Source organism: Chiloscyllium plagiosum, chromosome 12, assembly GCF_004010195.1.
Source record: "Chiloscyllium plagiosum isolate BGI_BamShark_2017 chromosome 12, ASM401019v2, whole genome shotgun sequence".
Lineage (NCBI taxonomy): Eukaryota > Metazoa > Chordata > Chondrichthyes > Orectolobiformes > Hemiscylliidae > Chiloscyllium > Chiloscyllium plagiosum.
Window position 1 is genome coordinate 19368914 of NC_057721.1, and position 72089 is coordinate 19441002.

Sequence of the window (72089 nt, forward strand, 5' to 3'; positions counted from 1 at the left end):
AGTGTGTTGTTTTTGCAGATATAGAAAAGCAAGAGTGTGTATGTGCAGAAAAGGGGTACAGGGAAAAATATCAGCTAGGCAAGCATTAAAGATAAAGATACATTTCCCTAATGAATAATTGTGGATAATTAAATACTAACTTTAGTGCAGAATTATTAAAGCAAATAATTCTTTTAAATAATAGTCTCAGCAAAATAGCTGAGACAGCTGAAACGCATAAACCAAGCATGAAAAGATACATTGTTAAAACGTATGTTCAAGAATGGAATGTACCTATGAACAATGGAAGATGTTACAAGCAAAGTAAAAGAACATCAAGATACAAGTTTAGCCTTATGTCAGCACTTACAGAGGGAAAGGTTGCCAACTTGGAGAAAAGGGGGCAATAAGGGCGGAGCGCAGCTGGGTAGTGATAGAATACAATAAGAAAGATTGGGTAATGTAAGAGTCGGGAGAGGTGACCTCACGCAGCTCAAAAGTCTAACTGTGTACTAGTTTGAATGTTCATTGCTCAATTGCTTGATGCCCTTTCTTGCAAGATTGTAGAATAAATTGTCTTGTTTCCAGTTTTGGTGGTCTTGTCTAATTTTATTAAACTTGTTTCTAACACCAAATATAGCATCTGACCAAGTATAGCATCAAGGAAACCTAGCAAAATTGAAGTCAATAGGAATTACTGGGGAACTTTTCCACTAGTTGGAGATTCTAAGCTCAAAAGGAGTATGTTTGTAGTTAGTGGAGGCCATTCCTCTCAGTACCACTACAATGCAACAGGAGTTTCTCATTGTATTGCCCTAGGCTCAACTATCTTCAGCTGTTTCATCACTTATGATTTGGAGATGCTGGTGTTGGACTGGAGTTTACAAAGTTAAAAATCCCACAACACCAGGTTATAGTCCAACAGGTTTAATTGGAAGCACTGACTTTCAGAGCACTGCACATTCCTCCACCTGATGAAGGAGCAGCACTCCAGAAGCTAGTGCTTCCAATTAAACCTGTTGGACTATAACCTGGTGTTGTGATTTTTAACTTCATCAATTATGACATCCGGTCATTAGGTCAAAAGTGTGGATGTTTGCTGATTCATAATTTTCAAATCTATTTTTCTTTTTAACTGAAGATACTGTGTCCATGTGCAGCAAGACCCGATTCATACTAAGGCACAGATAGATAAATGGCAAGTAACATTCATGTCACACAACTACCAAGTAACAAAATTTCTAATGAGAGAATCTAACCATCTACCTTGACATTCAATGGCATTCCTGAAACTTCTGGGCATTAGTATTGACCAGAAACTGAACTGAAAACACCATATAAAAATACTGTGCCTTCAAGAGCAGGTCCAGAGCACTCCCAAAAGGCTGGGAATGATGTGGCATGTGAACTCACCTCCTCTTTCTGTAAAGCTGTCCACCATCTACAAGTCAGAAGTGTGATGAATATTATCTACTTACCCAAGAAAAATGCAACTTCAACAACAGACAAGAAACTTGATATAAACAAGGATAAAACATCCAGCAAGACTCGTGACCATCCATCACCTTTAACTTTCATTCCTTCCATCGGTAATACACTGTGGCTATATAGTGTGTAGCATTTTCAAGATGTATTCCAACATCTCAACAACGCTTTTTCAAAAGCATCTTTCAAACACTGACCTCTACCACTTCAAAGGACAAGGGCAGCAGATGCAGTCCATTACCACCTCCAAGCTACACAGAATCCTGACTTGTAAGTAAGTTTTTCACAGTATCTTTCACTGTTACTGGGCCAAAATCCTGGTTCTCGTTTCCTTCTCAGAAGCAATTAGATACAGGAAATAAATAGCAATGCACGCAACTGTGATTTTTTTTAAACTTGCATGATAATTACAATAATCAATACATAAGAAACAAACGAGAGGCAAGAGTAGACATTGGGCCACTTCAAACTGATGCTGGAAGGCTAGTGATGGGAAAGAAGGAAATGGCTGGAGAACTTAATAAGTACTTTGTGTCAGTCTTCACAGTGGAAGACATGTTTAATATCCCAACAATTAAAGGGAGTCAGGGGGCTGAGTTGAGTATGGTTGCCATTACAAATGAGATAGTGAAATGAAATGAAGAAGGGCTAATGCCCGAAACGTCGATTCTCCTGTTCCCTAGATGCTGCCTGACCTGCTGCGCTTTTCCAGCAACACATTTCCATCTCATTCAGTCTCTCCAGCCTGCTCCTCCATCCATGGTTCAACTGTGGCCTAATTCCATCCACCTGCCTTTGGCCTACATCCTTGAATACCTTTGCGTGACAAACAATTTTTATCTCAGATTTAAAATTAATAAGTGATCCTGCATTCCCACACCTCAGGAAGGATATACTGGCGTGTCCAGCGGAGATTCACACGGATGGTCCCTGGAATGGTAGGTCTAACATATGAGGAACGGCTGAGGATCCTGGGATTGTATTCATTGGAGTTTAGAAGATTAAGGGGAGATCTAATAGAAACTTACAAGATAATACATGGCTTGGAAAGGGTGGACGCTAGGAAATTGTTTCCGTTAGGCGAGGAGACTAGGACCCGTGGGCACAGCCTTAGAATTAGAGGGGGTAAATTCAGGACAGAAATGCGGAGACATTTCTTCAGCCAGAGAGTGGTGGGCCTGTGGAATTCATTGCCGCGGAGTGCAGTGGCGGCCGGGACGCTAAATGTCTTCAAGGCCGAGATTGATAAATTCTTGATGTCAGAAGAAATTAAGGGCTACGGGGAGAATGCTGGTAAGTGGATTAAATGGCGGAGTGGACTCGATGGGTCGAATCTCCTTACTTCCACTCCTATGTCTTATGGTCTTATAATTGACATGAAGAAATTAAGGGCTACGGGGAGAATGCTGGTAAGTGGAGTTGAAATGCCCATCAGCCATGATTAAATGGCAGAGTGGACTCGATGGGTCGAATCGCCTTACTTCCACTCCTATGTCTTATGGTCTTATAATTGACATGTTTTACTTCCCCACTTCAAAGTCCACAAACTGAAGGGTTAACTTTAACTACAAGTATTTAAATTAAAATTATTAATCAAAGAAATTAGGATTTACTGTCAATATCCAATCTATCGACCAGTAGTAAATCTTTCTAGAAGTGGATAGGTTCAACTTTTCACTCGTCAACCTTAAAATGCAAGCATTATTCCGTGGAGGCTGGAAATAAGAAACAAAACCAGAAAGCTTTGGAAACATTCAGCAGGTATGCTGCAGCCAGGTCAGGCAACTAAATTGTTCTTCAGTCTGAAGACATCATAGTTGATTAATATTGTTAATTTTGTTCTCTCTCCTCAGCTGCCCCGAGACTCGCTGAGTCCTTCCAGCATTTTCTCTTTCACACTTGATACGTACTATTACACATACTTATAAAGGCACAAACACACCCCATTTCTAGTGAAATGGTCCACCCACGATAACATACTGGTACAGCATGTAGGTCTGCAAGTGAGCTATGATTTGCAATTTTACAGGTTAAATAAGAATCCAAAAATGTGATGCTAGAAAAGCACAGCAGGTCAGGCAGCATCCGTGGAGCAGAAGAGTCAATGTTTTGGGCATAAGCCCTTCAAGTAGATGAAGGTGGGGGGTGATAGTGATAGGTCGGAGCGGAGGGTGGAGCAGATAGGTGGGAAGGAAGATGGACAGGTGGGATAGTTCAAGAGGGCGGTGCCAAGTTGGAGGGTTGAATGTGGGATAAGGTGGTGGAAGGGGAGATGAGGAATCTGGTGATATTGACTTTGATGCAGTATGGTTGGAGGGAACCTTACTATGAAGCCTCTTCCAAGGTTAAATAACTTATCACTGATGGTACTATTTGTATCTTAATAAAAAGAAAAAAATTTCTTCTAGACACCACAACTATTGTTTTGTAATACAATCTGAAACACAAAAGCACTTGGGAGTCCTAGTTCACGATTCTCTTGAGGTTAACATGCATTTTCATTTGGCTATACTGCTGAGGCTATATAACACTCTAGGTTAGACTGCATTTGGAATATTGTGAGCAGTTTTGGGCCCTATATCTAAGGAAGGATGTATTGGCATCATGGGAGATCCTGATGAGGTTTTCAAGAATGATCTCGGGGGGTGAAGGGCTTGTCATATGAGGAGTGATTGAGGAATTTGAGTACTGATAGGCCTGGAAAGAGAGACTAGGACCCAAGTGAATAGTCTCAGAGTGAAGGAACAACCCTTTAAAACTGAGATGAGGAGGAATTTCTTCAGCAAGAGGGTGGTTAATCTGTGGAACTTGTGGCTGCAGAATTTAAGACAGAGGTAGATAGGTTTTTGATTAGTAAGGGGATCAAGCGTTGTGGGGAGAAGGCAGGAGATTGGGTTTCAAGAAACCTAACAGCCATGATCAAATGCAGAAGCAGACTCGAAGGGCTGAACTGCTCATTTCTGCTCCTATATCTTATGGTGTTCTCAGATGGTGCAATTACTTTACTATGAGCTAATTAAAATACACACATTTATCAGAATACAACAGAATTCAGCCGAGTTAGATTTAGTAGCTAACTTTGTTATTGGACTAAGATTCAATTAAGTATTCACTGCAAGTTAGCTATCACATTGTCCTTTAAAAGAGCTAATACTGTGTTTACATACTGCATCTTAATCCACTAAAAATAAACTAATTTAAGGAACCAGGAACACATTGTATTAATATATACTTGACTGGTCTGAAAATCACGATAAATAAACAACTTATTATTAAATGTAGAGAAATGCCTCACAACAATTCACAAGGATTGGAAAATGTGTACTGCTTTCTCTAGTAAACATTTACAGACCTGGATATTCTGCACTAAGAAGTAAAGCAGATAATTAAACATTATTTGTGAAAACATCCTAGATCACAGGTGGCCATGCAATCTGACTTGTAAATGCCAGCTTTCCAAAAAAGCAAACCATTTCATTTCCTCATCATTACACTGTAGCCCAGCAAAACTATCCTCTACAAGTGCTACCCAATTCCCTTTCGAGCTTCAAGATTTTTTATTCTAATCTTTTAAAATTATTACAGAACATCAGCACTGCTGGCTTGTCCAGCATTTATTGCCCTTCCAGTTGGTCAAGATCATGCATCTGGAAAGTAGAGGTAGTTTTGTGGTGAGATGCTTGTAAAGATGGTAAACAACCTTGAAGGGAGAGAATATTTAAGATGATAGGTAAACATATTGATCGAGCAGGCTACTTTGTCTTGGAAGATGATAAGGCTTATTGGAACTGCAACTATCGAAACAAATGGAGAATATTGTGCAGTATAACTTGTGAGTGGAGTAAATAGTGCTAATCTTCAAAAACTTAGAGGTTGATGGAATGGACAGACAAGTGACAATAGAATGGAATGCAATCTAGTGTGATTCAACTTGGTAAAAAGAGCATGGAGAAACAATAGAAGATAAAGGATACAATTCAGGACAGGTTGAACATAGTTAAATAACCAAATGGCCAAACCCCTGAAATTGGTGTCCCTCTCGCCCTCCGACCAAGGGAAATTGAGTCTCCCTATCCTCATCCTTATTATTCTGTTAAAAATCACAACACCAGGTTACAGTCCAACAGGTTTATTTGGAAGCAATAGCTTTCCGAGCACTGCTCCTTCATCAGGTGGTTGTGGATACACAATTGTAAGATACAGAATTTATAGCAAAAGTTTACAGTATATATTGAAAAAAAACCTGAAAAAGACCTATTTTTCTCATCTTTTAGAATGAACATGTTGGTTTCAATTCTTTCATATGTAAATCGCAGAACTTTTTAAAAGTTACATTCTCAAGTGAACTTTAACAATTGGTGTCATGTCAGCCTGGATAATGCATTGAAGGTGTGAGACGCCTTGTGCGAGACTGTCTGTGCCACAATGTTCAGACTGATTTCTAATCTAAAAACGGATTTACACAATCTTACATGGATTTTGAGCAAAATAAAATGTAATTCTGCAAGTACAAATTCACCCCACAAACTAATGTGTGTGCATTTGGGTGTGTGTGTGTGTGTGTGTGTGTGTTGGGGTGTGGGGTTGAGTGACTGTGAGAGACTGTATGTGTGTGAGTGTGAGAGTAAAGGGGTATAAGTCTGTGAGAGGGTGCACCTGAGTATGGGAATGTATGTGTGAGCATATGAAAGAGAGCTCATGTATGAGAGAGGGTCTACGTGAGTGTATGGGTCGACAGGAGTATGTGTGTGTGGGGTGCAGTGTGGGCTGAAGTGTGACATGAACCCAAGGTCCCAGTTGAGACCATCCTCATGGGTACTAAACTTGGCTATCAGCCTCTGCTCGGCCACTTTGCATTGTTGCCTGTCCAGAACTCTGCCTTGGAGGATGATCACGCAAAGTTCTGAGGTTGAATGCCCCGGATCACTGAATTGTTCTCCGACTGAGAGGGAACATTCCTGTCTGTTGATTGTTGTGCAGTGTCCATTCATCCATTGCCATAGTCTCTGCTTGGTCTCGCCAATGTACCATCCCTCAGGATATCCTTGCCTGTAGCGTATAAGATAGACAACATTGGCTGAGTCGCATGAGTACCTGCCATGTACTCGGTGGGAGGTATCCCCACGTGTAATAGTGGTATCCATGTCCACGCTCTGCCATGTCTTGCAGCGTCTGCCATGACAAGGTTGTATGGTGTTGTCCTGAAAGCTGGGCAGTTTGCTATGAACAATGATCTGTTTGAGGTTTGGTGGCTGTTTAAAGGCGAGATGTGGAGGCGTGGGGAAAGTTTTGGCGAGGTGTTCATCCTCATTGATAATGTGTTGCAGGCTGTGAAGAACATGGCATAGTTTTTCGGCTCCTGGGGAGGACTGGACAACGATGGGTACCCTGTCGGTTGCAGCTTGTGTCTGTCTCGGATGAATTGTAGGGAAGTCCTCGGAGATTGGCAGTTGTTGGTGTTGAATACTGAGGCTGTTGTCACAATGCAGCCATTGTGGCGGATGCTGGTATAGAGTGCCTACAACTCATCCAATTTATCTGTGACCACATCATTTTCATGTTTGACAACCAGTTCTTCATCCAGATACATGCAACAGCCATGGGGACCAAATTTGCACCCCAATATGCCAACATTTTCATGCTCAGGTTCAAACAAGATTTCTTCTCTATGCAAGACATCCAACCAACACTATATGCCTGGTACACTGACGACATATTTTTCCTCTGGACTCATGGTGAGGAGTCACTGAAAAAACTACACAGTGATATCAATGAGTATCATCCCGCCACCAAACTCACAATGGACTACTCTCTACTATCTTTCTCATTCTAGGACACATACATCACCATCAAGGATGGCAACCTGAGCACCTCACTCTACCGCAAACTCACAGATAACCTTACAATGCTACATTTCTCCAGCTTCCACCCGAAACATATTAAAACAGCCATCCCCTATGGACAGGCCCTACACATGTCACAGGAGGAACGTGACAGGTACCTGGAAGTACTCAAGGGTGCCCTCATAAGAACGGGGATACAATGGACAGCTCATCGACCGCCAGTTCCGACGTGCCACAGCGAGAAACCGTAATGGCCTCCTAAGGAGACAGACATGAGCTGCAACCAACAGCGGACCCTTCGTTGGCCAGTATGCCCCAGGAACAGAAAAACTATGCTATGTTCTTTGCAGCCTACAACACATTATTAATGAGGATGAGCACCCCACCAAGACCTTTCCCACACCTCCACGTCCCACCTGAAAACAAACACCAAATCTCAAACAGTTCATTGTTCGTAGCAAACTGCCTGGCTTTCAGGACACCACCATACAACCTTTCACGGGAGACGCTGCAAGACGTGTCAGAATGTTGGCATGGATAACACCATTACAGATGGGGACATCACCCACCGTGTACATGGCAGGTACTCATGTGACTCAATCAACATTGTCTCTCTCATACGCTGCAGGCAAGGATGCCCTGAGGGACGGTACATTGGCGAGACCGAGCAGAAGCTATGGCAACGGATGAACAGACACCGCACAACAATCAATAGACATAAGTGTTTCCTCCCAGCAGGAGAATACTTCAGCGGTCCAGGATATTCAACCTCAGACCTTTGGGTGACCATCCTCCAAGGCAGACTTCAGGACAGGCAACAGCGCGAAGTGGCCGAGCAGAGGTTGATAGCCAAATTTGGTACCCATAAGGATGGCCTCAACCAGGACTTTGGATTCATGTCACTGCACTATACACAGACCCTTCTACACACACATTCCTACAGATCCTCTCTCATACACTCCCACACTCACATGCACCTTCTCACAGATTTATGCCCCTTTTCACTCTCACTCACACCCGTACGCACACACTCATAAACCCCTCCCTACCACCACACACATACAAACACACGCATAGGTTTGTGGGGTGAATTTGTACTTGCAGAGCTACATTTGATTTCGCTCAAAAACCGCATGAATCCATCTAAGATTCTGTAAATCCCTTTCTTAGATTAGAATCAGTCTGAACATTATGGCACAGACAGCCTCACACAGGGCAGCTTACACCTTCAATGCGTTATCTGCACTGACATGACACCAACTGTTAAAGTTCACTTGAGAATGTAACTTTTAAATGTTCTGCAATTTACATATGAAAGAACGGAAACCAACATGTTCATTTAAAAGATTAGATACTAACAACCAATCCAGGTCTTTTTCAATATATAATTTCATTTACGTTACACGCTGAACTTTTGTTATAAATTCTCCGTCTTACGATCTTATTCCCCACAATCACCTGATTAAGGAGCGACGCTTCGAAAGCTAGTGCTTCCAAATAAACCTGTTGGACTATAACCTGGTGTTGTGATTTTTAACTTTGTACACCCCAGTGCAACACAGCATCTCCAAATCATTTATTATTCTGCAAAGACAACCCTCTCCGCGCAAACGTCCAGAATAAGCTGCTGCTTGGGAGGCTGCACGATCCCTCAAGACTTTCACTGGTCCCCTCTCTACCATGCAGAATCCTTGGGCCCATTCGCAAGCCTCAACAGCGCATGCTCCTCCAACACAACGACACAGCGACGGCCGCAACCGCTCCTCCATCCTATTCGTCACGCGACGTTACGGCGCCTAATGCGCATGCTTGAGTTGTGGAAGAGAGCCCCGATCACATGGTCACACGTGGCTCCTCCCCTTGAGGCCGGGTCATTTGGATGTTCAGAGTGGCGCCATGTGGAGGTAAGGGAGGGGATTTGTTTGTCTGGCCTGTCGGTTGGTCGCTGTTCTCATTTGGCAATACATCTCTTGAGATTGGTTCGGCTTCTCAAGTCGGTAACCCGGTTAAAATGGTCTCCTGCTCTGAACGATTCTGTGATTTACTTTCAAGTTCATCTATCCAGTTTCATACCAGGCCAGAGCCTGTTACTGGGTGCTCAGATGGGAACCTGGCTGTTCAGCAGTGCCAGTACATAATACAAATAATCAACTTGAAATCTGTTTATTTCCTAAACTTTAGTTATTGCTATAAAACATCGATTCGTTGTCAACTAGGTAGATTAGTGTCTAATTAATTAAATAATTGATCTGGAGAATATGAATTGAAATTCCACCACTACAAATTGAGAATTTGAACAGCTGAAAGAATCTGGAAATAGAAAGGTATTACCAGCTTTGCGAAGATAGAAGCATGCCAGACTTGAACTAACTTAGAATAGGAAGGATGGTGTACAATTTGGAGCTTTCAGCTGTTGTTCATATGTATCTGCTTTGCCTGTCCTTCTTGGTGGTAGTAGTTATCGGTTCAGAAGGTACTATCGAAGGATCAGTGGTGAGTGCCATTGGAGCCAAATGGAATGTAATGCCAATCAAATGAGCTGCTTTGTCTTTTGCTTTTGCAGTATTTTGCTTTTAGTTGTATGGCTAGTCACGTTCAGCTTTTGGTTAATGGTAGCCCCCAGGATTTTGAAAGTGAGTGAAATGCCAGTGAATGTTGAGGATGATGGTTCGATTTGCTCTTGTTGAAGATGGTCATTGCTGGTTACTTGCCATGTGTCAACCCAAACTTGGATTTTGTCCAGGTGCATCAGTATGGACTGCATCAGTAATCTGAGGAATCATGAATGGTGCTGAATGTTTTGTAGTCATCAGTGAACATCCCCACTTCTGACCTATGGTGGAGGAGAAGGACAGTGATGAAATGGCTGAAAATTATTGGACCAAAGACTCTACCCTGAGGAACTCTTTCAGAGACATCATGGAGCTGAGATAACTCACACAACCATAATTATCTTCATTTGTGCCAGGTATGATTCTGATCCACCTTAACCCCAGTTTTGCTGTGGCTTCTTGGTCCAATGTACTCTTGATATCAAGGACGCCTCGCCTCTGGAATTCAATTTATTCATCTATAATTGGACTAAGGTTGTATTGAAGTCAGGAGCTGAATGCGACTGGCAGAAGTCAAGTTGAGTATCAGTGAGCAGGTTATTGCTAACCGATAGCTGCTTAACCCTTTCCTTCATTTTACTGAAAATTGAGAGTAGGCCCTTGGGGCGGTAATTGGCTTGGTTGGATTTGTCCTGCTTTTCACGTACAGGAGTTAACAAGGCAGTTTCCCACATCGTTAGAAAAGTGCAGTGGCATAGTTGAATCAGAAGAGCTTGGAGTTCTGGAGCACAGGTTTTCAGTACTGTTGCCTGAATGTTGTTAGGTTCCCTTTAATTTTCTTACTGGCTGCACAGGCCTCTGAGGAACCAGAAGTCAATACCACGATCGACGTACATAGAACAACAGCTCTGCATTGGTCAGGGTCATCGCTTTTGCAGTATCCAGTGCTGCTGAACATTCCTTGATTGAATCAAGTTAATCAAGGCCATGTTTGACCAAGGAGCCCAAGCAAAACTGGTGTTAATGGGAATCAGAGGAGAAGCTCTCCAATGATTGAACTGAAGACTGGCATCTGTGATGCTAGGGACTCTGAAGGACATTGAGATAGATCATTCACTTGCAGAGGACTGTTAACAGTTAACTATGTTGCTGTAGGTCTGGAGTCACATGAAGGCCAGACCTGTAAGGATTGTAGTCCAAAAAAAAACTACAGATGCTGGAATCCAAAATAGACAGACAGGAGGCTGGAAGAGCATAGCAAGACAGGCAGCATCAGGAGGTGGAGAATTTTACATTTTGGGTATAACCCTCCTTCAGGACTGAAGAAAGGTTGCACCTGAAACGATGACTTCTCCACCTCTTGGTGCTGCCTCTCTAGCTATGTTCTTCCAGCCTCTGCCTTGACCAGTAAGGATGGCTGTTTCCTTTGCTAAGGGATGTTGGTGGATCAGAGAGCCACAAAACCTATCAGACTTTTATTGAATTCCACCATCTGCTGTGTTGGAATTTGAACCTAGGGGCACAGAATATTATCTGGGTCTTTGGATTACCACTCCAGTGACCTACCGACAAGGACATTGCCTTCCTTTGGATCAAAGGTTCTGTTTCTGTGCTATGCAACTCTGATTCTATAGTCACTTCTATTGAGGAAAATGTAGTAGACACACATAACATAATTCACAAGTTTCTGTCAAGCATTACTTCAGTCTATGTACTTTTGGTGGTGCTGATTGAGGCATGACTGTAGATGTGGGAATTCAAAGAATATTTTAAAAATTCAGTAAGAAGGAATTTTTCATCTCCATCTTTGCAGTTTTTCTGATTTGAGAAACTTTGGCACTGCTGCAGCTGCCCACTTGAACCCCACTTAATAATAATCCCATTTCTGCTCTGCTTGAAGCAGTCCAAATGGAGCTTTATAAAACTGTAATTTTTCTAATGTACAAGTACTTGCATTGACTTTATTGTTGAACTATTAAAAGCAAGCAATCTTATCCATATATTTAGGCTAACTGCATAAATATCTTTGTAGAATTAATCATGTTGTTTATAGTTGTTAACCAGAACTCCTCTTACATATCAGCTGTTTTCTCTGTTCTCAAGCAAAGGGTAGACTAGTCAAATTCCATAAATGGCCAAACTGCATTATTTTAGTCTGGATAGCAGATGTGCAATGAATGCTGAAACCTCAAGTAAAAACCAAGTGCTGGAAAAATTCAGTGGGTCTGATAACATCAGTGAAGAGGCAAAGTGTAATTGTTTTGAGTCATTCCTGACTCTTCATGGCTCAGTCCCATTTAAATATGTTATCCTAATAGTACGTTGAGTTTGCTTACAAGAGCATTGAACACTTTGCTGTTGGGGGACACAGATGATTTGGATCATTACATCTTTTAAGGGATAAATCAACAAATATTTCAAGTAGAGCAAGGTATAGGTCAATCAGATGAGAGTGTTACTGTAGCAAAGTACTATGGAAATAGTAAAATGCAGACAAGTATTTGCAATGGAAAACGTTTGCAAGATCCAAAGGAAAGGAAAGTGCTGACTGTGACAGTCTAAAGAAGGATACAGGTTGAGCGAATGGACAAAAACTTAGCACGTAGAATATCATATGGGAAAACGTAACATTATGCACTTTGGAGAAAGCCTACAGAAAGCTACAGGACTGAGGTATTTGGGAGTCCTGGTGCATAAATCCCACAATTAGATTAGATTAGATTAGATTAGATTAGATTAGATTACAGAGGGCAAATAGAAGATTGGCCTTTATTTCAAAGGGAATTGAGTCTAAAGATGGTGAAGTCTTGCTTAAACTATGCAAAGCTTTCGTTAGTCCACACATGGAGTACTGTATACAATTTTGGTCCTCTTATCTGAGAAAACATACTAACATTAGGGGCAGCTCACAGAAAGTTCACTGGGTTGATTCTGGGTATGAATGGAGTTTTTTTATGAGCAACGGTTGGGTCCATACTCATTGGGGTTTAGAAGAATGAGGGATGACACTATTGAAACATACAAGATTCTTAGAGGACTTGACAGGGTAGATGTGGAAAAGTTGTTTCCCTTGTGGAAGAGTCTCAGTCCAGGGGGCACTAACTCAGAGTAAAGGATTTAAGTCAGAGATGAGGACTTTCTTCTCTCAAAGGGTAGTGAATCTGTGGAATTCTTTACTGCAGAGAGCTGTAAAGACTGCGCCATTAAATATATTAAGGCTGAGATAGACCAATTTTTTCGTCAGTGACGGAATCAAAGATTAGATAAAAGCAGGAAAGTAGAGCAGAGGATTATCAGACCAGCCATGATCTCATTGAATGGTTGGGTGGTTACCATGGGCTGCATGACCTACTCTGCTCCTACGTCCTCTGGTATAATAAATCAAGATACAGGTTCGTGGCTGGAAGTGCTAGATATTGGCAAGTGTACAAGAATAAAGGGAACTAGAAAGGAGATTGTGAAGTAGTGATTAGGTAACGTCATATCATTTTTTACCAACCTGAAAAAATCTGGAGGAAGGTATTTGTATGAGATGATCCCTCATTCTTTCCTAGGCCCTTGGTGTGCTATACCTCCCCTGCGTGTGCTGTGAATGGTGGCAAGGTTACCTTGAAACTAGCAATGAGCACTGAGATTGTACGTCAAAATCAGAATGACTGATAAATGTAGATGCAGTTGTGACATAAATAAAGTAGAATGGGAAATAAACGAAACAGTTGAACACATTTGAGTCCAACAAATTTGGAAAAAAGTGAAGTGAACTCAAATATTGATAAAGCATGAATGGATGGTATAAATAAACATGAAGGAAAGGAATTGATAATTAATAGTGAAAAATTATTCTGTTTTGACGGCACGGCAGCAGAGCTCAATGAACTTGTCAAATTGTAGGATAAGCTTTGGCTGAATGGAATTGAAATAGTTTCAAATTAAATTTTGGTTTTTGGTCAATTGGTAAACGAAGTGTTTATAAATTCAATGAGAAACATAAAGATGACAGTAGGGTAAGGTGCAATTTGGAACTTCCACGGAGTGTTGTGCTGGCTTGGATGGGACATAAGACCATAAGACATAGGAGTGGAAGTAAGACCAGTTTATAAATTCAATGAGAAACATAAAGATGACAGTAGGGTAAGGTGCAATTTGGAACTTCCACGGAGTGTTGTGCTGGCTTGGATGGGACATGCAAATCTCCCTGCTGTTACAGTAGCCTTGCTCTGCTGTAGTGGGTGTAAGGCTTTGTTGGGACAAAGCGGACAGCACAAAAAATATTCCTCTTTCCTGATATCCTTTGCACATTCGGTATGAAAATCGCTCATCGCTCTGTAAGTTAAAAATAGTGCAATAATTTTCATTTGAAATCGGATCATTCAAATTTACTCTGGATAATAGAATGAATAGATATTTTACTAAATATCATTTGATTTTTTTTCTTTTCACAGAAACCTCAATGCTATTGTGTACTTTTCGTGGGCTATACAAATATCTGGTTGTCGTCATATTTAGCAGACTGTCTGTATTCAGTAAAAGATCTCCCGATCAGACCTTCATATGTACTACTTGCTTCAATCACAAAGATGAAGTTAATCCTTTCCAGCATTGTGAATGGTTGTCGCTATGGTAAATTGATTGAAGTAGGACGAAATGGCAGTAAAAGTGTAGACATTCCTGGCTGCCTGCTTTATACCCGGACAGGCAGTGTTCCACATCTTACCCATGATACACTCAGCCTTATAGAAGGAGTTCCTGAACCTGTGCACCTGACATTATCAACAGTGTATGTGCAAGTATAAAACATTTTCTTTTCTTCTGTCCTTGAGTTGTAATGTAAATACAAGAAGTGCCTGTCAAATGCCGAATAGGAACACCAACTTTCAAATATCATTGTTGACTTGGATTGGTTTAATTCGAGAATGTCTGTCAAAATATGTTTCTTTGCCTTCAGGTCAAGTGACCCCCAGAGATCTATATATGTAATATTTTGTGTGATGTCATTTGTCTGTTGTTTGCCATCCTGGTGGCAGTGAAGAAGTCCCAGGGCCCAATGCTTTGCTTGCTAGCTTCAATATAATGTTGGGTGCAAATACCTGTGTTCTCTAACTTGAAAAGTAAGGTACCAGGTCCTGTCCTATTTTTTGTACTATTTTGCATTGTTCTTTATCAAAACCTTAATCAATTCATCTTAAAAGGTACACATTAGAACATAGAAAAATACAGCGCAGTACAGGCCCTTTGGCCCTCGATGTTGCGCCGATCCAAACCCACCTAACCTACACTAGCCCACTATCCTCCATATGCCTATCCAATGCCCGTTTAAATGCCCATAAAGAGGGAGAGTCCACCACTGCTACTGGCAGGGCATTCCATGAACTCACAACTCACTGAGTAAAGAATCTACCCCTAACATCTGTCCTATACCAACTCCCCCTTAATTTAAAGCTATGCCCCCTCATAATAGCTGACTCCATACGTGGAAAAAGATCATCTGAAGCTTCCCTCACACCCACCTCAGTCCTGAACATTATACCCAAAAAGTTGACTTCTCCATCTCCTGATGCTGCCTGACATGCTGTGGTCTTGCAGCCTCCTGCTTGTCTACCTTGGATTCCAGCATCAGCAGTTTTTTGACTTTAATTCTTTAGATGGCAAGACTGTTCTATGAAGTGAGATTGGGCAAACTGGACCGTATTCTCTATTGTTTCAAAGAATGAAATATGATCTCAGAAACTTACAAAATATTTCAAGGGGTAAATATCACAGATACAGGCTCCTGATTGGGAAGTCTAGAACTGGGGTACACAATTTAAAAATAATGTAATGGCTACTTTAGTTCTAAGTGCAATATTCCAAAACCAAAAAGAATTCCCTTCTCTATTCCACATCGGTTTTGACTTAGCTGCGGCTTCAATTTCCAGTTTTAAGACTTTGATAGCCTCATCTTCATTTGTCATATAACTGAGCTTTCAGCTTCATACAAACCTTTCCCAAGTTATGGGTGTTACTCCACGCTCCCACAAGAAATTTTAGAAGCTTCTATCTGAAAGCCTAAAGCATTATGCAGAAGGGATGCCCCAATGGTATTATTACTAGACTATTGATCCAGAGACCCATGTATTGCTCTGGGGAGCCACATTTGAATCCTGCCTGAGCAGATGGTGGAATCTGAATTCAAAAATCTTGAATCAATAGCATAATGTTTGCCCACAACAGAAGTGAGGCTCACCGGCCTATAGTTACTAGGGTTATCCCTACTCCCCTTCTTGAACAAGGGAGCCACATTTGCTATTCTCCAGTCTTCTGGCACTATTCCTGTAGACAACGAGGACATAAAAATCAAGGTCAATGGCTCTGCAATCTCCTCCCTTGCTTCCCAGAGAATCCTAGGATAAATGCTATCAGGCCCAGGGGACTTATCTATTTTCACCCTTTCCAGAATTTCCAACACCTCTTCCCTACATACCTCAATGCCGTCCATTTTAATTAATTGTGACTCAATATTCACATTGGCAACAATGTGCTGTTCCTGAGTGAATACTGACGAAAAGTATTCATTCAGTGTCTCCCCAATCTCTTCAGCCTCCGCAACTTCCCACTACTATCCTTGACTGGACCTATTCCTACCCTGGTCATTCTCTTATTCCTGACATACCTATAGAAAGCCTTAGGGTTTTCCCTAATCCTACCAACTAAGGACTTTTCATGTCCCCTCCTTGCTGCTCTTAGTTCTCTCTTCAGATCATTCCTGGCTACCTTATAACTCTCAATCGCCCCAATTGAACCTTCATGCCTCATCTTTGCATTCTACATCTATAGAACCTAAATGAGTCATTATGTAGTCTAATATCTCTGTGTGGAAACAGTTCATCAAATCTAATGGTAAGTCTGAATAAAGGCTGCTTGGTGATCTGTTACACTGATCCTGATGTAAAACTGAGTGGACATGAAGCTTTCTTTTGAATGGGGATATCATTCACTTTTGCTTAGGCTTGGGGCCTGAGCTAAGCTGCCAATCCTTCTTTGAGCACATCCAACTAGCTTTATTGATACAAATGCAGCATTGAAACTGCACGTATCAATGTCCATTCCAGACTGTGTAGATCAATTAATGTTAATGACATGATTAGAATAGAATAAATTTTTTTATTCAACTTCACAGTTGCTGTAATCTAATAATATCAACATACATGAGTTTGGAATGATCATTGGGTTATTTGTAAATTTATATATATTTATGGTGAATCCTATTTACTGTCGTGCGCTCTGATTTAGTGAGTTAGTCTCTCATGCACTGTCATTGAAACAGTACTGAGAGTCTTTGTCTAATTTGCAAATATGACTTTGAAACCAATAAACGAAGGAGGTCTGCAACTGCTTTGGGTTCATTTCCAGGTCTCACAGCCACGAAGCCTGCGATCAGTCACAGGCCATACATATTCAGTGCTTACACCCAAACCTTGAAAGTTTTATTTTCCAGAATACATCCTGAACTTTATGAAGCTTGCGTAAACAAGCTTGTGATTCTACCAGTGAAAATAACAAAGGGTTTGCTTAGTAAATGTCTTAACTTTTTTTAATCTGTAGTATTATTCTGTTCATGAATGCTTATTTGTTTATTTTGCTCCTCAGTGCTGAGCACCATGAAGTTCTGGAGGAGTACAAAGAAGGAATTGGAAAATTCATAGGTATTCATTATAACCAGTGCCAAATGTGCTCTTACTTCAAATCAAGTATTAATTATTTTAAATTTGCATAAACATGCATGCTTCATATCAGTTGTACTGGTTTTACATTCATTCATGGGAAGTGGGTGCCTGTCACTAATTGCTCCTAAAAAGGTGGTGGTGAGCTGCTGTCTTAAGCTGCTAAAATCCATCTGGTGCATGTACAATCACAGGGAGGCCATTCCAGGATTTTGAATCATTGACAATGAAGGAATAACGATACAGTTCCCAATCAAATGGTGTGTGACTTTGAGGGGCATTACAGGTCTTGGTGCTCCCATGTATCTGCTGCCTTTGTCCTTCTCGACAGTGAGGATCTTGGGTTTGAAGGGTGCTGTTCAAGGAGATTTAGTGAGTTGATGCAATGCATCTTGTAGATGATGTACACTGCTGGCATGCGACATTGGTGGTGGAGCAAGTGAAATATTGAAGGTGTTAGTAGCATGCCAATTAGGTTTCTTTGCCCTAGATAGTGGCAAGGCTTTTAATTGTTGTTGGTGCTGCACCCATCCAAGCAAGCAGAGAGCATTTCCTCAAATTCTTGACTTGTAATTTGTAGCTGGGGAGTGAGGAGCTGAGTTATTTATTGCAAATTTCCTAGCCACAGAATGTCAAGGGATGATGGTTGAATTTTCATCTTTGGAGATGATCATTGCCTGATTCTTATGTTACTTGCCACTTATCAGCTGTGCTGTGTTTGCATATAGACTGCTTCCATATCTGAGCAGTCACAATTGGTGCTAAATGTTCTGCCATCATCAGTGAGCATCCCTAATTTGGACCTTATGATGGAAGGATGGCCATAATGCAGCTACAATGGTTGGGCCTAGAACATCAGCTTTAGGAACTCATGCAACAAAATCCTGGGGCTGAGATGATTGACCTCTACCAACCACTGCCATCTTCCTTTGTGCCAGGTGTGACTTCAGCCAATGGCAAGTTTTACCCCAATTTCCATCGACTCCAGTTTTCTCTTTGATGCCATCTTGATCAAATGCTTCCTTGATGAAATGTGTAGTCACTCTCCCTTCTCCTCTTCAGTGTTTTGTCCATGTTTATCCTCTTTATCCCTCTAGGTTTTACCCCTTTTCAAATTATAATTCAAACTTATACTAGCATGAAGTAAAACTTTGTGCTTTAAGTCAATTTTGGGCATCACTCATGCCACACTACCATTTCCAACATCCATGATATTTCTATTTGGCTTCAGGTTTTTTGGATTTCATTTGTTTGATCAATTTTTAGGAGATTGTGTATTTTATTTTATTCTATTTTATGACAGGTATGCCAGAGTCAATTCTGTACTGTTCTTTGCATGACCCAGCTAGTCCATGCCCATCAGGATACAACACAAACAAAGTAAGTTGTTACAAATGTGTTACAGAATTTAGAAGCTAATTTGGATAATCATTTAGCCTTGCTTTTATTTAATTTATTCTCTTGGCTGTCAGCAGAGCTGCTCATTTTTGCTATAGGTAGATATGATTTGAGAACGAAGTGATGTTGCCAACATTATAGAATTTAGTTCTGATTCTCTTTGCCCATGTTCAAAATCTGTACTTTTCTTTCATTTATTGAAGAATCAGAACAATTGAATTTCTAGGCTCATAGGCTGGTTCTGCACTTGATGTTTACTTCAATGCTCAGTGGCTGTGAGAACACTGTTGGTTATAAGATTAATATCAACATTTCTGTTGAAATATTCTCATTCCTAAGGAACAGTACCTAAGCATTGATCATTGCATCAAGAAGAAAGTAGAACTTTGAGGCAAGGTGGGGTGGGCCACTATAGGAAGCGAGTGGGCACCATTTAGTTTCAAGTAAGACATGATCAAAATGAGACATTTAAAAAGTTGAGGTTTGCAATTGTAACTGAAAAGTAACTAATTTATGTGAAAACACTTACTAGTGCAATAACATCTGTATGAGTAGAAATTCATTTATTTTTGTTTTTTGGGTCCATTGTGAGCTAATGCCTGTTTTGTTTCTTTTGTTCAAACTGAAAAGACTGTATCGGTTTGGGGTGGAGGTGGACGAATTGAAATAACTTTGTCAAAGTTTATGGCAATGCAACAAGCCTTCAAACCTGACTGGTACCAAAGTATGGCAGATGGAGAGCCTCTTCCTCCAGGAGCATCAAGGAAAAGGGTAAAAAAATCAGTGGATCGTACTCTTGGCTTCTTGGATTGTTGCCTCAAAGAGCATCAGAATTCAGAGGTAAAGAGATGTTACAGCTGGAAGATTCATAATGCTTCTCATCTCTGAGAGAGGTCTCCTCTCTGCTTTACATGTCACAAAATCATAAATGATTTCCTAAGTCTTGCAAATAATGAACTAGAAATTCTCTTCTCATTGTAGAATTGAGAGTGTAGTTGTGACAATATTGTAATAATTTCTGATTCATCTTTTCAAGAAAGACAGTTTTTAAATGGAGAAATCTTGTATAACGTGTTCTTGCCAGTCACTTGCATTCCATGAGGAAAGGCACTGTGCATACTCAGAATTTCTGAGTACTTCGGACCTCATTAAAAGTAGCTTGAGCATTGCATTCAGTGTTATTTGATATCCCAATAGAAGGATTTGGAGAATCATCTCTCTAAAACCCACAAACCCACTTTTCAGATCTGGGTGGCCTGATTATATTAGCACCAGGCTTCTTTAATATTTTCCCACCTTGGCAAGCAGGAAATCTAGCATCAAGCAAGAAAACAGCCATCTCTTTTGCGAGTTGACCTTGGAAAATAGTGGAGATCGGGCTTCATTGCAGGGTTCAGGTAATTTTCTGCAAGATGCTTGAGGTCAGGACATCTTGTTGTGGTTGGTGACTAGGTTGGGCTGTCACTAATCCCTGGAGTCAGGAGAGACCAGTCAATAGAAGGGATTTCAGTTGCTTCCTTACAGGGCCAGAGGAAACATTCCTGCACCAGAGTCCTTGGAATCTTCGTCAGTAACTGATGAATATAAATTATACTCCCAGTTTAATCAAGACTGCGTGGTTTAGCATGTCATTGGACTGTTCTGTGTCTTCCCAACTAGGACAAGGAAGCCTCACAACCCAGCACTGTTAGACTAATGACAGGTCCGTACACATTGAGTAGTTTTTCATTTTTTAGACCAATACATCTGTCTGGTTAAAGTAATTTTCTTGAGACTGTTTGCTGCTGCTTCTAGTTTGTGGGAGAATCAATTCTGAAGTGTGTGAGATGTGAACAAATACCACGTGGTGTTGCTATCTGTATAATGTTATAAAAGCAACTTCACTAATATATTTATTAAGCTGTTCTGTGTGTATGAAAAAAATATATACCCATTGAGAAGAACATAATTTATTGAAAATTGAACTCAGGATAACCTTTTTTTCTAAGCATGAGGTAAATTAATGTAGGAACCACGTTTTGACATTTGGATAGGAGTTATACAACTGGCAATGCAAATTTGTTATAACTAGATAATTAGCTTTCTTTTAAATTTCCAATTTTTGGCATAAAACCAATCAAATACAGGATATTGATTCTGGGCCTCCTTACATTTGGCATCCTTTATCAGTAGCAAGCTAGGCAATAAATGGTGACTTAGCCAGCAAAGCCCTCATCACATAAATTAATAAATGTTTTAAAAAACAAACACTTTTGGCCAGGTGTTTTACCTGCAAGTTACCTTCTTTTTGCCCAAAAAATCAGCTTTCCTAGCCTAGTTTGGAAGAACATTTCCAAACCTAACCATGCCATTTTCCTATTTCCCCATGTCACGTTGAAGATGTTTATGTGACACAAAAGGTAAATTTGAAAGGGATTAATATTTGAAAAAACTGAGATTTTTTTGAGGTTGCTCCTGCTGTGTTAGACCAGACTTTTGAAGCTGGTCACACCAATACAGTACACAATATGAGTGATGGCATTGTGGTAATTTTGTTGGACTGGTAATTCTGTTTTGGGAGCATGAGTTCAAATCCCACAGTGGCAGGTGGCGACATTTGAATACAATAAAAATAAAATCTAGGATAAAAAGCTAACATAATGGAAACCATGTGACAACTGTTTACTGTTACGAAAGCTCATCTGGTTCATTGATGCCCAGTCTGGCCTAAAAGTGAATCTGAATCCACAGCAATGTGGTTGACTCTTAACTACCCTCTGGGCAAGTAGGTTGGGCATTAAATGCTGACTGAGGCAATGATGCCCATATCCCATGAATGAATTTAAGAGAAAAACAATTATAATTGTTTTCTAAACCAGATGGATTTAGAATATATCATATTACTCAAGACAGTACAACCCTATACCATATACAAAACCAGACTGAGTACTTAATTGAGATTGCTATCAGCATACTTTTAAATTTTAAAAATAGACTTGCAGGGCTACATGTTAGAGCAAAAGAATGAGTGTGATTTGATTGCCTGACCAGGTGTCCCTATAAACTCCACGAGCCAAGTGGCAACTTATTGCGAAAACATTGTTGTTATAAACTATTACTGAGCAAAACTATTATGTCTTAAACCATCAATGGGCACTTCTTAAGTAGAAATACAACAAAATACCAAAAGCTTAATTCTGACAGATTTGGCATTAAGTTTGTCTTCACTGGACCCAAAATAGATTCGAGGATGGAAGATCAAGAAATATTGAAAATGATTAGGAAAGAAAAAATGTAATATTTCAGACATTTGGATCCTTTTATGAGAATGTAAATATCCATTAAAACTATTGGCAGCAAAACAGGTCAGTTCTAGAGGAACTGGAAATGTATTTATGCAGCATTATTGAAGTTAGAAACCAGACAGGAACAAATTAACCTTCAGACTTTGAGCTTCTCACAGCACACCAAGAAATTTTCTATCAGTGAACAGAATTTAGCAAAGGTGTGTTATCTTGGTGCTTTCACTAAAATGTTTGGTGGCAAAGGCAGGAGGACAAAAAGTGATTTTCTCCAAAAATGATAATTTGGATGTAGAGTGCCAGTGTTTTAGCTCAAGTCAGATTTGAAAGTTCAATATGACAGTTGCAGTCCAAATGCAGCTAGGAAGCAACTGGAATTTTTTGGTGTCACTTCGAGAATAAAGAGGGCAATGTCAAACACACAAGATGTTTACCCCTGACTGATTTATGTTGGCAGTGAAAAAAATTGTACCATCCCAATAATAATTATCATTGGAATTCTTGGTATAGAAGCGGCATTATGTTTCATTCTAAAAAGAACAAGCAGGTAAAATTTGTCTTCCCTGAATTGTGATGCAATTCCTAGACCATCAACTTATGTGGTTGTGAAGATTTCCCAGTAATAAAAATCTTTTTTGCTGAGGCAAACAAGGAAAGAACTAAAAATATTGATTTTTTTTTAATGACTTGATTGGCAAAGCGCCTTAAACATTTGGCAAAGGAAAAGGGCTGCAAATTAACAAGAACCGTGACTGAAAATTTGGGTTTAGATGTAAATTTTTGGGAAGTTAATTTAATGTGGAGAGAAATGTGAAGAAATATATCAAAAAGATTTCCAGACAGTTAATAATGGGTTAACTGAAGACTGTGCTGGCTCTGAGGAATGAAAGGAAGACATGATGCACAGAAGATGGAGTTTAAAAAAAATTGCAGGAATTGCATCACAATTCAGGGAAGACAAATTTTACCTGCTTGTTCTTTTTAGGATGAAATATTTTGAGAAAAGATAATAGGGCTAGACAAAGTATGGATGTATGGTGCTGCACAGCTATCGAGGGATTTATTATACTACAGGAGACAGATCAACCAAACTGACAGTACATTCATGAACATCCACTCGCTCCACCACCTATGCTCCATCACATCAGTGTATACCATCAAGATGCACTGCAGAAATTCACCAAAGCTCCTCAGACAGCACCTTCCAAACACGATCACTTCCTTCTCGAAGAACAATGGCATCTGATGCATGGGAACACTACATGCTGCAAGTTCCTCTCTAAGCTGTTCATCATTCTGACTTGGGAATACATTGCTTCATTGTCACTGGGTCAAAATCCTGCAATTCCCTCCCCAATGACATTGTAGGTCAACCCACAGCACATGGACTGCTGGGGTTCAAGAGGCAGCTCACCATCACCTTTTCAAGGGCAACTAGGGACAGGCAAACATATAACAAACCTTTTATTAGCCAGCACCTATGGGACCAGGAGTGTGCCGATTAATCAAATGTAATTTGTGTAAAAATATACTTAATACGGAAATATAATGCAGGAGCTATACTCTTTCAACATTACTGTTATACTCTACAGCATAAATCACTGAAATAGTTATGCAAATTTGCCTAAAGTAAAACTTACCAGCAAAGAACCTTCTCACTTGCACCCTCAACTGACTACTCTGATGTTGTGGAGATTGCAATAATACAGTAAATTTCTGGTATTTCAAGTACGTAACTTTTGACGGTTTATTGAGAGTGCTGGTTCATAAGGTGCCAGGTAGAACAAACTATACAGGTTTCCTGTAGTTCTTAACGGCTAAGGGGATCAAAGGGTATGGGGTGAAAGTAAGAACAGAGTATTGAGTTGGATGATCTGCCATCATATTGAAAGGCGCAGCAGCTTGAAGGGCTGAATGACCAACTCCTCCTATTTAATATATTTCTATCCTCCTGAATTCTGTTGCTATCTTGCCATCTTTCTTTACAGCATTTGAGTGTTATAGTAACTATAAACCAGAGCATTGGGAAAAGTTGATGAGCAGAGACATCTGGGAGTTCAGGCCCATTGTATCCTGAAGATGGCTGCACAGGTGGATAGAGTGATCAAGAAGGCATATGGTATGCTTGCCTTCATCGGACAGGGTATTGAGTATAAGAGCCGGCAGGTCATGTTAAAATTGTACAAGACTTTGGTTCGGCTGCATTTAGAATACTGTGTATGATTCTGGTCGCCGCATTACCAAAAGGATGTGGACGCTTTGGAGTGGGTGCAGGGGAGGTTTGCGAGGATGTTGTCTGGTATGGAAGGTGCTTACTATGAAGAGACGTTGAGTAGGCTAGGATTATTTTCATTAGAAAAAAGCAGATTGAGGAGGGACCTGATTGAGGCCTACAAAATCATAAGGGTATAGACAGGGTGGATAGAGATAAGCCTTTTCCGAGGGTGAGGGATTTAATAACAAGGGGCATGCATTCAAGGTGAGAGAAGAAAAGTTTAAGGAAGATACATGCGGAAAGTACTTTACACCGAGGTTGGTGGGTGCCTGGAACTCGTTGCCAGTCGAGATAGTAGAGACAGACATGGTACATTCATTTAAGATGCATCTAGACAGATGCATGAGTAAATGGGGAGCAGAGGGATACAGATCCTTAGGAATTGAGCGATAGGTTTAGACAGTGGATTTGGATCAGCACAGACTTGGAAGGCCAAAGGGCTTGTTCCTGGGCTGTAAATTTTCTTTGTTCTTTGTTCAATTCAAGCAATTAGGGTACAACGAAAAGGAGCAGTGGTCCGAACTCTGACCCATTGGAAACACCACACTACTTCCCTCTAGCAAATGTTCAGCAGTAAACTCTCTGCTTTCTGTCATTTAATTGCTTTTTCCATCCCTATCACTATAATCATATTGACTTCAATTTTACTAGTCCATTATGTAGTACTTAGCCGAATGCCCATATACACAACAGTTGCACTTCCCTCATCGGCCCTCTAAATTACCTCATTAAAGAATTCAAATCAAGTTAGTTGAACAATACACAACTTTCACAAATTTGTTCGAACTTTACTTGCTCATTCCTTTTCAAATGGGCAATTAATTTTATCTTGGATTTATGTCTCAACATTTTTTCAGTATGGACATTAGGCTCACTTTATCAGTTTGAAATATTAAATTACAGTTGTAATCACAAATTTAACTTGTAATATTTCATAGATGAGCAACATTTTGTAAAAGTTACATTGCAATAAATTAAAACAAAGTTAATACGTTTGGTGAGTGTTGGAGTTGAGTGTTTATAATTTTCTCCCAGGTGCTGAAGAACAGTGAGATTCTGGGTGTAATAGAAGGAGGAGATATTCTTGAAGAACGACTGAGGTCCGTTAGAGAAACTATAAAGAGGCCAGTTGGAGGTTTCCTTTTAGATGGTTTTCAGGCAGAGGATATGCCTGATGACCCAAAATTGAACTTAATTGCTTCAGTCACAGGAGAACTGCCTGAAGACAAACCCAGGTAAAGAAAAATGTGTAATATGCAATTATTCTGCTTTATTTGAACAGATTCCAATAAGTGCAAGTCACCAATCCTTTTATTTTAAAGCAGCTTAGGAATTTATGGCAGCAGCAAGCAGATACTGGCATCTCTGTTTTTTCTGATAACTGGAATATAGTACATCTCATTTTGTTGTCCTGAGTTGTGTTAAAGTGAAATAACATTGGTCATTTAATGGGGCCTTTTTCCTTGTTTAACTTAAGAATTTCATTTTGAAGTTGTTTGCAAAGTTGGGCTGATGTAGGATCACATGACCTGATTTGGCCTATTCCACTCCCTTCCCCACTTCTTCACTGCTGAGCCTCGCTGAGCCTTGTTCTGCTTCCCAAGTCATCCTCTTGCCGGTAACCTGGCTGTTGCTGCTCAATATCCTATTCTTTCACCAAAGTTCCCATTCCTGACACACTCATTTACTGTTTCTCTCTCCTGAGCCCTTGTTGTGAGCCACAGCTCAAATTGTGAGACAGAAGGAACAGCTTCACCTTCCAAAGGCAAATACACTGTATTATGTAATCCCATCTGATCTGAGTGTTCCTAACATTTTCTATTAGCCTTTTAGTTAGCTTTCTTGAAGGGCTATGGTTAATTCCAGAATGTGAGTATTTTGTTGCACATCTCCTGTTTAATCTAGTGATATTTATTCACATTTCTCTCTCTTGTCCTTCCCTCCCACTATATTAGGTTGATCCATGGAATTGGAAAGCCAGATGAAGTGCTGGAGTGTGTATCAAGAGGAGTGGATTTATTTGAAGGTTTCTTTCCCTATGTAATGACTGAGCAAGGAAGAGCTCTGACATTCAAATTTAAATACAAGGTGGACCCAGAAGCAGAAGGTAGAGTCTTAGAAAGTCAGTGTATTGTGTTATTATTCAGTAAATAAACAAAGGTTGGCAGGCTGTGCATAGTAATACATTCAATTTATTATTCATGGCTTGGTGTTAATGCCTACCTAAACATAGGTCAAAGTTAGGAGCAGCAAGTCTATCTGAACAATTTGCACTATGAGCAGACTTTATTTCCTCACCACCTCCACGTCAGTGGCCCAATATGTATCCGCCATCTCTCTTTCACCACCTTGTGTGATGTTGTCTAATCAGTAACAAGAGTCTGAAAGAGGACTGAGCTGAAAATGTGATGCTGGAAAAGCGCAGCAGGTCAGGCAGCATCCAGGGAACAGGACAATCGACGTTTCGGGCATAAGCCCTTCTTCCTGAAGAAGGGCTTATGCCCGAAACGTCGATTCTCCTGTTCCCTGGATGCTGCCTGACCTGCTGCGCTTTTCCAGCAACACATTTTCAGCTCTGATCTCCAGCATCTGCATACCTCACTTTCTCCTGAAAGAGGACTGAGCCATATACATTGTGCAAAAGGTAAGCAGACTATTAAGTAAAGGTTTGCAAACACAACAGGGCTAATTATTCAGATCATGTTGGATGTTAAAATTAAAATGTTGATTTTAAAGCGAGACAACTAATTTTTCTACATTGTAACGTTTTGATGTTTGTCAAAATGAGAGGTGTTGATGATATAATTGTCAGACACATACAGACCTCTGGTATCTTTACCTTTAATCTTGAGATTGTGGGTCATCTTGTCTGTTCTCTGATCCCGTTATTTCATTGCTCTATGTAGCAATAAATAAATACGCTTCCGCAGGTTGTTACTGGTACAACATGAAAAAATCAAGCATAACTGCTCTTATTTAACGACTATCAAATACTTTGGTTTCAACCATTCATATGAAGAGTTACATTGAATGGACATTGACATTTCTCATTCAGGTACACGTCATAGCTTTTCACTACCCGATCCTGAAATAGCACCTTCCAAACCCATGAGCATTTCAATTTAAAAAGATACCTAAAGCGCATATATATGGGAACACCACCATCTGCGAATTCCCCTCCAATCTACTCTCCATCATGTGGAATAATTCCACAGACAGCAGCATCCCATAAGCAAGTCACCCTTTATATACATGAGGAAAATCCATGACATTGATCCAGCTCCCTCAGAGCCAGCTGTCATAGAGTGAAAGAACATCTGTCAGCCAGAACTCCCTGATTGTGATTGGTAATCTGATCCAATCAAGGAACTCATATATTCTGAGGTCCATCTGGCTGACTTTGTTACAATCTCTATACTGGTTTGGAAATGTATTGCTGTTGCTGCAGTGTCACTGTGTCAAAATCCTCCCTAATGGCAGTCGATAGCACATGGACAGCAGTGCTTCAAGAAGGCAGCTAACCGCCAGTTTCTCAAACGCAGCTAGGAATGAGCAATAAGTGCTGGCCAGCCAGCAACACTTAATGTCTCGAGAATAAATAATTTTTAAAAAACTGAGTGTTGCTGGTAATAGAATTGGATGCTTCGAAATGTTGCAGTTCAGAAATCTGTTCTTTTTTTAAAATCACAAAACTTGTATATTCTAGATATTTAATTTTGAAAATTCAGAATTTAGAAATATTAAAGACAAGTTAACTTACAAAGAGTTTTGTCTTGATGGAAATCTGCATTTCCAAGTTTGTGTGCAGATGCAACATCAAAGAGATGTGAGTTAGAGCTGATGAAATAGTTCGCAATAACTAAATTATGTCCAAGAGAGCTGGTCAGCCCACACTAGTACTGCATAGAAGAAGCAATTACTAGCTATGAAAAGAGGTTGAGTAGGTTAGGATTGTTTTCATTAGAAAAAAGGAGATTGAGGGGGGACCTGATTTGAGGTCTACAAAATCATGAAGGGTATAGACAGGGTGGATGGAGATGAGCTTTTTCCCAGGGTGAGGGATTCAATAACGAGAGTCACGCGTTCAAGGTGAGAAATGAAAAGTTTAAGGGGGATACACGCGGAAAGTACTTTTCACAAAGGTGCCTGGAATGCGTTACCAGCAGAGGTAGTGAAGGCAGGCACAGTAGATTCTTTTAAGGTGCGTCTGGACAGATGCATGAGTAGGTGGGGAGCAGAGGGATGCAGTTGCTTAGGAACTGGGCGATAGGTTTAGACAGTGGATCTGGATTGGGTCAGGCTTGGAGGGCCGAAGGACCTGTTCCTGGGCAGCAAATTTTCTTTGTTTTTTTTGTTCTTGGTATCAGTTTTTCTTGTGACCTGGTATTGAATCAAAGCTTGGTTTTGATTAGCATCTTAGTTCAGTAGTGAAAGTTGCATATTAACATTTGTTCTGGTTTGGATTTCAATGAAAAATATGGGGGTATATTCAGGTGTTTTAATCCATTTTGCTTCGAGGCCATTGGATCTGCTGCAAGATATTTGCTTTAGTTCAGAGGTGTCAGCCACTCCTTTACGTTATCATGTTGACTGCCTTTGTACAAAACATAACTTCAGTGTCCAATATCTCCTAGGTGGTAACCAGACCCACCCAATGTCTAATGGTATGATCTGAACCGGATCTTTGTGTTCGAAGTGCATTTGATCCTTTAATCTTTCCAAAGATGGAACTCTGGGGTGAGACATGGCTTGGTTTTTAAACTAGTTACCCTATGATAGCTAAAACATACAAAAGCATACCATATATAACAAATTTTATCTCAAACATTTTTATTTCAACAATTCCATTGGAATCTTCATAATGCAGAAAGAGAGCATTCAATCTTTCACATTCCTTCTGGTTGTGAATCAGTTAATAACTAGTCCCACTTCCCTGCTGTTTTCAAAAGACATATGCAGTGTTGGCAGATGCTTAGCTCCAGCTAACAACCTTGCATAACTGTATGTGTCAGCAATAGAAAGGACCTAATGACCTGACCTGCGTTGTTAAACAAAATTATCAACCACTTTCCGACTCACTGCTGATTTACTTCTGATTGGCACTTGTAGAGATGCTCAGTGGTTTCCAAAGTTGTTTTGCTTTAAGAAATAAAATATATATGTGGAAAATATTTGAGGTCACTAAAAAGTAATTGTAATCTGATCCTTTAAAATGAAGATCAAGAATCTCAGCATTGAATTCAGAATAAGGTATGTACTGGCTGAGAATCAGGAAACCAAGGAACTTAATATACACACCACAATGAATTCCTTTGTATCTCAGCAGAACAAAAGAATCTTGTTGGTCCCCTACATCAGGTACAAGACCAACAACTTATATCTGCTTACAACACAATGACCATTGAACAATGTGAAGGGAATCACATCTATTCAAGTAAGTTAGCAGTAGCTCAAAACTTTGAACAAATTATCACCGTTTCGTGTATGCAACTATTTCTATTTTCTTCGTATTAAAAAATGCATGAACGTATTTTCCTTTTATTAACCAGCAGACAAACATTTTTAAAGAAAAACCATTTGTAATATTGTGAAATGTAATGCTGCATTTAAAGCCTGTCTAATTTATACATTCACCGGCAATGTTTTAATATATAATTTAATAATAGTCACATGTTACAACTGTAAAAAGGCCAACTAAAACTTAGATGAATAAAGCATTTTTTATTACATTCTGAAGTACTGATAAATTCATCAATCTGTGAAATAATTGCTTTGAAATATGCCATGATATCTACAATCTATTATGCAAGAAAACTATCTTGATTTAAACATTTTGCGCTCTGAGTTTTAATTTGTGTTAAAAGATATCAACTTGATTCATTTTAATGATGATCTGCTATCTGAAATTAAATCAGAATGAGGATATGCTCTGAGATTGATGGCTCGTAGGAAAATTAGGGCTACACCTATTAAGATCATAATAAATACAAAGAAACATTATGCTGCAGCAATATTTATAAACATACTGTATTTTTAAATTTGGCAACAGCACCGAATGTTTTTCCTTTTTCTGCCATCTTGTAAAATGACAAAATAGTCAATTGTTTGTTACAGCCTATTTGTTACAGCTGGTGTTTCAGTGTTGTTTATATCTTTATGTTCAGATCTCCTTCCTTCACCACCTTTTGTAATACCTTTTTCCCTCAAAGGATGGATACTTATTAAATATTAGCCCTTCCCATAATACTGTATTTATTCTAATTAACCATCATGAGCTCAATCTCTCAATATGTCAAGATACACCTAAAGCTGTCAAAGATTGTCCTACAGTCCTAATATTTGCACAAGTCTTGCTATCGTCTGCAAATTTGTACAATGTGTTGCCAAAACCTTCATTCAAATCATTAATAAGTTTGCCTTCCTACCACATCCTACCTTCACAGTCAGACTCTGTCTTCATCAAATTTGGCATGGTGGTTCAGTTGTTAGCATTGCTGCCTCTCAGCACCATGGAAGCGAGTTTGATTCTACTCTTGGGTGACTATCTGTCACTATTTGCCTATTTTCCCCGTTTTTGCGTGAGTTTCCTTTTCGTGCTCTGGTTTCCTTCCACAGTCTAAGGATGTACAAGTTGGGTGGATTAGCCATGGACACTTTGTGGGAAATTTACCAGGGATATGCAGGCTAAGTGGATTAGCCATGAGAAATGCAGGATTACAGGGATAGGGTATGGGGGTGTGGTTATGGGTGGGATGCTCTTCGGAGGCATGGTATGGACTCGATGGGCCAAGTAGTCTGCTTCCACATTGTAGAGATTCTATGATTCACCTGTCAACCATGCATACCCACCTTCCAAAGTAGGTTAGTACTTTGCCAGTAGTAATGGAAACCCTAGTTTTCTGGCTGCAACTAAATCAAGGACTGTGATCTGGAGCAGCACCTAATTTAATGTCCTGATTGAGAGAAGCTACCTTAGCAAAAACCAGAGCTAGCCCTTCAAACTCCTTATCCTGAGTGGTGAATTGAAGCAGTTTGACTGAGTCAGTGAGGAAAACCTGATTTTCAATTTGCATAGAACTAAGTTAAGTGCAAAGTTAATACTAAAATATGATATTCAGAAAGGAGCAGAACCATCTCTCTACAAAAAGTTGGCAGTAATGAATATTTTTGTACCTTTTATGTTATCAGTTAACCACTTTAGGTATTCAAGTTGTGTGATCTGCATTTGTAATATTCTTTGTAGTATGCTATTTTGTTATAATGCTATTTTGTGCTCTTTGCATCATGAGAATTCTATTTTTGGTAATCTGTGACAAAGCATATAGTAGAATATGCATTTTGGGAATATATGGTTTTTATATTATTTTTGTGAATGGTGCAATTTATTCACGTGATTGTGTGGATATATTTTGACATGCTCAGTCTGTTCATTTAACATGATTGGTTAGTGAGCTGAACAATGGAAAAAAATGAAGTGTGATTTCCGGGGAATAAAAGTAGCTAATTATAAAAATGGTGTTTACACGCTGCTCAAAATATAAAACCTCCTTTGAGGCTGTGGGTTAAGGCTTGGGTCAGAGTATATCCAATCTCTCTGCTTCATTTTTTTGTTTGTACTTTTTTGCTGGAGTCTAGCCCTTCCCGTATTCGCACAAGATGCCATACAATCATAATACCATGAATTTGGTTTGTAGAGTGCAGCACCATCTCATAAACTACAGACTATTTTCACTTCATCTTTGTTGGTGGGTGAAAAGAGCTAGTCAGGAAAAAGTCCTATTTAAAAAAAATCATCTGAATCTGAAATATGAAGATTATTTGCAAATCATCACAACTAAATTAACTAACTGCTTACCGAAAGGCTCTGCTCTCGTTTTAACATTGAGGAAACTGACCTTCTCATTGTTCTGTTTGCTTTCTTGGACATCTCTAAAGTACAGCCACAATGTTTAATTTAACTCTTCAGTTATGTTGTCTATGTTCAGCTTGTACACTGTTGAATTTTGTTGTGCATTGCTAATTGCCCCAGAGAATGGTGGTGAGCTGCTGCCTTGACCTGGTGTAGCCTACCTACAGTAGATGCACTGACATTACTGAGGGGAAGGGAGTTCCAAAGTTTTGACACTGCAGCAGTAAAGGATCAGTGTGTAGCTCCAAGTCAGGATAGTGAAGACTTGGAGAGGTTTTTGCAAGTGGTGGTGTTCCTATCTGTCTGCTGTTATTATCCTTTTCAGGTGATAGAGGTCATCAATTTGGGCACTGTTGTCAAAGGAACATTGTTCCGTTGCCTACAATACATCTTACAGATGGTACCTACAACTTCCACACTGCTTTGTTGGTGGTGGGTGTGAAATACCAATTTAACTGGCTGCACTTCCTGGATGATGTCAAGCTTTCTGAGTATTATTGGAGCCACACTCATCCAAGCAAGTGGAGCAAATGTCTTCACACTGCTGTGATGTATATTGGAGTTGGTGGACAGACTTAAGGAAGTCACATGAATTACTTCTTCTCAAAAACACTGTGTGAAGATTCATTTTTAATAACTTATCAAAGATTTGTACCTAAGATGGCGACATTATAAAACTTTTCACTCTACTCCTGTATTTCTGTACTTGAGTACACGTGACAATAAAGGAGACTCTATTTTATTCTAGAATCTGAAATATTCTATTCTACGTCGTTCTTGCAAATGCTGCAATGATTGCTAAACTGAAATTTACAGTTTACAGATACACCAACACAACAGAATCAAATGTCTTGGAATGATGCAATAACTAGGGAAGGCTTTCTTTTAATGTGAAATTTCACCACTGGTCATCTTGTTTACAAGAGCTGAGAACAATCAGGGCACATTGTACAACATAAGATAAAGCTAAAGTTCTAACAAGTGCTTTCAATTATATTTCAGTGCTGGACCGAAGTGGCTGTGGGGACAACGAGATAAGTAATAAGGCTTCAGACAAAGGGGGCAAGACAGTTCCTTTTACGATCAATTTGAAAAGTGAACAGTAAGTGTTCTTCAATTTTTAATGAACTATTTATTGTATTTAATATGTGCAGAGTGTTCAGTAAAGTCTATCTTAAAAGTATTGTTTTTCTATATGGTTTAGACCCTTCAGTCCAACTCGTCAATGCCGACCAGAACCCTAACTTTTTCCCAGCATTAGGCCTGTATCCCACTAAACCCTTCTTATTCGTATACCCATCCAGATGCCTTTTAAATGTCTTAGTTGTACCAGCCCCTACAAGTTCCTCTTGCCGCACATTCTATACGTGCATCACCCACTGTGTAAAAAAGTTTTCCCAAGTCCCTTTTTAAATTTTTCTCCTCTCACCTTAAACCTATGCCCTCTAGTTCTGGACTCATCCACCCCAGGGAAAAGACCTTGTCTATTTACCCAATCCATGACCCTCATGATTTTATAAACCTCTACAAAGTCACCCCTCAGTCAGATTAGATTAGATTAGATTACATTACAATGTGGAAACAGGCCCTTCGGCCCAACGAATCCACACCGACCCGCCGAAGAGCAACCAACCCATACCCATACATTTACCCCTTACCTAACACTATGGGCAGTTTAGCATGGCCAATTCACCTTACCTGCACATCTTTGGACTGTGGGAGGAAACCGGAGCACCCGGAGGAAACCCACGCAGACACGGGGAGAACGTGCAAACTCCACACAGTCAGTCGCCTGAGGCGGGAATTGAACCCGTGTCTCTGGCGCTGAGAGGCAGCAGTGCTAACCACTATGCCACCGTGCCGCCCAGTCCCTGATGCTCCAAGGAAAACAGCCCCAGAATATTCAGCTTCTCCCTGTAGCTCAAACCCTCCAACCTTGGCAACATTGACTAAATGGAAATGCATTGCAGAAAATACTGATGTAATTCCCCTTCTGAGGGCTCCTCTAGTCCAGTATCCAATCAGTGTCAGCTCTGTGCAGTAACCAAATATCTTGACACACCTTTTTGGCACTGGAGGTTTACTTTCACAGTGCATTACAATTTTTTTTTCTGGTTTCCCAATGAGTACTTTGCTTATGTTTGTAAAATGAAAAATGTTCCATTCTCGTGATTGAAACAGATATATTGCAGGTGCATCCCTCTGCCTTATGTTGCCAGCATTGTTATTCCAGTACTTATTTCTCCTGTATTGCATACCTCCATTCACTTCTGTTTAGAATTTATTTGGGGTTTTGTCCCAAGTGCTCATTCTTCATGTGGATCCTTAGCAGCAAGCCTGTACAATCTGCCCTGCATCAAGTCTGATTGGAATGTATGGATGGAAGTAGATCATTTGGTCCTTTGAAGCTGTTCTGTCATTCACTTGATTTTAGTGTGATTGTTGCCTTGACTGAAACAGCTTGGTTTTGTAACCTGTAGTGCCTTTGCTTGACAAACAAAAGAAAATTTAGTTTTGAAATTTTCAAATGACCAAGCCTCTAGGAGGAGTGTTCCAGTTTGTCATTTGTGAGGAACCACTTCCTAACATTGCCTGTGAATGAATTGGCCCTGATTATAAGGACATGTCTCCCCAGCTCCAGCTGGAGAAAATAGATTCTCTCATTATACTATTTAATCATCTAAAAAACTTCAGTTATGTCACCCCTTAATGTTCTTAAGTCAGTGTGAGTTTATGCCCGTCATTTTGCCTTTGTAGTCTCTGAAGTGACAGGCACAGAATTTTCAGTGTACATGGTGGCACATTTATCAGAAATGAAAGCTCTACCCTCATTGTTTCTCTTCACAGCCCTCCCTATGTAATTCTCTTGTCATGCTGCTGACTGCTCAGATAGGCCAAATTAGTAATTAAACTTGGAAGCTTTATGTAATTCTCTCTCAACAGTTGCTTGCACCAACTGAACCATCTGTCCATTTTATGAGATGGGTGCCTAATAGAACTCTTAACCTGTGGAAGACAAAAATGAATCTTGAGGTCAATTACAGTAGATTATTGTTTACCAGTAGTTATGCACAGATAGAAGCCTTTTGAATTACTTAGTTTGCAAGGATATATAAATCACAAAGTGGCATTATTGGATAATAACTGACATTTTCTGCCTCTGTGAATTATTGATGGAATAGATGCTGTAAACAAGAATACAGTCAATAGAGTATAGTGCAATTCTCACAATTTTGCATTCCCTGGCTACTGTCACTCATTTTTAGTGTTTTTACTAGTACTAAAGTTTGTGGCTTATTGTGTATTATTTAAGAGAGCTAATGATTCTATGGTTGGTTTAAAGGTGTCTATTTTCCATGTGTTTCAGGTACCGTGCAGATTTCAGGCCTTTGTTAGAAGACTGTTCCTGCTACTGCTGTAAGAACCATACGCGTGCCTACCTCTATCATCTTCTCACAACAAATGAGCTACTGGCTGGAGTTCTTCTCATGATTCATAACCAGCATCACTACTTTGGTTTCTTCCAGTCCATTCGTGATGCTGTGAGAGATGACAAGATGCATCAACTTAAGGAACTCATTATAAAACAGAAGTTACAACAGTGACATATTTAATATATGATTAACAAGGGAGGAAATGGGTGTCCAATGTATAAGGATTTCAAAGCAGACAGACATTACAATGAGTTATTTGGATTTAGTGTCAGTCGGTTATTTTGACATTTGATGATACTAATTGTAAACTGAATACTCAGCCTCCCCATCTCCTCCATGTTATGTATCTTTCACATTACATTAATGTATAACAGTTAAAATTGCGCACACCATTTGAAAGCCATGCTTTGACTCATTAATTCTTTGACTGATGTGTGCAGATTATTTTTAAGCAAATGTTTTACATTAAATGTATTTGAGTACAAAAAGGCTAGTAACATGTTTGACTTGGCAGAAAACCTGTCTGATGTGATTGTCTGTAATTAAATGATTACTCCAACAAATTTGTTGAAATGGCATATTTGCCTTTTTTTCACCTTTTTAGGTTTGAGCATTTGTCTAATTGTGATAAAATATGGTCAAGATGTCTTGAAATTATTTGACAAAACTTCATTCTTTCAATGAATTCCTACACACACTGTTTTAGAGTTTACATTTTGTTGGTTGAATATACAATGTATGCACCAACAAGCATTTTTTAATTCTTTATAGACACTGATGTATAATTCTTGGGGCAGGAAGCATTGTTGGAGGTTGGAATAATTAAATTTGCAGCCATTGGTTCTGAGAAATTAAGGGCAGGGTCTGCCCATGTGTCATCAAGTGAGCTGTGAGGATCAAGTCATTCTGTCCTAAACAGGCAAACATTGCTTTTATGAAGCAAACCAGAATTCAATGCCAGTTAGAGGCTCCCCATTATTAATTCCACTAGCTTTACACATATTGAATCAGGACATGAACAATCTAACCAGTGATTTTTTAAAGTGGTTGCTGAAGGTTACTCAAAAAAAAAAGTTGCCACTTTTTTTTCCCAATTACAATTTCATAAAACTGAAAGGAATCCGTGCCCTCTGCCTGGTTCACACAACTATTGTGACTCTGCTGGTCAGAATACCTGCCACTGTTTCCCCTTTTGGTAAGAAATTAGGTAGGAGTTCTGTGTGAATGTATCAAGTCTTTCTTTTAGTGTCTTGGTTTAGTAAATTTTGTATAAATAATATTCCACAGAACTTAGTAAAGTGTGTTATTTCTGCAAACTATCAATGTACCAGTTTAAATCAATTACATTTCAATCTTCGATAATTATTTTAAAAATTAAGTTTGTATGAAGCAAAAGGAACCCATTTTATTTATGAGACAAAATTGTTTGCTAGTATGTTAGACTGTATTTGTGTAAATTTCTTTGCAATTTAAAAGCATTTCTCAATTTGAAAGCTGTAGCGCTGCATTTTTATTAAAGCAAATGTTTTGTCTATTCTGAAGTTCTTCACTATTATAAACTTGTGTTATTTCTAATAAAAAATGACTGAACTATGATATTGCTTACAGAGTGAGTCTGTAATGTTTATTGTGGAGCTATGTTTCACCAAGTCTGTCCATTTGAGATTGCAACTTTGATATTGCCAATGGAATAATAGCTTACAAAGGTGTATTTTTGATATTGTCAGTTGAAGTTTCTGTAAGTTGGCATCTGCTTCTGAACTACTGTCTCCCATCTCCAGGAAGAGATCTGGCTACCAAGTCTAGGCCTTTTAGAAAAAATATCAACACATTAATTGTGATGTGCACGTCTTAAGACTTATCATTTAATTTTCCAATTGAATACTTTTGCTATCAATTTTTGTGATATTGACCATCTACTGTCTAGCCCAAAGGATCTTTCCTAATACTGATCCTGGCCAGTTGTAATTTCTCAAAGAAACCGTCACTGAAATACAATTGATTTACGATTACGTTGTTGGTCTTTGAGCTTGCAAACAATTGGCTGTCATGTTCCCTACAATACAACAGTAACCACACTTCCAAAGTACTTCATTAACTGCAAAATGCTTTAAGATGTCTTGAAAGGTGTCATATCTTTTTTACTTATGGAGAAAACTATAAAGCATTGGAATAAAACCATTTCCAATAATAACTATATTGACAGAGAAATTACATTCAACTGAAGGAGAGCTAGATGGCAGTGTTATACAACATAGAATTCTCTTTTGAGTTTAATAGCATCATGATGCAGTATTTTATGTCATGAGTAGAAATACATTGGATAATGTTTTTATAATTTGATATCTGTCGAGATATATAAAAGACTTTAGAAAGTTTTTGTAAACAAAATATATTGATTAATGTTAATCAAATTAATGCTAAAACTGGCTATGAAAATAAAATGTAATATTAAATGGTTTTCATTGCTTGAAAAAATAGGACTACTGTCATCCACTACACTTTTTTTGGCTTTTTAATAACAGCCAGAGGCCCTCCTACCATTTAAATTCTAGGAGTGAACACTGGCAAATTTAAGTTTTATCAAGATTTGTAAACCTTAATCCTGCATTGATGTGCTGTGATGTCAGTCCTGATGAAGGATCTTTCCTGAAACGTCAACTTTTCTGATGCAGCTTGACCTGCTGTCCTTTTTCCAGCTCCACATTTGATCAACGCTAACTTCCCAGCATCTGCAGTCCTCACTATAATGTCAAGTTAGACAGTCTGTGATGTGATTCTTCAGATGTAGCAGCTACTATTCTCTATGTCTTTTTCCATGCATTTCCTCTTCTATTCGTTGCGGGGTTAGCATGAGATGTCCAATTAACTTGGTAAGAACCCTGAAAAAGCTGAGGACTTATTGGGCTACATTCTTGTAGTTGTGGCATTGGCTGAATGTACACAGTAATGTAACTGTTATAACTTATTCATTGTTCTTTCTCAATAGAGAACAATTGACCTGTGTGCATATCACAGTTATTAAAAACAATTATCAGAAATGCCACAATGAAAAAATTGCAAAGACTATCTCATATAAAAGCAAAATTATTGTTAGAACTAGCTCATGAGAAATTGATAAAACAAGTGCTGGGAGAACAATTGACCTGTGTGCATATCACAGTTATTAAAAACAATTATCAGAAATGCCACAATGAAAAAATTGCAAAGACTATCTCATATAAATGCAAAATTATTGTTAGTTTTACATTATCGTTAACCATGTTCTCCTTCTAGAAATGAGCCAGTGTCACTGATTAACAAAATAAAATGTCTATATTCCAGCAATTATTACAATAGTGATTTTCTGTATTAATACAATGATTGTGCTTCAACTGTATCTATAGATGGTATAAAGTTGTGAAGGACTGCAACCTTTTTTCCACGCAGTTTTTTCCATGCTTACTTAATACTTCTGTTTTATCGTTATAACGTTTCTGGATGATTTGTGCCATTTCACCATTAGTTTCATAATGATTGACCATCAAATTCATGATCATTCTATGTTGTGACCACTAGTATGGTTGAGTGGGAGCTGCATGAACTTAATGAAATGAGAGGAAGACACCAAATCGGTGAAGAAATATGAAACAAATTGGGTCAGAGGTTACAATCTAAAATTGTTAAACTCAAGTTGAGTCCGAATGCCACACAGTGTCCAGTCAACATGGTTTCTGTGCATCATTGGAATAGTAAAACAGCATATTTAACTGCATTCTATTTTAGATTTAATAAAATATTAATCTGATAAAATATGTATTACATTGGAATTTGAATTCACTGGCTTTGCATTCTCTATGAAATAATTTTGAATTGCTTTAAATGTTTTATTCATAGTAAGCAGGTCCCTGCTAATATCATTCATAGCAAGTGAAATGTCGCTGTATAAATTAAAACATGTAACTGAATATTGCATAAAGGAGTAAATCGTATATTAGTAGGAAGCTTCCCTGGGGAACTTGATGAATCACTGTGCATCACAAGTGGCAAACTGGCCAATGGAAATTTTTGAATGGCATATTGGCACCATTCCAATAGTTTATTCAGTGAGACCACGGTGGGTGAGGTAGCTTGAATTTGACCAGGCCTGTGACCTGTGTTGATCAAAGTCAGAAACCAATAGGGCTGAGTTGCTCCTGAGCTCTTGTGGCACAGCAGTAGTGGTCTTATCTTTGACCAGAAGGCTTAGGTTCAAACATATCTGCTATTCATGTTTTTTTTTAATTTGTTGGTTTGGTTTCTCTCATTTTACCAAGTTTGTGCAGCTCCCATTCAACCAAACTTCTTCAGGAAGGGCTTATGTTCAAAATGTCAATTCTCCTGCTCCTCGGATACTGCCTGGCCTGCTGCGCTTTTCCAGCACCACACTTTTCAACTCTGGTCTCCAGCATCTGCAGTCCTCACTTTCTCCTAGAGAGTATCTAGAGTTGAGTTGCTGCATTCACACATGCCTACCTACTGATATGACACTTTTTTTTCGCCATTGGTTTAATCAGAATCACTGGTTCAGGCACATGGTGACAATTTTGGCATTGGTGGGACTTTAACCCTCCCTTATGCATTTCACACCTTGCAGTGCTCGGCCCTTTTGCGCATAAAAGCAAACTGTTCAGGCATATTATGAACCCCACCTTAGGGCAGGAGGGACTTGAATCCAGACCATCCAACCCAGAGGTGGGGAGACCACAAATTGTTGGAATTACAACCAACATAACATGGTTACACTGAATGGGGTATAAACCTGGATTGGGAGTCCCCAAAAAGTTTCAAATTCGATGTCATAACCATTTGTTATCACAGCTACATATCGATTTTTATGCTCAATTCCTGGTGGGATTTGAACTTTGAACCTAGAGATTCCAAGGCAAGAATTTTACCACTAAATCCCAGCCGACTAATATCCACTCTTTCTATACTACTTATAAATAGATCTCTGAATTAGATTGTTTGGAACTATTAAGCCGGAAATACTATTAAGTACTATTAAGGAGGGTACTTCTGTAAATAAAAGCAGCATGGTGAAATAGTTGTAAGAGTGAGCAAATCTGCATTGGTGGAGTCCAATTCCCATGCGTAGCTGGCTCAAACCATTTCAGAGGGAGCATTGGTGTAGTGAGCTGGAACAGGTTGACCCATGAGAGTAAAGAATTAGGGATTACAATTGCAGCTTGCCACAGTCAGGACTGATTTCCCAAGAAACTGAATTGAGATTTAATGGAAATCAAGAAAGTATGAACAAAGGTCGATAAAAGTAGCAAGAAGGGTGAGAAACTCTGCAAAGTTGCTATGGAAACAGCAAAACAAAAGTTGTTATATTGGTGCGAAGCATGGTTAGAGAAGACCTTTGTCAATGGGAATGATTTTGCTTTCACATTTCCACCTATATTAGACACGCTCTTTACATTCATTCCTACTTTCTTTTGCCTTGCATTGTCATCGTCACCTTTCAATTAATTTTCAATTACTCTCTCCACATGATCACAGACCCCTTTTGTTCTTTCCTTTTCCTATGCTTTTTTATGTTTCAGTTCTTGATTAAAACCAGTTGCATCGCTGTCTCTTTCCAGCTCCGATGAAAGGTCTTTAACCTAAAACAGTAAGAATAATTATCTTTCAATTATACCTTTTAAAGAAACCACTCTAGGTTCTCCACAAAACATGAAATGAATCCATTTTGACAGTCATAGAGTCATAGAGATGCACAGCATGGAAACAGACCTTTTGGTTTAACCCGTCCATGCCGACCAAATAACATTGAATATAAAGTATCTTAATATCAATACTGAATAAAAAAAATAGATATTGAAGGTGATAGGAAAGGTCCAGGAATGGGAATGTGAGCAATTTGAGATTCTAATTTTGTCTGTAATCATTCAAGAAAAACAAAAATCACAAAATACAAAATTGTCCCAGAAAACTTCCATTAGAGAAAGTTTCTAAAAGAGCTGAACAAATATTAAAAATGGTAACATTTTAATAAATGTTTTCAACAAATTCTTTATGACTTGTTTATTACATAATGTATATTGCAGTTATCTCAAGGAGGGCTGTTAAGAATATTGTACAGGAGATGTATTGCAAAATTAATGGAAAGCGATTGAAAGACACTTTTCTGTAAAAGAAAGATGTTTGTATACCAGTAACGCAGTGTACAATGTCGATTTTATAGATAGCTGAGAAATGATCTCTCTGTGTTTGATAAGCCACCACAGCAGTGTTCATGATGACTGGGTCATTAATGAGCGACACATTGCCAAAATGACTGTTTTGGTGGCCTCCAAAGGCAAGGATGAAGAATGAATAATCTCAATGGTTTATGTACAACAATCTAATTGTCTGGAGCGACTGCAAATGTCATCTCTTTGTCAGAGCATGTAAATGGAGTTCCCACAGAACATTTTTGCAAATTTATACGTGGTGCAGGAACAGCACTGAAAAAGTCCCCATTCTTTGTATTTCGAACAGTTCAGCCTTATATTCTTCAGATATTCCAGAAGTTTACCCTCAAGAGCACTCCCATAAATGAATTAAATGTATCATACCTACAACACATTTTTCAGACCAAACTATAAGAAATATGTGAAGGGAAAAAACAATATATACATATACATGCTGTAAAAAGTTTATCAGCAGAAAAAAATCATTATACTTTATTAAATAGTTTCCTGAATCCAAAGTACAAATTTTGAGGTGTTTTGGAGGAAACTTTAGATAAATCAGATCATAGCTGGAGTGATTGGAATTGGTCATTCTCAATGTATTTAGGTTTGCTATTCCCAAATACCTGATTCAGGGAGCATCCTGCAACTCAGGGGAAAAAAAATCTTCCCACTTAGGAGAATTTGTTATGAAGTGAATGTTGAATTCTTTCTTATTAAAAAAAAAACAACTTGCTCTTAAACTGTGCCCCAATTGTGGCAAAATGCCTCACGGCACTTCATATGCACAATGTCAAACAAAATCTGACACCAATGCTCTTTTAGGAGACATTAACATGAATGGCCAGAGGTGGGTTTGTGGCGCATATTAAAGGAGGAATGTAGGAGAGAGACTTAGAGAGGGAATTCTAAAGCAGCAAACACATTTTTAATCATTTCCTTCTTCCAGACAGCAAGATTGCAAACAGCTGCCTACCACTCATTTTTGATTAGCAGATCAATCATACTGGGTTGTTTTCTCCTGGGCAATATGTCTGGTATATCAGACAGCCTGATTATTTGCAAACTGATTAATCAGCATGTCTGTACTTATCATATCAGGCACCTCGATTAATTGCAGTTTCACTTGAGTGTAAATGTTGGGAATTGATATTTGATGGAAATGGTTACTATCCTGTTAGTCCAAAACCCTTCATAAGAAATAACTTGAGACAGAATTGATGAATTGCTTTAACTTCTTTTCAGGGGTAACTACTCGAGTCAAGATTAAACTGTGATGTTTCAAAGCCAAGCTACAAATTTGAGTTACTTTACAATTTTTTTAATATTCTAAAGTGGTACTGCTCTCAAGCAAAAACAGGAACTGCTGGAGAAACTCAGCAGGTCTGGCAGCATCTGTGAAGAAAGAAACAGAATTAACATCCAAGTCCAGTATGACATCTTCAGAACTTACAATCTAAGTTTCCTTCACATACTTGCCTTTCTGGAATGTGTGACGTTTTTGGCATTGATGAAATGTATTTTCCAGGAATCTTGCTAAGGTCAAGTTCCCAGGACAATCCTGGCAGGGTTTCCTTGCAAATGTCAGGCTAATATGGAATTGGCATCAGATTGTAAGGTACATTCCATATGCACCTAACATCTCCTATGCAATGTATATATGTTATGTAGTGAGGGCAATGATTGTTGTCTTAATTTGTTGTTTGGCTACGTAGATTTGTTGTTCAAGCCCAGTCTGGTGATATCACTATGAAAGGTGCTTGGCAGATAGTTCTCCCTGACTGTGTGACATTTGATCAGTAGCAATTTAAGCTTGTTTAATGCCTTAAGGTGCTTCAAAGGAGTATTACCAGACAAAATTCACCAGTGAATTTCAAAAGAAGATATTAGAAGAGCGAAATACTGTATATGCTGGAAATGTGAAATGGAAACAGAGAACACTGGAATCCCGGCTGGGCAGCATTTGTGGAGAGAGAAACAGAAGTTATTGCTCCAAGTGGAAATATTGGGAGACGTCTTAAAAGATGAACAAAATGGAGAGGTTCAGGGATGGAATTCTAGAGCTGAAAGGTAGGCAGGGAAAGACACTGCCATCAGAGGGTGAGGTTTAGGAAATCATGAAAGCACAACAGAGCAGAATTGGAGGCTCACAGAGTTCCTGGGATAGTAGGAATTGGAGAAGTTACAAAGATGTAGTGTGTGGAGGGTTAGGGTTGAGACCATAGAGGGATTTGAGTACACGTTCAACAGAAGAAGCAATCATAGTCAGGTCCCATCTCACATACTTCAGAAACTATTAATTAGATGACATCTTTCAACCTTCGTTTGAAAGACAGAAAGTGGTCTTGTCTTGGAGGACATGTGATGTTGAGCCACCACTATTCTGCACCATTGTACCTGAAAGTGACTCCGTGCATGTAATGTTCTGGAATATCTGAACCATTATAAATTCGGTGTTCTCCATCTCACATTGTAGGAACTTTACCCAATCCTAGTCAGCTCACATTACCTAGACGTCTTTGAAGAGCATTATATTTACGGACAATCTCTGGTGACTTGCTGCCTATCCATCGGTTTTTGTTTAGCTTGTAGTTAGTGTTGCCAAATATGAAGGCTTGCATAGATTAACATCTACTTCCAGTTCTAGCCACAGGGTCCTCATTATATCATTATCAGCCAGAACATTCAATGTGATAGATGTTGAAACATTTACTTTTACACTTATCCCAGATGAATATAGTTGCCATATTTTGCTTAAATAACTCACTCAAAATTCCATGAATTCAGGCATTTCTGTGTTTCATTGGCAAACTGCTCTGCATGAGATTTAGTTATGACTTCATTAGCTTAGTGTTAGCCATTTATTCATCATTACTGGATCATCACAGTCTCTGGCCACAGGGCACACCCACACAACCTCTCTGATTGTGGCTTAGACTCTCCTTCAGTTTAGCCTTTGTTCCTCATCATGTCGCATCTAAAACAATTTATTCTCCTTGCAGTGCATCCCTCTGATCCATTTGATCTCTTATCCTTCTAAAATACAATGAGTAAAGCCCAAAGTTCTCGGTCACTCCTTATAAGACAATTTAGCCATGGCCAGGATCAACTAAGTGAACCTCCTTTGCGCTACCTCCAATTTCACTATAACTTTCCTAAGAAAAGGAAATAAAAACTTTATAGTACTCTCAGTGTGGTCTAACTAGTGCCTTGTAGATTTAGCTAGACTTTGCTACTTTCTAACTCTATTCCCTTTGAAATAAAGGTCAACGTTCCACTTTCCTTCCCTATTACTGATGATTTTATTTGTCAGGTTTTTGTGATTTATGCACAAGGACTCCTATAGCCCTCGTTGCTGTGGCTTTTTTGCAGCCTATTCTCTTTTAAATAACATTCATTCTTCTATTCTTCCTTTCTCACATTTTCCCACATGATATTCCAACTGCCAAGTTTTGCCCACTCACTTACCTTACCTATATCCCCTTGCAGATTTGTTTTGAAATCTTGACCACTTGCCTTCCAATCTATTTTTGTATCATCAGCAATAATATTCATTCCCACATCCAAGTTATTAATATAAATGGTAAATAGTTGTGACCCCAGCATTAATCCCTGGACTTTTGTTTGTCACAATCATTATGACCATGATTTCTGCATGTATGTCTTAGAATTTTAGTGTTGAACATCAGTTTTATCCTCATTCAGTGTCATATCCAATATTTGTCTAGTATTTTTACTTGACTACTATGATTTTTAATTTTTGCACAAATTAGACTATCAGAAGTAAGAACAGATGTAGACCATTTAGTCCATCAAGTCAGCTTTGCCATTCAATGAGATCATGGCTAATCTGATACTCCTCAACTCCACTTTCTTGCCTTTTCCATATAATCCTGATTTTATTGCTGAAATTAATCTATCTCAGCCTCGAATATATTTCATGACCTAGCCTCCAGACTCCTCTGAAGGGAAGAAATCAACTAATTCCTCTAAGAGAAGAAAATCTTCCTTGTCTCTGTTTTAAATGGGCAATCCCTTACTCTGAGATCATGCTCTCTGGTCCTAGACTGTCCCACAAGAGGAAACAATGTTTCCACATCTATCCTGTCAATCCCCTAAGAATCTTCTCTGTTTCAATAACTTTGCCTTTCATTCTTCTAAATTCCTATGTGTATAGGCCTAACCTTCCGAATCACTCCTCATAAGACAGTTTCTCAATACTCCAAGATTAATTAGATTAGATTAGATTACTTACAGTGTGGAAACAGGTCCTTCGGCCCAACAAGTCCTATCCTGTCAATCCCCTAAGAATCTTCTCTGTTTCAATAACTTTGCCTTTCATTCTTCTAAATTCCTATGAGTATAGGCCTAACCTTCCGAATCACTCCTCATAAGACAGTTTCTCAATACTCCAAGATTAATCTAGTGAGCCTTCTCTGGACTGCATCTGATGCTGGTATTGCTTCCCTTGGATATGGGAAAAAAAATTGCTCATAGTAATCTAACTGTGGTCTAACTGGTGCCTTATGGTTTTAGAAAGATCACCCTATGTTTATGCTCCAATCCCTTTGAAATAAAGACATAACATTCCATTTATCTTCCCTATTATCTACAGAATTTGGATGCTAGCTTTTGATGACTTGTGGACAATGACTCTTGAATTCCTCTACGATGCAGTTATCTGCATTATTTCTCCATTTACATGATATTCAATTCCTCTATTCTTCCTGCCAAAGTACGTAACCCCACATTTTCCCATATTGTATTCTATCCACCAAATTCTTGCCCATTCACTTAACCTGTCTATAATCCTTATCATCCTCTGCGTTTGCCTTCCTACCTATTTTTGTTTCAGCCGTACACTTGGCTGTATAAAATAGTCACTTCCTCATCCATGTCAATCATAGTTATGTTGCAAATAATTTTGGCACCAGCACTGCTTGCTGCAGCACTCCATTATTTGCAGGTTGCCATCCTGAAAATTCCATCCTTTCCCAACTCTCTGTCTTGTATTAATTAACTAATCATCTATCCATAATAATATACTTCCTCCAATATCATGTGTCCTTACTTTTTTAAGTAGCTCAACATGTAGTATCTCCTGGAAATCTAAATATATTACATCCACTGTTTCTGTTTATCTATATTGCTTTTACCCTTGTTTTGCCAGATTTTCTGACATAAATTTTTTCTTCTACTGTAAAGATATCTGTGAAATATCTGTTCAACATCTTTGTTATTTCTATATTTCCTATTATAATCAATGTTTTCAAGTTTTTAATGAATCAGGATTTACTTTTGCCACTGTCTATGTTCTTAGATTTTTACACAGCTCTTACTGCCTGTTTTAAATTTCTTGCGAGTTTATTCTCTTATCCATTTTCCCTTTACCACTTCTTCCTTGAGCTTTGCTAATATGTAAAGCTCACCCAGTCCACCAACTTACTTTGCTGGCAATAGTCATAACCTCTTTTAATCTAATATTATTCTAAACCACTTCAGAAATTAATGGGCGGCACGGTGGCCCAGTGGTTAGCACTGCTGCCTCACAGCGCCTGTAGACCCGGGTTCAATTCCCGACTCAGGCGACTGACTGTGTGGAGTTTGCACATTCTCCCCGTGTCTGCGTGGGTTTCCTCCGGGTGCTCCGGTTTCCTCCCACAGTCCAAAGATGTGCGGGTCAGGTGAATTGGCCATGCTAAATTGCCCGTAGTGTTAGGTTAAAGGGGTGGGTGTAGGGGTATGGGTGGGTTGCGCTTCGGCGGGTCGGTGTGGACTTGTTGGGCCGAAGGGCCTGTTTCCACACTGTAAGTAATCTAATCTAAAATTAATGAAATACTTTTATTGTGGAGTTTTTGTTGCCCAATAGAATGCAGATTTGTTGGAAATTGTGAATTGTTATTTTTCATATTTGCCATTGTTCCCCTGTCATCATAGTTCTAAATCTGATTTCTCTCTCCATTTGGTCAACTCATCCCTCAACTGTCTAAATCGATTTATTTAAATTAAATACTCTCATCTTGAACGTAGATACATTACTCTAAAATATATTGTGATAACTCTTCCCCAGATGATTCTTTACTGTGAGATTATTAATTAATCCTGTCTTATTATTCAAAAATACCTCTTCCATGGTTGGTTATGTGTATATTGCTTGAGGAAACTGATACAAATGCATGCATTACAATGTACTGAAACTTCAGGACTTACACTTAACCAGCAAAATTGAAAATATTATGTTTGTAGGTGTGAAGGGCACAGGATTTTGTTTGTGGACAATATCCAGGTTTGCAATTATGCCTTCGTGTTCAACTGATGGAAGATTCAGTCTTGTTCTCCTGATCGTGGATATACCCAAGATTTAATGTCTCACTGGGGAGTTGTGTCATAAACAATTGAAACTTTGAGTGGACCTTGCAACAATATTTCTGGGCCTCTTGAAATAATCCGCTGCCTCTCATGTTATCCGAAAGAATATGGGTGGGTTTGTGAAAGTTCAGAAAAGGACACATGTAGTTCTTGTGTAGTTAGCTTCAAGACGGAGGTTGTCCATTTTAGTGTTGCACATTACTTTAACTCTATGTTGTGATTAAAGTTTTCTTCATTTTTCAGATTTATCAGATTAGTTTTTTCCTTGAGTCAGCCCCCATATGGTTAGTGTCATGCATTTGCAGTGTTCCATAACACAATCCACATCATATCTCTTTCTCATGGGTGCACTAATGGGCGAATGTTAATATACCAGAGGCAAGTTTACTCAATTTCAATTACTGATACAATTATGTCCAGCCAATTGACTAATATGGCACTGTGCAATACAAAGACAAAATTAAATTTAGTCAACCGTGGTTATTAAAATATACCTTTCAACTATTTGAACATTATGATTGGAATTTAGATACTTGTGGATGAATACCTTTTTCCTGTCTAAATTAAATGGCAATCTAGTGGAAGACCATTAATGCTGTTCTTGTGCTGACATACTCTATCACAACCACGTTAAATGGACATTAATCTCTATATCTATCAAATGTATGGAAAAGTGTGGTCAGACAATATCCGAGGATCAGGCGTAAGCCCTTCATCAGGATTATGGAGAGAGGGGAATGAGCCTGAGAGATAATTAGGAGAGTTGGGCGGGTTTAGACGGAAGGTAGCTGGGAAGGCGATAACTAGATGCAGGTGGGTGGTAATGGTGATAGGTCAGAGGTGAGGATGGAACGGATAGGTGGGAAGGAAGATAGAGAGTGGGACAGTTCAAGAGGGCGGTGCCGAGTTGGAGGGTTGGATCAGGAATAAGATGGGGGAGGGGAGATAAGTAAACTAGTGAAGTCAACATTGGTGCCGTGTGGTTGGAGGGTCCCAAAGCAGAAGATGAGGTGTCCATCCTCCGGTCATTCAATAGCTTGAATTTGGCAGTGGAGGAGGCCCAAGACTTGCAAGTCCTTGGCAGATTAGGAGGGAGAGTTGAAGTGGTCGGCTGGAGGGCGGTGGGGTTGTTTGGAGCATGTGTCCCAGAGATGTTCCCTGAAATGTTCCCCGAGTTTTCATCCCGTCTCCCCAATGTAGAGGAGACTACATTGAGAGCAAGGGACACAGTACTGAGGTGTTTGGATGTTCAGGAAAATCTCTGCTGGATGTGGAAGGATCCTTTAGGCTTTGGACAGAAGTGAGAGGGGAGGTGTGGGCACAGGTTTTACATCTCTTCTGGCAGCAAGGGAAGGTGCCAGGAATGGGTGGTGGGTTGGTTGGGAGCAGGGAGGGATGGTGAGGAAGGTGGACCTAATGAGGAATGGTCTCTACGGAATGCTGATGGGGTTTAGATTAGATTAGATTAGATTATTTACAGTGTGGAAACAGGCCCTTCGGCCCAACAAGTCCACACCGCCCCGCCGAAGCGCAACCCACCCATACCCCTACATCTACCCCTTACCTAACACTACTGGCAATTTAGCATGGCCAATTCACCTGACCTGCACATCTTTGGACTGTGGGAGGAAACCGGAGCACCCGGAGGAAACCCACGCAGACACGGGGAGAATGTGCAAACTCCACACAGTCAGTCGCCTGAGGCGGGAATTGAACCCGGGTCTCTGGCGCTGTGAGGCAGCAGTGCTAACCACTGTGCCACCGTGCCGTGCGGAGGGATATATATCTTTGGTGGTAGGGTCTGATTGTAGGTGGTGGAAATAGTGAAGGGTAATGCACTATATCCGGAAATTAGTGGGGTGGAGGTGAGGACCAGGGGAGTACTTTCCTTGTTGGAGGGATGGGGTTTAAGGGGGGAGGTGTGGGAAGTGGAGGAGATGCTCTGGAGGGCATTGTTGATCTAACAAATGTGGACAAGGAAATTAGTACAGTAGTTGGAATAACAACTGACAATGTTGATGGGGAATATGTTTTCAACATGGTGACTGCCATTTGGCTTACATCCTTGAAATGTCTTAGCAAGCCCCTCAGTTCAGTAGTCATTGGGGATAGGCAGCAAACACTGGCCTTTCTCATAATTTCCACATTGTAAGAAAGAATATGAAAAGATCCGGCCGACTTTCATTTTTGTGTGTGCAAGTGTCCATTGATTAGATTGAGAAGTGTGACATGTTTCTTCCCTCTCTGAAACTGTGTTAGTTGGAATATCTTAAAGACATTAAGAACCTGCTGAATACTTAAGCAGCCAATTATGTAATCTAAGCAGTTTACATGCAACAAAACAGATTTGCTGAAAATTTTGATAATGTACGAGCAAGTAAGAAGATTTTATTATCAGTTAGATTTCTCATTTTACAGATTTCTCTTTAAATTAGCAAAATTTAAATAACCTGTAATACCTCCCTTATAAGAAACTGTATATATCAGTGAACACTAACCTGCTCCCTATACTTAGGGGTTTAAGCACTATCTTATACTTTCCAAGCACAGTAAGAAAAGGTTATTATTTAAATTGTACCTTTCACTACTTACTTAAGATTGGGGTTAGGATGCATTATTTTACAGTAACAATAAACTCTAACATATAGATTGCAGATAGTGTCATACCTGAGACTTCATTTTGGTAAAAAATGAGGATTGAAAGTTGCAAAATTCATTTCCCAAACATTAAAATTCATATTAAATTGACCAAAGCTTTTTTGTCAAAACCTAATATACTCAGAGTTTTAAATAAATACAATTAATCATTGTGCTCGAGGAGGCAAGATAATCATTTATAATTTATGCTAAGCTCAATTTAACATGAATACATTTAGGTTGCAACAATTATATTCTGATTTCTGAGTCCAATTCAGTGCTTAGTTTTATATAACATATGATGCAATGACTACCAGAGCAAACATATCTCTTTTTGATATTATTAGGATCCTGAACAATATTGCCAAATTTAAGTTATAGTGAGGTTAGAAATTAGTGGCTTTTTTTTTGGTTAAAATAATCCAAATTTCCAGAGATTCAAGACGTTCCAATTTCTTACCAAACGAATAAAACCATAAGATTCCATTGTTGTGAACAGTCAGGCTAACCTTTATTATCCAAAAAAGGCAATGTAAAACAATTTACAACTTAGACTTAAACATTCCAAATTAACATTGGGTAAATATGAGCCAATAGACAAACGATGGTGGAATACTTCACAGATTGCACTTTTCTGGCTCTCCAGTCAAGACAGATCTCACACAAATTACACTGGGGGTTTCTCTATCTAAAACTTTGACTTCTTCAACAAGGGATTCCAACTTTCCATTTTCAAAGATTTGGCTTTAGAAGTCCCTTAAAACCTGTTATAACCTTGACTACCTGAATGATTGCACATGCTTTGGTTGGTCAATGTCTTGTACAGATGCAGAGTTCCCCAGGGCTCCTTAGACTGTTCCCAAGTGTCTAATAACTAGCCCAATTTAATCTCGCAACAAATAGCTTGCAAGTTATCATTAAATATCTGTCAGTCACAATATTTCTCAGCAGCATTAAACAAATACTGCTTCCTTCACCCCAATTCTCAGCAGCACTGAATTATCAATGGCTTCCATTAGCTGCTAATGTCCTAACTATCTTCAGTCTGCTAACAGCAGCTCTTGGGCTGTCTAACCTCTTCGTCTTCAGTGCACTTCCCACCTCCAGATTGCAACTGACTTATTGCAGCAAACAGTCACAAGTAAATTGAAACCAGAGAGTAAATTTGAGTTCTCCAAATCTCAAACATAATGCAGCTTGGTCACTTAACTAGCATTTAGTAATCATTAAATACTTCTAAACTAATTTAGCTCTAAATCTCTCCAGACTGCATTATTGAGAGCACCTCCAGCTCACCACATTTCCAACTAAGTAAACCACCTGAGTCTTTCAAACAAAATCTCTTCTGTTCTGTTATATTTAACAAACATGGATGACCTTCTGAAGTGCCATTTATTTTCGATGCTCTGCACTTACTAAAGCACAGAATTTTAACTACTTCACCTTCATACAGGTTGACCTCTTAAAGCAAATGCAACCTAACTTTTAAAGTGCATTAGATTTCAAGGTGCTTCATCCTCATTCATTACATTTTCTAATGATAGTCTTTAGTTCCTAATTTTGGGAATTAAATACTAAAACTGTAAACTAGATATTCAAACAATATTTCTGGGAATGTCTGAATGAGTACACGATGAAAAGCTTCAATAAAATCTGTCTCTCAGCAATATTCGATAACTCAGACAAAAAGGTACTTCATACAATAAACAAGAGGATAAAACTGAGTTTCTTTCAGCCATAAATTACTACTTTATTGATAAATATTTATAGTGTCTAAACTATCCCATTTCTGCCATGGCCTGAAATATTTGTATCAATTAATTGCAAACACAAATGGCAATGCCACTTAGAAGAGACGCTTGAAATTATTACAGCTGACTAGGATTCAACCTAGGAAGCAATCAGTCTAGATTTGCAACTGCCCTTTGCAATCAGTCACCACTAAATTAGATTGTTTCTCAAACCTTAGTTAGCAATTTGAACCACACAAAGGTATGTTTAAACTAAATTATGCCTTCTGTCGGAGGAGTTAGCTTTATTCAAAATTTCTTATAAGATATGCCTTGGTCTCTCGAAGATTAGGTAAAAATGTGAACTGTAGAAGATGAATTATGATTGCGTTTCAACTCAGGAACATGAATGAATCTTTAATTTGAACATCCATGTTTTGACTCATATACTTTAAATATACAAGGCTAAAATCGCATTCAGGCACTGATATCACATTTGATCTCATCCACCTCCATTAGTCCCAGTATATGCTGAAGTATATACTGCTTCCTCATTAACACAACTATGGAGTTTCGCTGATTATGACCCACACTGGCATCTAGCTGCATGCACAACTGGGTTGCAAGAGTGTGAAAGGTGATCATGTGCTCTACCTAGTTTCCAATTCTTAAAGGTAGTCTGTCTTTGTTAATAAGAAGCTGCACAGGTAGACTGAATGCTGCAAATCACTGAAAATGCGATTGCAAAAGTGAAGGAAAATTGAACGGCTCCAAGTTCTTTCTATGTTGTGCTAAAAACATAAATATTTCACTGAAGAAGAAAGGGAATGTTTCTATCAGATGCAGGAAACCCTCACATTAGATCCATCAACAGTGAGGGAAGGTCACAAGGGAGGTTAAACGTCTGAGTAACAGCCCAAGGATTTGGCAGCATTGCCCCCAAGACATTTAATGACCTCACACACATAGTCAAGGTCAGTGTATATGTTTTTGCATGCCCTTTCCTTTCCCAGCAGTCATCAGCTTCTCACTGTTCAGTGCAGCCCTTCACCAGGACTCATCTGGGAATGCTCACTAGCCTCATGCCTTAAATTTCCAACGACACAACCTTCCATTGATGCTTCTAGTTATTCAGCTATGGCAAATACATCATCAAAATAAAGTAGAAGACAATCACTAACATTTCCACTTCTTGTTGGCATGGGTAAGACTTCATATTTTAAAGACCACTTTTGCCTGCAGATTAAGTGTGCTCAGGAGTACAGAACAGATTCCATGCCAACAGAACTACTGTGGACATGATCTTCACAATACACCAGCTACAACAGAAGTGTAGGGAACATGCTATAACCCTTTATCTTACTCTTACAAATCTCAATAAGCAGCATTCAGCTGGTATGATTAGCATTAATCCCTCAGTCCAGTTCTATTTAGTCTGAAATATGATCCAAGCAAATAATTGCAAGCAGTTGTTTGTGGATGTTCTGACGACTGTAATTTTGTCCAGTAAAGTGACCATTGAGGTGGATCTCATGGCATGCTAACCTCCCCCTCTTGTCTTTTTTTCCTACATGAGCTTCAAACATGGTGAAAGTCCTGTGTACCATTGGCAAAATTCAATAAATTCCAAAACTATCCACTAATTGCCTCTATGAAGATATTAATTGAGTTTCTTCTGTTTATTTGGTTTATTTAGAAGCACTAGCTGCTTCTTTACCACTTGATGAATGAGCAGCACTCTGAAAGCTAGTGCTTCCGAATAAACCTGTTGACTATAACTGGGTGTTGTGTGTTTTTTAAGGAAATAATAAGCAGAGTTGGTTAAATTCTATGCATCATTTTCCTGTCTGTGAAAAGGATTGAGATGTACCTATTAAAATACTGCTGCAAAATGGAAAGTATATCTACTGACCCCCTGCTTCAAAATGGATTGAAACCATTTATAGCAATTTTCTTTACTTTCCATCTTTATGTTTTGCAACTTTGCTAATTACTTTCAAGTTTTACTTTTTTAATATTCATTCACAAGGTGAGGGCGTTGCTGGCTCGGCCAGCATTTATTACCCATTCCTAATTACTCAGAGGGCAGTTAAGAGTCAACCACATTGCTGTGGTTCTGGAGTCCAGATGACAAGATGACAATTTCCTCCTCTAAAGGGCAAATAGGTTTTTACAACAATCAACATTAAACTTTTTGTTGAATTCAAACTTGACCATCTGCCATGGGTGAATTCAAACCCAGGGTCCCAGAATATTAGCTGGATCTCTGGAGTAACAGTCTAGGAACAATACCACTAGGCCATTGCCTCCTTTTATATTTATATTAAAGTATAAATGTATTTACTTGTTATGGAAGTATACTGGAAGCTAAATGCCCTAGTGGTGGCCTATTCATTGTTCCTTCCCTCATTATGTTTTGCCTGTTAGCTGAGCTGTTATGTACATTACTTGGAGCCAGCAGAGAGAGTAAGTTTTGGATGAGGACCAGTAGTTTTTGACCATCCTATGAGTAGATGCATCTGACTGAAGGTAGAAAGGTACTACTTCCATCGAAACAGGAATTTTATACAAGTTGCCATCCATCTATTAAAAACGAAAATATATTTCCTGCATTTGTAGTAGTATCTAAGGTCAACAGCATCAGGAGCTTAATGAGGAGGTTATGATGTAATTGTGAAATTGTTATGCTCCTTGCATTTTCTAATCTATCTTCAACACATTACATGAAAGGAAGGCAACAGTCTTGCTTTTCTGTGTTAGTTTTTATTGCTGATCAAATGTATTCATGATTGTAGTTTGGCAGTATATCCAAACTATCACCCTAAATGTCAAAATCAATCTGATTTTCTATAAAAAGCTTGTGGATTGTTAGCTGGAATCGAAAATCGAATTTCTGAAATACAACGACACATCTGTTCCACCTGGGTGTAGGATATTTAAACCAGGGCACTAATGACTAACTGCAGAATTTCTGATGGATATCACCAAAAAGTTGAGATAAAGATATTTAACTGCTGTTTTCATAATGCAGAAAATCCTAAAGGCAAGTCCCTGAAGTTGTTAGAATTCATTGCTGTTTCGCAAATTCAGTTTACAGACTAGACATTCTCAGAGATTTCCAATACTTCTTTGAAAGAGTTTGAAAAGTTCAAGAAAGCAGGAAACTCTGACTGAGTTACTTGTCTGGAATTTGTTTCTGCGAGACCTCACAGTGCTTTTCATATTTCACTCAGGTTTTATTGAATGTGGATTTACTCAAATTTATGCAAAAAGAATCTTTCCCTCTTTTTGTTTGTTTTGTTAATTTTTAGTGGAGATCTGTCTATGGTGCACAAGCATGGGTTATAATATGGATCAATAATCCATGGACATGTTGAATTTTAATTACAATGTGTTTTTTTTTAAAAAAAACTAAAAGGATATACAGCTGAAGGTTGACTGCATATATTAATTCAGTGACTGGAGAATTAAACTCTGGAATGTCATCGTTGATGAGATGTCAAAGAAGCTCTAAAGGGGGATAAAAACTGATATTGTAATCTCTTTAGAAGCATCTCAAACTGTGAACATGATGTTAAAAAAAGAGACAGCAGCCTGGGTGAGAGACATATTAGCATTGTCCTCCCTTTCAAGAATATACAGGGACTCTGGTTAGAATTGAACTTCATCCCTGATCTGTATGTGTGTGGTCTACTGAGCTATGAGAGTCACAGCTTTGAGAACAGCCATTTAAACATCACTGCACTGCAAGTAATAAAATAGGAGAAGTCTCTCTCTCACACACACACACTCATAGTAAGTGCTGCCAGCTGGCTAACTTCAAAACTACTCAGGAGAAAGGAGTTTCAATTAGCATGTAAAACCAAGAATAATTAACTGTTCAACCATCAATGCCAGTGCTACTGGCAGCATCCACTTTAACAGTGACAATGTTCCATTGTTCACTTTTCACAAGTGCCGCAGAGAATGTACCTTGTATCTTGTAACATTGAGATAAATTTTGGTGTCTCTTCTCATTTCTGACCTGTACGTATGTGTACTGTATTGGTATTTCTTCTCCTGGTTAGTGACAAATAAACTTCACTTGTTTGGGGGTAACTTAACAACGCTGGGTTACGTTTGGTCCTTTTACAACATCTATTCATTTGAGTCTGAGGAAAAGGTATTCAGATGAAAAGGGATCCTGTTGGTAGCAACAAGTTCTAATTTAACTGAGGAGCAGGTAAATAGCCAAAGAGAGCCAGATCACTCATCCTCACCTGGGAGTTTAACAGTTTGAATTATCCCACCTAGTGGAACTTCACCCAGGGGACTAGTCATAATAATGGTTTGAGCAATTTGTTTTTCCATCCAACACCTTCTGCTCATATGAGTTGTCCATTGGACACTATCCCTTGCTGCATTTATTCATTTTCTTGAGCACAACCCTTTGGTCGAGAATGTATAAGCGATGGGTGGAATTTTACCAGCTAGATAAAGTGAGGACTGCAGATGCTGGAGATCAGAGTCGAGAGTGTGGTACTGCAAAAGCACAACAGGTCAGACAGCATTTCAAGGAGCAGGAGAATCGCCATTTCAGGCATAAGCCGTTCCTGATGAAGCGCTTATGCCCGGAACGTTGATTCTACTTGCCTGACCTGCTGTGTTTTTCCAGCACCACACTCTCAACTGGAACTTTCCCAGCATATGGTGATGGGTTGGAGGAAGGCATGCCCATAAAATAAAATGGAAGCCTGATGTCTTCCCACACCAAACTTTTCCCTGAAGTGTTAAGATCAACAGGCCAATGACAGGCAGACATTAGAATCGGTTTAGCAGTGAAGTGACAGTGACTTTGCACAGGTTTTGCAATTTTCCATGGAGCCCCCAGGTTCCATTGAGAGTCAGTAGCTCGCTGGTACATAGCTCAGCAACAGAAAAGTCCTGGCTGAAACTAGCTGGCACTGAGGTGCCATTTGCAATCACACAGACTTGGGTCAGAGAGTTTCAGCTGGGATGTGCAGACAGGTTGAAGACCACAGTGAAGGATGTGAAAGCTTTGGAAGGAGTGCAGCAGAGTTTACAAGAGTACATGAGAAACGTCATTAGTGACGGCAGACTGGGACCATTTCCCTTCAAAAGAAGAAGGCTAAGAGGAGACTTTATAGATATTTCCAAAATCATGTGGTACCTTAACAGAGTAGATAGGGAGAAACTATTCCCACTTGTAAAATAATTGTATATGAGAGGGCACAGGTTTAAGGTGATTTGCAAAGGAAATAAGTGCAAAGTGAGAAAAGAAATTTGGGTACAGGTTGGGTACAGGCAGGTTCAATCAACACATTTAAGATGATATTGTGTAATTATTTAAAAGTAGGAAAAATACAGGAGATTGGCTCCAAGTCATTATACTTACTTGGAGAACTAGCGCAGACTTTGTTGGCTGATTGGTCTCCTTGTGCACTAATAATTCTGTAACTTTGTGAATTCAATTAGCCCTGGGCAGAAAAACTGTTAGTCACCTTCCCTGTCACAGGAGGAAGATAACAATCACTTCCCTCTCTGCTTTCTCACATCATTTTGCATCTCTCGCCCCACACCAAGCCTCACAACAATTCCAAGCGTCAGAGAAACATAGAGATGTACAGGGTTGGTAAAATTCAGCCCATTGGAATTCCCTCTAAATTTTGTCCTAGCAAACAGCATGTGCTCAGTGGGTGACAATGTGAAAATGTCAAGAGTATTTAAAGTGATACTTGGGAATCAAATCTAGCAACTGAAGAAAGGTTTCATTATCACATAATATTAGGAAGAACAGCACACAGGAAACAATGCAAACTGTCTGCCTCTTAATAGCAGACATGAGGAAGAAAATCTTCCCTCAGAGTCATTAGTCTTTGCAATCCTCCCCTACAAAGAACAGCAGAGATTGGATCTTTAAATATAGTCAAAGCAGAGTTGAATTTTTGATCAACAAGGGTGTGAATGGTTATGGGGCACAGGCAGGAAAATGGAGTTAGGACCACAAATATGATCAACTGTAATCTTCTTTCAAGCTGGAGCAGACATGATGGGCCAAATGGCCTATTCCTGCACTTAGTTCTTCTGAAAACAAAATCCTTCTTCCTGATTACAACTGCAACATTAACCTTAACAATTATCTATACAATTCACTTGAGATTTTCCAAGTGAGGCATTTTCTTTTGCCGCGGTGGAAGTAGATTTCTGTTTGAAGAACAATTTACACTCTTTTAAAAATTAAAATCCAGTTCAACCTGAAATTGTAACAGTAGGTATAAATTAGCTGAGGAACTAATGAGCAAAGAAATACCTTGCGAGCAATCAATTCAGGGAAATGACCTGAAAAAGAGCTTATTTCTTTGATAAATATCTTATCATACTGTGATTAAAGCAGTTGTATCTCCTTATTTTTAGTCTTCCCCTATTGAATTCTATGCAACTATGTAGATGGTTGCTGAGGATACCAAACCAGAAGAGGCCAGGAGCATTGAGGATTGAATTTTGTTCTTTTATGTATGAGGAATGTGTATTGGTTTCAGCTTGGTGCTTTCCCATGGTGATAAAGCTCAAAGTCAGGAGACAGGCATGTTTAGAACCACTCCCCTAGATTTGCTGTTTAAAGTTTCAGAAACAATGTGCCACATTGGAAAACAGAGGGGAATTAATACGGAAAGTTCTCAGTTGCCCAAGAACAATTAAGAGTCTACTAGATCAATGAGAAATTCCTCCTCGAAATGCTGCTTCCTGCCCGACTTTGTGAAATCACTCACTGAGAGCTGGGACCCCCATAGAGGCAGGAGAATCATTGAATTGGGTAGATTTGGGGATGGCAGGTCTCATTGAGGATTCCCAGCATTCAGTAGGTTCTGAAACTAGGGCAAAGTTCTTCAAAATTGCGGGATGGGAGAATGTCGAAGGGACTCTGGGGCCAGTGAAAGGGGACACTGAAAGGGACATGGTTGTTCAGGTCCCCCATTATATCAACTTCTCGTGGCCCACAGGAATTTAGAACTCACAAAACTGAACTCCAAGGTACCCAGTCTTTACAAATGACATTGTACTTAATTTATAGAAGTCATGCCAAAAATGTCATTTTGATCAAATGCCACATCTGATCGGTCATGGTCAAACTTTTGAGAAAGTCTCCAGCTCGAGGTGACATTTTATTTTAATAGCATCTTTCATTATATGCTTTAAAGGAAATATCAGGTTTTTGAACTGTATCAGTGATGTGTAGGAGGAAACATCATAACTTACTTAAACACAACCGATATGCAACGCACATAGATGTTTCCCCCGCAGATATGACCAGATAAATCCAGATTGATGAAGTTGGTTGAGAGTTAAATAGATAGAGCTCCTCTGTGAACTAATGTCATCCCAAGAGGCAGACAGAGCTTTAGTTTGACATCTTATCTGAAAAGTGGATTCTCCAACTGTGAAGCTTTAATAGCTTACTGGAGGGGAACTTGAACTCTCAAACTTCTGACTCACAGATAGCATTGCTAACTGAGGCATGGTTGACATTGTGCAGATGTCTTTAAAATGCAAGAGATTATTCAAATGTCTTTGTAATTGTAACTAATTGCTCTAATAGAAATCCCAATTGCTGCTCACATTTCTGCAAGTTTTACTTTAATTAGAATTCAGAACTCAAATCTGATATTATTCCAGTTAATTGAACCAATATTGACGTCTTGAGAGTTCCTGAACCAAATGTTTTGGAAATGTATCCGAATAATTGAAATGATGTTTTATCTTTGTCATTAGGAAACAAAAGCAGATTCCGAGAGACAACAGTTACATATCAATAAGCAATGTGTAAGATCCAGCTATGCCAAAAACTACTTTTAGCATAAAAAAAATCAAGTTGCTTTTCTAGGAAGGTAGCAAACAAAATTTGGAGCCAAACACAATGGGAGATATTAGAGCAGATGGCTAAAGAGGGAGGGTTTAAGGAGCATCTCAAAGATTGGAAGGAAGATTGAGCGGTTTATGGAGCAAGCTGTCGAGCTAAGAACATAGCTGGCAGAAGGGAGGCTGATAGAGGGAGGCAGGGGTGAAGGCAGGAAATATAATAGATGTGACAATAAATGGTTTATAATGATGACTTGGACATAATGTTGGAGTCAAGTATGCCATCAAGGCTGCAAACAGACTGGCCCAACCTCAGGTATGACGAGAGATGTTAATTGGTGACTGAGGAACAAAATTTGTGGTGAAGACAGATTGAGAATGGTTGTGATTTTCCCATGTATAAAGTATTGGTATTGGTATGTTCAGAAACATGTGTTCGGGAAAAGATGAAAATGGGAAGACAATTTCAAATAAAACAACATATTTTATAAATAAAAAACTCATGAAAGGGATGTTCAAGATTGATTTCAGAAAGTATTTTTTCCACACACTTTGTCAGTCATCCTTGGACTGAATCTGAATGGATAAGATTGAGTGATAGTTTTCCTTCCTCTAGGCCAGAAGGGTTGCATTTAAGCCCTACTTCAGACTGACCTGGCTAGGAGAGACCAGAGTATTGGCTTTGAAACTAGACAGTGTAGATATTGACATTCAATGCTTCCCCTCTCCTCCACCTTGATTGTAGGTGGAGCTCTTTATCCTCATTGCAGCCCACCTAAAAGAAAGCATCTCAACTTAAATCTGTCACCTTTGTTCATTTATCAAACTGCTGCTGGAAAGAGCCCAAAAAAACCTTTTATGATATTGAATACCTTTACCAAATCTTTCAATCCTCTTTGCCCATGGAACAATGACCCTAGCTTTTCAAGTGTCGCCAGGTAACTGAAGCGTCTCATGCATAATACTTGTCTTGTAAATTCTGTACCCATTTCAAGGCCTCGACAGTTCCATAATGTACGGTGTCCTGAATAAGATAGAATACTCTAGCAGAGCTGCTCCAATTCCTTTCTCAGGCTAATATAATTTCCTTGTTATTGTAATCTATTTTCTACTGATGACGCTAAGGATCCCATTGAAGACTTTTCAACTCATCCAGTCACCTTCCTAGATTTGTCTCCACAAATCCCCACATCACTGTATTCATGTGCCCCATTTAACAAGTGCCTTGCCCATTCCACCTACCAGATGGATCATCTCATACTTTGAGTTAATTTTGTCTGCCCACTTTACTAAACTGCTCATGTCGTCTTGTAGTTGTTATTGTCATTTCTGAGAGACATACTTCTGTAAACTTTGAAATTCTGTACTGTACACACAAGTCCTGTCCTAATACTAACTACTGAATACTTCTTTGCAGTGATAATTTCAAATACTGTCTGCTTTCTATCCATTTTTCATTGATGGTGACACTATCCAAGAAATTTAGATTTTGCTAACAAATATGGCAGAATTTTCTAAGTCTATGAGCCTAGGCTGGGGCAAAAAGAAGTGAAAGAAATAGACAGCCTTATGTAGCATTAGATACAGAAGAGGAGAATAAGTAAGCACAAAAAGCTAGTGAATTATGTCAGAGTAACTGTTAATGGATACCAGGAGTCCCCTTATATCAATCTGAAAAATTGTTCTGAAACAGTGAATACTAGCAGACTGGATATGGGTCTTCAGAACAAAGCTAATCCTGGCCTTGCTCAATTTTCATTTTCTATCATGAATTACTGGTTAATGATAATACTTGTCCTTAACTCAGAGATCAGAGACAAGATTAGAGCAGTGCTGGAAAAGCACAGCAGGTCAGGCAGCATCCGAGGAGCAGGAAAATCAACATTTCGGGCAAAAGCCCTTCATCTGCTAAGGCTGATTGCAGCAACCTCAATATTCCTTAAGGAGAAAGAATCGAAACTAATACCTTAATCACTGAGATATTGGAGAACCAACAGCATCAGTTGCATTAACACTGCTTCAATCAGCACAATGTCAGACTTACAATCAACTTCATGATTTGTATGATATATATGTGTCAAATGCCTGCAAATAAACCCATTGCTTTTGACCATATAAACATTCTTCATACTAATTTTTCACTTTAAATACAAGTAAATCGGAAATGTCATTAACAAACAGTTTAGAATTCTGTCAGTTTCCCAAGGTAGTACATGTAGTGAAATTAAATCTTTGTCTGAGGTTCATATTATTGTTAAAGTTATTGGTCTTCAATTAAATTCTGACTGACATAGAAATCAGAAAAAAATATTTCAATGACATGAAATAATTGAACATATGCTGATGTGGACAATTTTATTTAGTATTGGAAATGCTCCTGAGCACAGGTCCTTCTCATGCCCTTATATTCTCTCAGGATCTAGACAAATAATACAATCAAGTTTTATTTTAAATAGGACAGATTTGTTTGACAGCATTTGAGATATCTACTGGATCACTTTGTTTTCAAAAATCAGTACTGACTGATTGATAATGCATTTGACACAATTCAATGTCAGTAAATACATTTTTGCAGTGTTTAAACACACTGTTTGAACAAAAAAACGTGATAGTGAAATGACTTGCACAATATTCAGTGTCTAACACTTCAGTGAATATGTTCAGTGTCTAACCATCACCATGATGAAAACTGAATAAATAAAGTTAATTATCTATCAAGCCAGAGCTCATTCTTGGTCAAATTATTACTATTAACTGGGATCATAACATTGATTAGAATTTTAGAATTTTAAAGACAACTATTAGGCACTCCTCAGCATTTTCTTTGCAGAAGAAAATATTCCTAGCCTGTCAATCTGTTACAGTTACGTAGATTCACATATTTCTGTTATCATTCTTGTAAATTTTCTCTAGACCTTCTCCACCCTCTCCATATCTATTTTACAATATAGTAACCAGAAGTGCATGAGTATGCTCAGTGGTCTAAGCAAGGTTTCCATTATCTCCAGTTTCTTTGCTGCTTTTCAAACCAATCCTTCAAAAAATAATGCCAAGTGCTGAGTTTGACATTCCTATGGCCTTGCTAAGCTATGAAAAATATTAGAGATTGCTGGATTTGTAATTCAAGATACTTTTGATTCTCTGTCCCCTTAAACCTGGACCTTCCCAACACAAAGTTATCTCCCTCGCCTTTTCATCAAAATGTACCACATCATATCTGTGGAGACATAGAGTCATACAGCGCGGAAACAGACCGTTCAATCCACTCATTCATACTGACCAAGTTTGCCAAACTATACAATCCCCACTTGCCTGCATTTGGCACATATCCCTCTAAACGTCTCTTATTCATGTACCTGTACAAATGTCTTTTACATGTTGTAACTGTACCTGCATCTACCATTTCCTCCGGCAGTTCATTCCACACATGAACCACGCTCTGTGTGCAAAAGTAGCTCCTCAGGTCTCTTTTAAATCTTTCTCCTCTTACCTGAATAATATGCTGTCTTGTTTGAACCCCCCCTACCCTCCAGAAAAGACCTTTGCTATTCACCCTTTATATGTCCTTCATGATTTTATAGACCTCCATATGGTCACCCCTCAATCTCTTGTGCTCCAGTGCAAAACCCTTCATCCTTGCAACACCCTTGTACATTTTCTTTCTGAACCCTCTCCAATTTAATAATAATCTTCCTGGGAAATTGTGTCTCGCAAACCTGATTGCGTTTTTTGAGGTTGATATGGGCAGTGTAGAGACATTGTCTACATTGTAAAGCCTTTGACAAGATTTTGCAAGGTAGACTGATTAGTAAAATTAGATCACATAGGATTCAGGGTGAGCTTGCCAATTGGATACAAAATTGATTTGATTGTAACAGACAGAGGGTAGTGGTGAAGGGTTGCTTTTCAGACTGGAGACCTGTGACTAGTGGTGTTCTACACGGATCAGTGCTGGATCCACTATTGTTTGTTATACATATATAAACGATTTGGATGAAAATTTAGGAGGCATGGTTAGTAAGTTTGCAGATGACACCAAAATTGATGTGATAGTAGCCAGTGAGGAAGGTTATCTAAGATTACAATAGACTGACTGACAGATGGAGTTTAAAAGTGAGGTATTGCATTTTGGTAAAACGAACAAGGGCAGGACTTATACAGTTAATGGGAGAGCCCTAGGTAGTATTGTTGAACAGAAAGACTGATGGATTCAGGCACATCGTTCTTTGAAAATTGAGTCACAGATAGACAAGTTGGTTAAGGAGATGTTTGACATACTTGCCTTCATTATCCATTGAGTATAAGAGTTGAGACATCACGTTGAGATTGTATCTGTGTTGAACATGGCTTTCCAATTACTTTCTTATTCTGCAAGTTTAGTAATCAGTTCCTGTTTGTTTATTATCCCCTGCAACTTTTTGCGTAATTCACAAAGTTAGAAATTGTGCATTTGACTGAGGTCCAAATTGTTAATTTGTGAACAATGGAAGGTGTATTTATCTTTCTGAAACACCACTTCACAACTCCGGGCACTGAAATTATGCTTCACTCCTACTTTCTACTTTCTACTTTCTGTCTTGAAGTCGAGGAGAAATTAATCTTTCCACTTGATTCCACATTCTTTGACCTTATTGGCCAGGGGGATCTTACCAAAGGCCATATGAAAATCTAGATAAATTACATCCACTGTATTACTATTCTCTACTCTCTCTGTTACGTCCACAAATAAAATCAAGAAGGTTGGTCAAGGAAGGTACTCTGTTTGGAAATCCATGCTGATTGTTCAATATTGTATTTTTTGTTTCAAAATCTTACTCTGCTGACACTTATTTGCTGAGTATGTCATGCACCAGCTGGATATTGAAGGTGATGCATCTCTAAATGTACATGCAGCACCCACAGAGAAATGTGTCTTTAGTTAATGGTACACTGTTCAATGGTGAAACCAGCTATTCTGGCAAAGTTGGTGCACACTTTGCTGGCTGCTGTGTGGCAAAATAAAATTAATTTTGTTCTGTTGTCTTTACATATAGAGTTTAGTGATCTCTCTTTAGAAAATGAGATCAGCTGTGGTTGTAGAGAGATGTGTATCTATCTTTATCCTGGTGGAGAAACACTTTCATCAAAAATATTTACATTACACACATATGTAGGGAAACATTCCTAGAATTCTGCAGGCTCAGTCTTTGTTCCAAGTGTGCGTTGCTGTCAGTAGATAAAACTGATCTATCCCACTCATCACTATAATATGACTTACTGATAATCCTACACCTTGTCATGGTCTTTTGTTCTATCCCTTTACATCACTATCATTTTACTATTGATAGTTATCTTAACATTTAATTGCTAACATTTCTTTTGATATTTAGTCTTTAACATTTCTCTTACTACCACTACATCCATCCCTTCACCCCTCAAGACTCTTTGATTCTGTTCTCAGTAAGTCTTAGAATGGTGGTAGTTCATATTAGAAGCCGGCTAGGCTTGTAATTGACATGGCTGCTGGTACCTGGGCTATACTGATAATGAGAACCTGAAGGCAAGGTCATTAAAGAGGGGTCAATGAGGGTGGACTCAGACAAACTGTCAGCACTTTGAAGATGTAAGACAAGAAGGGAGATGGCTGTCATTTAAGCATCCTTTGGAACGGACACAAACAAGACTGGAAGAATTGGCTGGCCAGTAAGTGGTACAAGGGTTGCTGCATGTTCCTCAATCTGAGGCTGTACCTCAAACAATGGAAGAACTCCTAGACTCTGACATATATGAAAGATCCCACATTCACTTCCTTTGGGATATTTTCATCAAAATCTGAAGAAGGTAAACCTTTTGTGAACTCTTCACTAAAAATATATTCAGAGTAGAGCACTTATACAGGACACCATGCTTTGTAAATTACGACTTTATTGAGGTTATCAAGGCGAAACACCTCAGCAAGGCCTTGAGGTGCAGGTCTACTTGAAGCCAAAGAGATTCAGGAATATTGGAATGCAAGGAGCTTGGACAGTTGATCAGAATTCTCTGCAAACTCAGCATCACCTCAGTGTGAAGAGGCTTTTTAAGCAGTCTGATCTGCTGATATGCTTGCAGACATAAAAGGGTTCAAGTTAAAAGAAGGACTTATTTATTGAAGGAACTATTACTGTTGTAGTCTGATCTGCAGGATACTTGTGGAATAAAGGAATTCAATGGTATCTTCTTGGAGAGTGCCTGTAGACTGACATCTAGATATAATGGGACACTCAGATAACTGCATATGGTAGCCAAGCATGTGCCCTCCCACATCAGATCTCCCCCCGCCCCGCTCCTCCCCACCTCCAACACCCCTCATATTTGACCTTTCCACACCGGGAAAAAAAATGGCCAACTATCCGTGCTACCCATGTCTCTCATAATTTTATATTCTTCTATCAGGTTTCCCCTCCCTGAAAACACTCTAGCAAAAACAATCTAAGTTTGTCCAACCTCTCCTTAAAGCTAATATAGTCCAATCCAGGCAATGCACTACTAAACCTCTTTAGCAACTTATCTAAAGACTCCACATCGCATAGCGATGAGAACTGCACACAATACTCTAAATCCGGCCTAACTAATGTTTATTCTACGGTTGGAACATGACTTTGTACTGAATGTCCCGACTAATGAAGGCACTTTTGCTTCCTGTACCACCTCATCCACTTGTGCTGCCACTTTCAGAGAGCTATGGACTTGAACCCTGAGTTCCCTTTGTATATCAATGCTTCAAAGGCTCCTGCCATTTATAATATACTTTCCTCTTGCATTTGACCTTCCAAAATACATCACATTACACTTGTCCAGATTAACCTCCATCTGCCATTTCATTGCCCAAATTTCCAAGTGATCTATATCTTGCTGTATCCTTTGACAACCTTCCTCGCTATCCACAAGTCAACCAATTTCTGTGTCTTCAGCAAACTTAATCAGATCACCAATATTATCATTTAAAATTGTTTCTATACAAGCTCAGTTCTGACTGCAGAAGTGATGTTGAGATGTGGCATCTCTTGAGGCAAAAGGAGCATAGCATTCGATTACAACTATTGTTGTACAACTCTGGACTGTTCAGTACGAAATTGAGACAAAGCATAAGTGTAATCAGCGAAGAAGTGATGTTGGTCAGTGTAACAGACTCGATAAACAGAGATTCCTGAAAGCTGTCCGTCTCTAGGCTGTGTGAAAATTACATGGCTTGATCCAGGACCATCTCCTCAATCATGAGTGGCACACCCTTTGTCCATTGTGGAAAATCTGCACTGAAAAAGGAGGGGAAGATTCAGAAATTCACCCCTGTGGCCCCAGAGATGTAGAGGAGGGTTCAAGAAGGGCAAACCATTGTTATCTTCGGCTGCTGCACATTAAAGAAGATCCATGCCAAGATAAGCTTCTTCATTCACTAAAGATTGAGTCAAAATGATATACAGAATATCCACAAACTCATGCCCATTACAGCAAAGTGTAGTTTGTCTTCTTATGTGCCAGTTATGACTCCAACCAATGGAGAGTTTGCCCCTGAAACCTATTTATTCCAGTTTTGCAAGGACTCCTTGATACTAATCCACTGAGAGGCCTGGTCTGGGTTGGTGACATTGATTAAAAGCTTGGGTGTGAGTAGGGACTGATCAATATCTGAAGGTATACCTATGTTTTGCAGTGCAGCAAGCATTTGAATTAAGTTGTTGATGTTCAAGCACCTAGCAATGTCATTTCAACTGAGCTTTTGTTTGCAGTTTTCTGTGGTTTGGACTGCACGGTTTCTAGATTTCCTTCCACAAGGATTTGTCACGTACTGACCATGGAACTGATTGATTTCAGGGCTCACCTTTACCCATAGCATCAACTAAGCCTAAGACTCACTCACTGCTTTATCCTTAGGGCTTTGCCAAGGGTTTGTGCTGCCGTCTGCTTTGAATGTTCCACCATGAACTTTCACTGGGCCAGACCCACTCCTGCTGTCACATGCTGTGAGATCGAATTGAAATGTAGGGAGAGGTGGGACTGTCTACGTACTGGTGAGCAGGAGTCTCTCTTAATAAGTTGCACTGTATACTGAAGCTGAAAGGAAGGCATTTCTGGGACCCTGCAGACTAATTCCTCATTCATTATTATAACAGGACTTAACAATTCTCCCAAATGAAGGGGACAGCAAACTCCAAAATGCTACAGAAATTGTCTGTTTCAGACCTGGAAGAATTCAATGTGAAAATAAGTTATTAGTTGTGATTTTCATCATCTTGCTCTGAGGTTGTATGTCTTCAAAAGGTGACAAAATACATTCAGCCACTCTTTAAAACTGTGATGTAATGTGTGTGATTCTTCTAATAAATTATTTATTTTGGAATTTCCATTTCAAACTAACATGTGGGTTTTGGTCTGTATAGGATGTAATGATTATCTTGCTCATGTTTCTTGAGCCTTTTTAAAAACCATAATATAGCTCCTAGAGTGCTAATTAAAAATCATCAGCATTATGACAGTTTTATGAACGGACAGACTTTAGTCTGCTTTCTGATAGAAGGATTAGGGAATTGATTTTTCGAGCCTAGGACAACACTCATGGCTTGGAAGAACCTTTGGTTTCAGTTTACAGAAATTCTAGATATCCAACACAAGTTGGATATGTGAAACAACTACTCTGGAGCAAAGAGTTAGATCAGAAAAGTTAGAATTACCTCAATGTAAGGGATTAGTTTGAAAGTTATGGACCAGCAATGTTTGCTTAGAACCCTGAAGAAGTTATTTGAAGCTCAGTTGTGTGAATACGTAAGAAAGAGATTATCAAACTCCCAAGATGGGGAATTGAAAGCAACAGTTAAGTCAAACCAATTAGTTTGGTAGAGAAGAGAATTCTCTCTGGTGTTTGAGTGCTATAAAGTTTTGCTGTTGAAAAAGTTGGAATATTGTATTTTATGTTTGTGTTGCAAAATCTTTCAAAGCATATTATAGTTAATTTGTTTGATTTGTTCTATTTTAACTTCTTTTCCATTGCATAATAAACCAGATCTGCAGTTTTGCATGCTTGTGTTTAAATAACAACAAAGCAAAGTATGATCTATCAAGCCAGATTGCAGTCTGGGGTCTGACTTGTCGAGTAATGGCATCAGCAGGGATCATAATGGGCTAATAGGGCTCAACTGGACTCAACCAAACAAAGGTATGTGCGATATGCTGGCAGCAGTACTGGAAGTGCACCAGAGACTTCGTAAACAGAAGCACATGCGCGCGGTTAACAATAAGACTGTCTATGTGTTACTATTGTCCATGTGACAAAGAGTGGTATTAAAATTCAGAATGGGAGCATCCTCAGTCAGAAGTTTCACAGGCTCATCACATTGCGGATGTGTCAGATTGCATGGACTTTGTCAGTTAGAAACTTATACAACCATTTACAACATCTGTTTGAGAAACACTGGCAAATATACATTCAGGACGAAAGCCTACATAGGAGCTAGTGCAAGTATCCTCTCAGTCAGAGTTCTGACTGTCATCAGGCGGATGATCCTTAACCACCTGATGAAGGAGCAGTGCTCCGAAAGCTAGTGCTTCCAAATAAACCTGTTGGACTAGGACCTGGTTTTGTGTGATTTTTTTTTAACTTTGTACACCCCAGACCAACACTGGCACCTCCAAATCATTAACTGCAAACCTTGTCTCAGTAACATCATAACCATCTTATGCCTGACAATTTCTAACATGAAAATTTCACAATTATCTGGTGACTCAGTTCGCCACTTGCTCCTCTGGACTTCATCTTGGACATCCGGCAATAACATCTCATGCCACTTTCCGTGGATACTAGCACACACACCAGTTGGTCATGGACCTGGCATTGTCATGTGGTACTCCCCACACCCCACATCATGGTACATCTCTGATGCACATATAGGACCCTTCTACACTTCCGTTCTGCACCTTGGGGTACACTGGCACCTCTCATTGGATTGCTGCTGCAAGAATACTCATGTACTGGGACTGGCACCCAGCTCACAGAGCGGACCATGCTGCATCTTGGGGTTATTCCCTTGATCTGTCAATGCTCAGTCACTTTCAGCCCACTCCCTGCCATGCTTTGCCTTTGCACCCTCAGCCAGAGCTACCAGGCCCACAGTTCTGTCGTAGTGCTTTGCCAATTAATGCAAGGACAAAAGCCAGGAAATTTACAATGGTATTCAGCGATCCTTAGTCAAATCAAGGGAGACACTATTGAGCTCAGGGTCTTGACACAATAATTTCAAAGCAACCTCTGACACCTGTCCAGGGGCCTAAAGATTGTCAGTCATCTACTGAGTTGTCCAGGTTAGCAGCCTCTCCCCCTAAGTGGTGAGAAAAACAATGTCTAGGCTTTTCTTGACTTATTGTGGGCTCTTTTCACCTGGAATGAGAGAAAGGGAGATATCAAGAGAGATGAAACTGGCTGGTGCAAGCGTTCCTGCTGGGGCAGGTGGGGCAAAGGTAGTGAAATGTACCGAGGGAGTAAGTAGGCAGCACAAAGCATGCAGGATTAGTGTTGTGGAGGGTGAGATTTAGGGAGGTAAGATGCTGCATGCGATAGTGGGAATGATAGTGCACAAGGTGGGAGGTTGAGCCACCAGCAGAGAGAGAGAGTATGTGTAAAATAGCTGAAGGTGGTGATACTTATCCTGGTGGATTAGAGAAAGTCATTGGTCTTCTTCTTACAGTGTTGGGGATTACTCCTGATGGCCAAGCTTGTACCAACCTGGGTGACAACCTCAGACCAGACTGCAGGGTCGGGAATTGTGACCTCTTCTGGCAGTCTTGGGGGAAGAGGATGTCCCACATCTGCATTACCATGTTCATCAGGACCTCCAAATCCCTGTTCGCAAATTGAGGTGCCAATTACCTCTTCTCTGCCAAGGCAAATGTCAAAAACTGTATATGAGAGCTCCAGATTGACAGCGGTCATTCGGGTCATTCGGCCTTTTGAAGATGGAGCGGTCACTAGGGGCTCCAAGATATCCGGGCATTGCTGGGTTCTGCTGGCCAATGTGAATGGAAGGACTGGGAAAGCATTGGATGAAAACAGCACCAGAAGGGCATGGTAGGTAGTTAATAAGGTGAGTTTGATTGAAAAAAAACACATTAGGAACCAGGTAGAGAAACCCCTGATGAGACTTGACAGAAATGCAACACTTAAGAGGCATTTGGATGGGTATATGAATAGGAACGGTTTGGAGGGATATGGGCCGGGTGCTGGCAGGTGGGACTAGATTAGGTTGGGATATCTGGTTGGCATGGATAGGTTGAACTGAAGGGTCTGTTTCCATGCTGTACATCTCTATGATTCTATGAGTCTAAGTGATTCTTTGTCAAAACATGACAAGATTCAGCTCAGTGAGTGCAATATTCAGTCTGTTTGGTATAACACAAAATATCATGTCTGACAGTGGGCCACGGATTAAAGCAG

At 39.2% G+C, this 72089-nt stretch overlaps 1 protein-coding gene across 4 annotated transcripts; it reads left to right on the forward strand.

Annotated features, from left to right (window-relative positions):
• Positions 1-9109: 9109 nt before the first annotated feature.
• Positions 9110-37452, forward strand: qtrt2 (queuine tRNA-ribosyltransferase accessory subunit 2). Of its 4 annotated transcripts, XM_043700638.1 has the most exons (11): positions 9190-9211; positions 10051-10275; positions 14302-14636; positions 17486-17541; positions 18863-18939; positions 19588-19797; positions 25549-25748; positions 26469-26620; positions 29837-29947; positions 33425-33524; positions 35790-37452. In XM_043700638.1, the coding sequence occupies exons 3-11, from the start codon at positions 14437-14439 to the stop codon at positions 36025-36027; spliced, it is 1344 nt and encodes a 447-aa protein (XP_043556573.1). In that variant the 5' UTR covers positions 9190-9211; positions 10051-10275; positions 14302-14436; the 3' UTR covers positions 36028-37452. The 4 variants fall into 4 exon arrangements, with proteins under 4 accessions (XP_043556570.1, XP_043556573.1, XP_043556571.1 ...); XM_043700635.1 differs by lacking the exon at positions 10051-10275 and having other exon boundaries at positions 9110-9211; XM_043700636.1 differs by lacking the exons at positions 9190-9211; positions 10051-10275 and having other exon boundaries at positions 29840-29947.
• Positions 37453-72089: the final 34637 nt, after the last annotated feature.

Bases quoted from the DNA above. Each gene is read 5' to 3' on its own strand.
- qtrt2 (XM_043700635.1), top strand. From the start codon at position 9,113: ATGCTTGAGTTGTGGAAGAGAGCCCCGATCACATGGTCACACGTGGCT. The intron at 14,637-17,485 runs GTATGTGCAAGT...TTTGCTCCTCAG, and splicing joins CACCTGACATTATCAACAGT to TGCTGAGCACCATGAAGTTC. The intron at 29,948-33,424 runs GTAAGTTAGCAG...ATTATATTTCAG, and splicing joins AGGGAATCACATCTATTCAA to TGCTGGACCGAAGTGGCTGT.